This window comes from Papio anubis, chromosome 4, assembly GCF_008728515.1.
Source record: "Papio anubis isolate 15944 chromosome 4, Panubis1.0, whole genome shotgun sequence".
Taxonomy (NCBI): Eukaryota; Metazoa; Chordata; class Mammalia; order Primates; family Cercopithecidae; genus Papio; species Papio anubis.
Window position 1 is genome coordinate 62,693,270 of NC_044979.1, and position 72,089 is coordinate 62,765,358.

The 72,089-nt window shown below is 36.2% G+C and overlaps 1 protein-coding gene and 1 long non-coding RNA gene across 2 annotated transcripts; both read right to left on the reverse strand.

Moving 5' to 3' along the window:
- Positions 1 to 21,628: 21,628 nt before the first annotated feature.
- LOC101016903 (non-histone chromosomal protein HMG-17) lies at positions 21,629 to 22,844 on the reverse strand. Its single transcript, XM_003897922.5, has one exon. The coding sequence runs from the start codon at positions 22,738 to 22,740 to the stop codon at positions 22,468 to 22,470; it is 273 nt and encodes a 90-aa protein (XP_003897971.2). The 5' UTR covers positions 22,741 to 22,844; the 3' UTR covers positions 21,629 to 22,467.
- A 2,743-nt stretch (positions 22,845 to 25,587) lies between these two features.
- LOC103883107 lies at positions 25,588 to 41,316 on the reverse strand. Its single transcript, XR_002521112.2, has 3 exons — positions 41,191 to 41,316; positions 39,266 to 39,411; positions 25,588 to 27,211 (listed from the first exon to the last, which is right to left on the reverse strand). It is a non-coding gene; the product is annotated as an uncharacterized LOC103883107 (long non-coding RNA).
- Between the last annotated feature and the right edge of the window lie 30,773 nt (positions 41,317 to 72,089).

The following is a 72,089-nucleotide window of genomic DNA, read 5'->3' on the forward strand; positions in this document are numbered from 1 at the left end:
CTAGGACACAGGGCCAGGAACATCACACACTGGGGCCTGTTGGGGATTGGGGGCTGGGGAAAAGATAGCATTAGGAGAAATATCTAATGTAAATGACAAGTTGATGGGTGCAGCAAACCACCATGGCACATGTATATCTACGTAACAAACCTGCATGTTGTGCACATTTTGCAAATGTACCCTAGAATTTAAATTATTTTGAAAAAATATTATCTAGTTCATTCTCCTAGCCAATGGAGAGCAATGGAATATTTCTTATTCCGTGCATCTGTCTACAGTGCCTCTTTCTAATTATTACAGAGTTCTACATTATTTTTAGTAAATTTACTTTCTATTAATGTTTTCTCTCTTGTCAAAGCTTTGCTGTCTGCAACATCATAGCTTAAGTATCCTTCACTCTGCAGAACCTTAAAATATTGAATAAAACAATTATTTCTCAAAAGAAAAATAAAAGTTCTGTTCCCAGAAAAGTGAAGGCTAGGTCAGATGACAAAGGACCAGTCCAAGTATGAAAATAGACCAAAATGACAATTTAGTTGAATTTTTTTTTCATTTTGATCTGTAATAGAAACAGAGAAAAACTCTATTGAAACATCTGTATTAAAAATAATGAAGAAAGCTCCTTAATGCCCCCGTAGTTCCTTGCTGAGGCATACTTGAAGTTTTGTACACAGATGCTCCTAGGCTTATGATGAGATTATGACACAACAAACCCACACTACGTGAAAGATACAGTAAGTCAAAAATGCATGTACTACACCTATCTACTGAACATCATAGGTAGCCTAACCTACCTTAAACACTCATACTATGCTACAGTTGGGTAAAATCATCTGGCAACACAGTACTCTCCAGAGTATACAGAGTACTCTCCAAATCACTTGGCTGACTGGCCCAGCATCACCAGAAAGCATCCTACTGCTTTCTGCTGACAGCTATTGCCTTCACGTCATGGTAAAGTTTGAAAATCATTAAGTAGTACCATTGTAAGTCAGCAACCATTCGTACAATGCTTCATGTGTTGCGATCTGCCAGTCAGAAGGAGTGAATTTCAGGTCCATTGCCAAATGTATACTATTAGCCTGGTGAAGGAAACACATGAGCATCTGGATTCTACCTGCTAGTGTATAAGGGAATTCTTGCTGTCTTAGAATCGTATGCTCCGTGTTCTATTTCTTATTGTGTCCCTAGACTATTCTAAAGATGGACTGGAGCTGGGCATTAAATGCATGTTATTTAATGTATAGCGAGAGAGAAGTAACAAAAGAAGAAAAGAACTGTAAATAGATGAAAGATGGTAACATGAAACAGTAATAAAATAACTGTGAATTAATGAAATTCTGAAGTATTTTTCACTTATCAGGTTGCAATGGTTTTAAAATTTATGCTGTTCTAATTGGGTGAGAGTATAGAGAAATAGTCTCCCATGTACTGTTCAAGATATTTTAAACTGGTGATATTTTTTACAAGGCAATTAGCAATGAATTTATCAAAGTTTTAAAAGTAGTTTTTCCTCAAAATATTAATATTTATTTCACTAAAATATTACTGTTTACTCTTGGAAAATGTATATTTATAGAAATATATGTATATGAATGTGTAAATGTTTTAAACATAGAATGTTTCAGTGGTTATTAATTGATGGGAAAAATTAAAAATGTATATATTAAAAACATTTGGTTAATCTACTTTACATTTCCATGACAGAAATGCTACTGTTTTCTTAAGTTTGAATCTGAGTATTGTAAATTTTGATTGTAGATATTTAGAGTTCATTTAGGAGAAAGAGTGCTAACCTCTAATTTTACTTAGAGTTTTCCAAAAATATTTTCTAAAAGGGATTAGATTTATTTTACTCATAAAATGCATATGTCATTAGTCAATTACCCTCAACATACTTTGAGAATGGCTACACTGTCAAAATTTTAAAGATGTACACTAAAAGGAGTGCAGTGTTAGTAGACGTCATATTTTGAAAAAAAAGAGCATCTGGGTAATATAAGATGGCCTCGTTTATAAATTTATGAGGTGATATTGGAAATATAATTCATGTTCTGAACCCTAAAATGCTAGAATCACATAGATTTTAATGAAACACATGTATTATGTAGTATAGTCCATGTATATTATTTGGTACCCACATAGTAAACCTCATATCACTGCTTTTTTCTCACTATATTGAAAAAGACAAATGTAAATTACATTAATAGCTATTATGGAAATACTAACTCACAAACCCATAACATTATATAAACACTATACTAACAGTTCATTTTGCATAAAAATTTGACAATTAAATGCACACGATAGCTTCACTTCAGGATAATCAATGAACTGAGACAAATCAGAAACCAAAAAATCAACAGATGCACATAAAATATTCTTTTAGCAGATATTTAAAACTAAAAGTTGCAAATTTGAGATGAACTTTTCATTAAAATTAAAGTAAAATCTGTATTGGTTTCTATCAAGTGAAGTTTTCCCATTAATTTTTCCAAAACAGAGTGAGCCTGAGAATCTTATGACTCTACATTACATTTGTTTTTTCTTTTTTTTTTTCTTAAACCTAAAAAAAAAAAAAAAAAAAAAAAAAAAATCCCTTTTGTTTCTAGGAGGCTGGGCATCTCCATATCAATTTTAGTCTAAATTACTTAAGAAATAATCATTTTTTTCCAGTCCAGGTTTTGGAGACCAGATTTTCATTAATCTGGATTAAATGGAGTTTCGGGAATTTTCCTCACTGCACAATTACTGAAATTTTGATCTTCAGATTTAGTTACGATTGTAGGATATGCTGTTATTCCCTGAACAGTCAGGAGGAAATTCTTGGACTGGGTTATTTTTCTAGATGCTGCTTGTAAGTATTAGTCTGCTTCACCTGGTTAATGATCCCGGCATTAACATAACATGTTTCCAAATACCACTGCCCATGCAGAGCAAACGTGCTTTCCCACCTATTGCTCTCTTTGATCAAAAGCCTACATTGCATTCATTGTTCATCATTCTCTCACATAGTTATGTCTTATTTTGCAGGGTCAGTTGAAGTTCTTTCATTATGGGCCAAATTGTTTCTTTAAAAAATTTTTTGAAGCCATTGGAATTAGCATGTAATCCAGTTTTGAATGAAAAACTGAAATAACGTCTAAGTCCCAATTTCTAATTCAGGTCCACATGAGATGTCTACTTTAAAAATTATCCTCATTTTTAAAGGTATTATACAAAGTAGGTACAGTGAAATCCTTGATTGAGAAGGCTGTCATGTAGAACAGTGATTTTTAACCACGATTATTGCTTCCATGCTCCTTCCAGGTATAATAGATAATCCTCCTTCTCAATGTTTCCATGTCTTCTAGGGAAGGGCATCTTGGAAACTCCAGGATTCCTAGGAAACTGGAGTAGGGTGTATCTGGTCATCTCATAATGGTGATATTTATGAAATACTTCTTATTCCCTGGCACTTTGTGAAGCACTTTATATAAACACTGTCTTTTAATAAATACAATGCACAAAACAATCTCCTAATGTGAGCATTAATATGAAATCAATTTTTCTAGGAAACTCAGTCTTAGCAAAATTAATTCACCCATGTTGAAAATTAGTGCCCGGTTGGGTCATAATTCATACTCACAACTGTCTGTCTCCAGAGCCACTGCTCTTATCCACTATATTTCTTCTGTTTGACAGTAACAATATTCTGTGTTCTTGTTGATACATACAGTGCTATGGAAGAATAGAACAGGGAACCATCTTTTTTTCTAAAACAGTGCAGAATAAATTGTATATTTAAAAAAGAAGATAATCTTATTTGTGTCATTCACCATGCATCAATTGTTTCCTAATAGCAATGGGATTTGAACAGAATCTTAGGATACTTAGAAATTTAACATATGGAAAAAAAGCCATGGTATTTCAAGATAAAGTTATGCTATGAGGAAAGATGCAGTCATGATTGATGAAGCATAATAGCCACTGAAGGTAGAAAAATAAATTTTGTTTGTAGAGGTAGTTGTGATTATTGATTTTTTGCTTGCTCTGTCTTTATGAACTTTAGTACTTCACATAGGGTGTGGGAGGATGACATATTCACAAATAAAAATTACAATGCAGTTTAACAAGTCTAGAATAAGTGTACCTAAAATACAAACATGATTAGCAAGGTAAGAGGCATTAAGTTTTCTTGATAGAGCAATGTATTGATTTTTTTTTAATGTGAGGATATTTGAATGTTTTTATGTAGAATACAAGGAAAAGGTCTTTCCAAACAATGGTAACGTGAGCAAAGACATAATAATTTGAAGTAGGACTTTGGATGGAGAGAATACTTAAAATTATCTTATATATTCAGACCGTGTGTGGGATTATGGGATGGTGACAGATGAGGACCGTCAGATAGGTAGAGTTCTGTTCTGAGAAACCTGGTATTTGAGGAAATAGCATCAGATTTGTTTTAGAAAGTGTGGCAGTGTGGAGTTTGTGAAGTGAGAGAGATGTAGAGCAGAGAAACCAATTAGTGGAAGATTAATACAGTAGCACAGATTTGAGATAGTGAATCTACCATTAGGAATGGGATTGGAAATACGTGATGCAAAAGTGAATAAGAGGTACATGGATGTTTGATGGGTCATAGGAAGAGAGGTTGGTAGGTTATTGGGTGACATAAAGGATCAGATGTACAGGAACAGGGTAAGCACCCAGGGTCCTCTTGAAGGGATGTGCCCATGGACAGCTCCAGGGAATCTTGTGGGAGTGTGAGAGCCAACTAGTGAGCACTATGCCTCCCTTATGCTGAGGTCCATACTATTGCTCTTCCCACTGGTGTTGAGAGTGCACCTCCCATCACCTGCGGCTAGCACGTTGCTTGCTGACTCTGTAGCATAAGTGAACCCTCTTGAGCATAAGTACATTTTCCAAGACTTTGCTTCGTCCTCACTAGAGTTACCTCAGGTAGTCAATCCTTATATTGTTTCGAGACAGTCACAATCCCCAGAAAAATCAGAAGGTGAATCCTGGACCCCCCAAATGTATGAAAAGGACAACCTGTCTTCAACATTCCACCCAAGTATTATTAAATAAAATCAGTTTGAGTATTTGTCCCTGAACCAAGGCGGTGGAAAAGTACTCCTCTATCAAATTCAAATAGGAATTAATCTTTTTTCTTTTTTTTTTTTTTTTACAAAAAGGAAAGGATAATAGCTCTATATAGTTTTAATGAAGAACCATTGATACAACATATATGAAAGCAAAGATACTTTGAAGAATTACACAAACATAAATTTTTGTTATTATAATTCATTTGACAATTATAATCCATGTATTTCTTATGTTACATTATCTCCAATTAAACTGAAAAGATTCCAGAATGATAGTTAATTTGTGATTTATACTGAATTATACTTCTTTGTTTCCTATGAGCCTTTTTCATACTGCTTTATATTGTGGGGTTGTCAGTTTGTACTTGTTGACTCGTCATAGGAAACCTTTAAATGTGTTTGGTGGCAAAATATCCTGGAATTTAATGTTAAGGAAAACGTGAAGGAGAAATTTGACTTTAATTGTCATTACTATAAATACTAAGTCATATTATAAAATGTTCAAAGAAAGTCTCTTTGACATTGCCAAGGAAATAAATACAGTGTTAGCATAAAATAATTTCTGGTTTCTGAAGAATGACACCTAATTTTAAAATCAAGTTCTAAGTTAAAAGTTAACTTGTTTTAAATATCTTTCTTTATATAGTCTAAGAGACACCACTTACTGGCAAAGCAGGAGTTCTTAAATGGTTTGATCTCATCTCATTGCATTAATCAGAAGGAGGTAGAAGATAATTTTTACAGTTTACTTCAAAACATTTAAAAAGCTCATCAGAAGTCAATTTTCAATTTTTATGAAGAATAACACAAAAAGAGACATGGATTCATAATTCCAAGGCCAATGTCTTTTATATAACTAATGATGTGATTTGACTTTGAATGCAATTTAGACTACAAATTTAGTTCTCTACTAATCATTAGTCTTCATTTAAAATATTCTAATTGTGCCAGGGAGAGAAACGTGATATAACTGCTTTTTTTTCTCTTTGACATACACACACATGTGTACACACACAAATGTATACACACACACACACACACACAAAATGCCTACAAGTCTCCAACCTTGAGCATGGTATGTGTATTAAACTGTCTTAAGATCTATTTCAGAGGCCGGGCGCGGTGGCTCAAGCCTGTAATCCCAGCACTTTGGGAGGCCGAGACGGGCGGATCACGAGGTCAGGAGATCGAGACCATCCTGGCTAACACGGTGAAACCTCGTCTCTACTAAAAATACAAAAAAACTAGCCGGGCGAGGTGGCGGGCGCCTGTAGTCCCAGCTGCTTGGGAGGCTGAGGCAGGAGAATGGCGTAAACCCGGGAGGCGGAGCTTGCAGTGAGCTGAGATCCGGCCACTGCACTCCAGCCTGGGCGGCAGAGCCAGACTCCGTCTCAACAAAAAAAAAAAAAAAAAAAAAAAAAAAAAAAAAGATCTATTTCATTTCCCATATGAAGCCCTAATTCATTTTCCTGTATTAAGCTGTAACTCATTTCCGTAGAAGGAATTATTTCATCCATTTTTCTTCATGGCTCCTCGATCCACTACCCATTTGTAAACTCATTCTAGTCCTTTTTTCTCTTTGGTCACGTCTTAAATAAGTGTTAGAAAGAATACCTTCCTCTGAGCTGTGGAATATTCAGGTTGTGCCTCATGCTGGGGGAAAATTGGATTCTCAAGGTTATTACTATTTACTTATCTATTTATTTTAATTCTGAAGCAGTCAAATTTCTGACTTTTTGACAATAAAATTTTCTTAAATCAGGAGAGCTGCTGATTTGTTTTATTCTAATTTTACATGTACCAGTAATCACATACTCAGAGTTCTTTTCCAGATGTGGTTCTCAAATTTCTCTATTTCATTGCTTTTCACCAACTTGCTTACCTGTTACTTTAATGGTAAACACCTTTTTAAGAAAATGAGTGGGAAACCATGCCTAAGCTTATTAGTTTCAGCTTTGATTTATTATATTTATTTGAGACATTTCACTGGATCTTGTTCAATCCTTTTAAAATTCCATCACCAACTGGTAGGAGTCTATAAGCAGCTAGCTTTCCTAACTCTGGAAGGCACAGAATTTCAGGACTCTGTTCCCTTTTATTTCAGCTTGCAAAATGGTCAATTTATTCTTAAATTGACCTCCTCCTTTTAAGGGTAATATTTTGTTAAAGTAGTCCATAATCTTCAAAATATATTAATTCAGTATAAATACACTAATATACTAATTATACTACTATATTTTTCCAACTATATCCTCTAAAGTTTCCAGATGAATAGGAAATAGGAATAGGAATTTTCTGCTTTCAAGTTACTATATGCAAAAGTTTTATCAAATGTTTGCTTTTGCAAAATATGGTTCATCATCTTTCTAAATTTCAGTATAAGGTTTCAAACTGTCCTTTTCCTGTTCAGTAAACATATAATACACGTTTTAGGTCTTTGTTACAGCTATATCTCTCATATAATATTGATTTATGAATTAGGATAAGTTATGCGATGGTTAAAAATAAAGCATGAAATCCTAGTGGCTTAGTAATAACAATGTTTATCTCTTGCTCTTGTCAAGATTGTATTGGTCTAGCGCGTATTGGAATTGGCATTCTTTGGCAATTGTCATGGACTGCATGTTCGTGCCCACTTGCCAAACCCAAAGGTTGAAATCCTAAACCCCAATGTGATGGCAAGGCCTTTGGGAGGCGATTGGGTCATGAGAATGGAGCCCTCATGAATGGGATTCCTGTCTTTATAAGAAGAGGCCAGAAAGCGAGCTCATTCCTTTTCTACCATGTGAGGATACAATGAGATGTTGGTAGTTTACAACCTGGAGGCAGGTCCTTTCTATAATCCAGTGATGTTGGCACCCTGATCTCAGATTTCCAGCATCCCAAACTCGATAAATTAATTTTTGTTGATTATAAGTAACTCAGTCTGTGATATTTTGTTATAGTAGCCTAAACTGACTAAGACAGCAGTTTACCTTCAAGCAAGTACTCAGAAATTCAGTCTCTTTTCAGGTTACAATCCTGGTAATTTAAACTCACGGCTCCTAAAAAGGATCAAAAAGGGACTCTGGAGACAGACCAGAAAGTACATATATTATTGTCATCAACCTCCATTGATCAGAAGCAAGAAATCTACTCAATCCAGCTGCAAGAGTTTGTAGTCATTCTGTGGTTCCCAAAAGAAGAATTTGATGCACATCTAGGCAGTATGTGGAATATTATCTCCTGTGGTTACTTTTTTCAAAAATATGAAAAGGATCTCAATATATAGTGTGACAAATGCTTGTTAAAGATTATCTGATTAATCAAAAAGACCATCTGTCTTCACCTCTTGCAAACTGTCATTGAAATAATATCACTCCTCAAATTTCCTAAAAATAAAACAACTTTTCCATTATTCCTAGTGACGTCAATTTTCATTTTGTTTACTCCTCTCTTTCAGCATATGATTATGAACACTTACTTTACCTCATTGCTTAATAAATTATCTTGCATTTGGGGAAAGAAGATTTCACCTTACTTTCTTCTGTAAAATTGCAGAGTTTGCAAGAGGGAAAATTCCTAGGAAAAATGCATGCCTGTTTAAGAATAGATTCCTTAACCCCTTGCTCCTTTTTCTTCACTACAGGGAATAAATAACTTTATAGTAACAGTAATTGTTAATTGTTTTGATTTGCCATGACCAAAGCAAGTGCTGGACAGCATTCAGTCCCCAAGGTTTTGAGTAATATGGGAGTATCCTTTGGAAATGATTGCTAGATTTAGTTTATCTTACTCCCACCGGAGTCTGAGGTCTGGGAAATGCCAGGGATTGAGTCACCGATCAGTCATCATTATAATTTCGAGATCTGAATCTTTGTTACTCCCATAAGACAGTAAAGGTCACCCGTAGAGTGTGAATCCTCATAACTGCAAGTCTGTAAATTACCTTTACAGGTCCTTAGAGATATTGATGGAAATGGGAAATGATCAGTCTGGTTCTAAATATGTTCAAACTTTCTGTTTTCTGTTGCATATCCTAATTATGATTCAAAGTTCTAGATTTTGGCTTCTGGAATGGAACTCCTAAGAATTTCTCAGTTTTCTAGTAGCAATTACTCAATACCAGCAATCCCAAAGTAAGTCTGCTTACTTGCAAGATCCCAGGTAGACACCTAGGGAATCGGGTCTCTATTGGTGGCACAGGGCAGATCTAGCCTAATCTTGGTTGCACTGAACTCTTCTCTTTCCAAAGGACTCTTATTTCATTGCATAATCCTGAGATTGGTATACATACATAAATGTGTTTGTGCATATGTATGTGTATGTGCGTATGTATGTGCATGTGTGTGTGTACACCATTTTTTTCAACAGATTGAAAATCATAGTAAAAGGGTACACTCAACTTCCGTCTCAAATGATTATTTAATCTTAGGCCCTAAATTCCAGAAGATTACTCCCAAAATGTAATAATTATAAAACAAAGAACTCTGTGATTGAGTTTCTCAATATGATTTTTAAAAAACTCTAAAAAATAAATAATTACCAAAAAGTACAAATTTTACTGACATTTATTTTAAAAAATAATGAAGGGAAAGGCCATTCCAATCTGGATGGGGCCTAAGAGAACAATTGCAGACACATTAAGTTTTTGGATACATGATTAGATGCTTATCAAAACATAAGAAATGATAGGGTTTTTATTTTTATATTTTTAAGTGGAAGGTTTCATTATTATCGTTTTTACTATTTTCACTTCTGGCTTTTTAATTTTTAACTCATGTTATGTACTTTAATATATTATTTTACAGTGCAGGCGTATGAGACCTGTATTCTGAAACAATGAAAGCTTTTAAACTAGTTTTACTAGATATCATAATATACTTAGTGATCTAGAATGTTTCATAAAAAATAAAACTCCATATACTTTTAAGCTTGCAAAATGCATAAAATTTTTGCAAATTCAATTATATGCATCAAATTATCTGCTAAGAATTCCCTATCTTCTTAATACAGCAGTCCCTTGGCATCTGTGGGAGATTGAGTCCAGTACCCTTATGGATACCAAAATTTGCAGATACTCAAGTCCCTTATATAAAAAAGGCTTAGTATTTGCATATAACTTACGCACTTCCTCTGTGTACTTTTTGTCGTCTCTAGATTACTTATAATACCTAATACAAGCCAAGTGTGGTGGCTCATGCTTGTAATCCCAACACTTTGGGAGGCCAAGGCAGGCAGATCATGAGGTCAGGAGTTCAAGAGTAGCCTGATCAACATGGTGAAACCCCATCTCCACTAAAAATACAAAAATTAGCCAGGCATGGTGGTGCGTGCCTGTAATCCCAGCTGCTCAGGAGGCTGAGGCAGGAGAATCGGTTGAACCTGGGAGGCAGAGGTTGCAGTGAGCCGAGATCACGCCATTGCACTCCAGCCTGGGGGACAGAGTGTGACTCTGTTTCAAATAATAATAATAATAATAATAATAATAATAATAATACCTAATACAATGCCTACACATCACTTCATTCTAATGGATTCAGTGAAGTACTCGGTGACAACAAATTAAAGTATTGTTTTCTGGAACTTAATATAATTTTTTTATTGAATATTTTCTATCCGCAGTTGGGTTGAATACATGAACATGAAACCCATAGATATGGAGGGCCAACTGTATATACCTTACCAGATTAAAAAAAAAAAAATAGTGCTGGAGTATCACTGTACTTACGGACTATGAAGGCTTTCTGCATCTATGAATGGAATAGCCAATATCAATAGTATGCCATAAAATAAGACCTACTTCCATAACAATGAACCTAACACTTGCTTCTCTTTAATGCTAGTAAGTCAAAACATAATGAAAGTGATTGTCAACGTTTATATCTGTTGCACATTTTTAAGAACACTAATGTCAAAAGCAACATATTTCCTAGAGAAATACCCTTTACTGGGCAAGTGTGGGCATGGCCTAAGAGTCTATGTTAATATTATTCTTTCAAGTGTTTTTAACGTATGTAAACATGATCTTTTATTGACTCATTTAAGACTCCTAGTGAAAATCTTATAGAACATGTTACCATAACTGATCTTTAGGGATTCAAGTGGGTAATTACTCAACTAAATAAAGTGATTGCTTTTCTAATCTCCTCTTGTAATGTTTAGTTAATATGTTCAAAACAAAGCACATAGTGACACTATTTCTTGTTTCCTTTTACTTATGAGACTCATGGGACTATTAATGAATTCCAGCAGAGCTATTATTAACTGGATCTTATACATGCATTATGTTTGAAGTTCTGTGCAAATATCACAAACGTGAAGCAGAGAAAACATTTTAAAATGTTATTCTAATGTTTCAATAGGCAGAGAAATTTTTAAATACTCTGAGAAAGAGCGTGTTTCCTCCATGATTTTAAATGTATAATGGAAAGCTGTGCTTCCCCATTAGGCCAAGAAAGCATAAAATACTCCGTTTGGAAACAAAACCATCACAGATACTCTTCTTGCCTATCTGACAGAGAGACACATTCTGGAGACTTCAAGTATCAGTACTGAGTGCATATTTCTTTTAATGACTATTCTGGAAATATATCCTCCCTGTCACTGAAGATCCAATATCAAAGTAAAGATACAAGTTGGGTAAAGCTGAAGAGCTTTGGCTCACATAGCTAGAGTGGAAGAACCCCATAGGGAGGCTGTGAACGTATTCTGACACTTGTTCAGAGGCACATAAAATAAAATAAAATAAAAAGTTTGCTTTGGTAAACTCCAGACATATGGTGACAGAGATAAAACATAATATTAGCTTGGTGCAAAATTAATTACTTTTTTTGCCATTACTTTTAATTAAAAAGTAATGAAAAGTAATGGCAGAAACCACATTTACCTTTGTAGCAACCTAATAGCAAGCATAGGTAAGTATCCATAGTTTGACTCCCTAGATGGGGATATTCACTCAGAATTACTCTGGAAAACCTGGAAAGTTACTCTCAGTGTATTCTCTCTCAGTACTACTGGCTCAGGAAGTCTAACTGTCATGTTTTCAGGACTTTGGGCTCTCTTCTCATATGTGTTTTCATAAGAAATCTCATTTACTCTTGTGATTCTTATTACTACATATAAACTCATGACTTGCAACCTTCACCTCTCTCTGAACTCCAGACTAGACCTTTTTGTTGGTGTCTCACAGTAATTCAAAATGAATATGCCTAAAACTGAATTCATTGTCTTCGTGTCTTCATCTTATTAAACACCCCACCACTTGTTCAGCATTCAGCTTTTGGTGTCTTTTATACTATGTAACTCTGAGGATAGCAGAGCCATGTATACAGTCACTTAAGTACAAATCCTGGAAATAAATTAATGAAGAAAAAAGTCCAAGACTGTAGAATTTTTAAAAAGTAGTTGCTGGGCAACCCCCTTTGGGTCCCCTCCCTTTGTATGGGAGCTGTTTTCATTCTATTTCACTCTGTCAAATGTTGCAACTCCACTATTCTGGTCCATGTTTGTTACAGCTCGAGCTGAGCTTTAGCTCGCTGTCCACCACTGTTGTTTGCCGCAGTTGCAGACCCACTGCTGATTTCCATCCCTCTGGATCCGGCAGGGTGTCTGCTGTGCTCCTGATCCAGCGAGATGCCCATTGCCACTCCTGATTGGGCTAAAGGCTTGCCCTATTGCTCCTGCACAGCTAAGGGCCTGGGTTCGTCCTAATTGAGCTGAACACTAGTCACTGGGTTCCACAGTTCTCTTCTGTGACCCACAGCTTCTAATGGAGCTATAACACTCACCGCATAGTCTAAGATTCCATTCCTTGCAATCCGTGAGGCCAGGAACCCCAGGTAAGAGAACATGAGGCTCACCACCATCTTAGAAGTGGCCTGCCGCCATTTTGGAAGCAGCCGCCACCATCTTGGGAGCTCTGGGAGCAAAGCATCCTTGGTAGCATTTTGGTGACCACAAAGGGATCTCCAAAGTGGTGAGTAATATTAGACCACTTTTGTATGCTATTATGTCCTATCCTTCCTTAGAATTGGAGGGAAATACCGGGCACCTGTTGGCCAGTTAAAAACGATTAGCGCGGTCGCCGGACTTGAGACTCAGGTGTGAGGCTATCTGGAGAAGGGCTTTCTAACAACCCCCAACTGCCTGGAGCCAGCTTCCACTTTCAATTTTCTTGGGGAAGCCGAGGACCGACCTAGAGGCAGAAAGCTGTCATCCCGAACTCCCAGCAGTAGCTGGTTGAGATCATGGCGCAGTCAGAAGTCTCTACTCAACAGTCGCGCATGGGTGTGCCCCTACCTTTCCTTCTAACCCATACCTCCTGGGTCCTGACCACGATTTTCTTCAAAGTGTAGCCCCAAAATCCTCCTTACCTCTGAATCTACTTCTTCTGATCCCTGCCTCCTAGGTACTAATGGTTCAGACTTTCATATCATCTAGCAAGTTGTATCTCCAAAGCGATCTAAAGTAGCTCAACGCTGTGTCATTAGGCACCTAGGCTATAACCCAGGGAGTGTTATCCCTGGTGTCCCTCCCGATTTAGGTATACAGCTCTCTACATGGGCAGTTATGTGGGACCCATTCCCCATCACCCTTGCCAGGGCCCCAAGTTTGTAATGGCTAAGAGAGAGAGACAGAGAGAGAGAGAGACATAGAGAGAGAGATATGGAGAGAGAGAGAGAGAGATGGAGAGAGAGAAGGAGAGAGAGACAAAGAGGGAATCAAAGAGAAAAAGAAAGAAAAAGATAGAAATAGGGGAAAAAAAAGTGTGCCCTATTCCTTTAAAAGCTAGGGTAAATTTAAAACCTCTAATTGATAATTGAAGGTCTTGTCTGGGACCCTAAAACACTCCAATACCACTTTGTTGTCAGTGTAAATAAGGGCGTAGCCCTGAGTAGTCCTCAGTAGCACTGAGGCCACTGACAACCCGTAGCTTTCCTAACAAAAATCCTTAACCCAGGACCCGTGGATGGGCCAAATGCATTCAAGTCGGTAGCGGCAACTGCTTTGCTAAAAGTAGAAAAGCAACTTTTAGAGGAAACCTCGTTGTGAGCACACCTCACCAGTTCAGAATTATTCTAAGTCCAAAAAGCAAAAAGGTAGCTTACTAATTCAAAAATCTTAAAGTATGGGGCTATTCTGTTAGAAAAGGCTAATGTAACTCCAACCACTGATAATTCCCTTAACCCTGCAGGTTTCCTAACAGGGGATTTAAATCTTAATTACCATACAAAGGTCTGAGCAGACCTAGGAGGAACTCCCCTCAGGACAGGACGATAGATGGTTCCTCCCGGGTGATTGAGGTAAAAACCACAATGGGTATTCAGTAATTGATACGGAGACTCCTGTGGAAGCAGAGTTAGAAAAATTGCTTAATAATTGATCTCCTCAAACGTGAGCTATTTGCACTCAGCTGAGCCTTAAAGTACTTACAGAATCAAAAGACTATCTCAAACCTGACACAAAAGTTTAGCTACACCCTCTCTGAAACGAATTTGCATAAGAACTGTTGTTTATGGGAATGCATCTTGATGGGCAGTTGGGTTGTTATGAAATACTCAGGAACCCAGCCCAACTCTAGGACTCACCCCTGAGCACAAAGGCAATGTTGGGCATGCTGGTAAAGGACCACTAGAATTCGGCAGCCTGGACCCCTGTCTTTGTGGTCAAGAAAGGCAGGAAAACATGTGCAGGGCTGCTACATCAGTGAGCATAACTAATCCGATAAGTAGAGGTCCCTGGGTGGTTACGCACCCTGGAAAGGAACTCACCTCCGAGCGCAAAGGCAATGTTGGGCACGCTGGTAAAGGACCACTAGAATTCGGCAGCCTGGACCCCTTTCTTTGTGGTCAAGAGAGGTGGGAAAACAGGTGCAGGACTGCTACATTAGTGAGCGTAACTAATCCGATAAGCAGAGGTCCATGGGTGGTTACGCACCCTGGAAAGGAACAAGCATTGGGACCATAGAGGACGCTCTATGACTAATGCTCGTCGGAAAATGACTAGGGGTGCTGGCATCCGTGTGTTCTTTTTTCAGATGGGAAACATTCTACCCAAGGCAAAAATGCCCCTAAGATGTATTCTGGAGAATTGGGAACAATTTGACCCTCAGATGCTAAGAAAGAAGACTTATATTCTCCTGCAGTACTGCCTGGCCACGCTATCCTCTTCAAGGGGGAGAAACCTAGCCTCCTGAAGGAAGTATAAATTATAATGCCATCTTACAGCTAGACCTCTTTTGTAGAAAATAAGGCAAATGGAGTGAAGTGCCATATGTACAAACTTTCTTTTCATTAAGAGATAAATAGCAGGAAGCCCTCAGAGTCTACCTCCCTACCCCAGCATCCCCCTGACTCCTTTTCCAACTAATAAGGAACACCCTTCAATCCAAACAGTCCAAAAGGAGATAGACAAAAGGGTAAACAATGAACCAAGGAGTGCCAGTATTCCCCAGTTATGGCCCCTCCAAGCAATGGGAGGAGGAGAATTCGGTCCAGCCAGAGTGCATATATCTTTTTCTCTCTCAGACTTAAAGCAAATTAAAATAGACCTAGGTAAATTCTCAGATAACCGTGATGCCTATATTGATGTTGTACAAGAGTTAGGACAATCCTTTGATCTGACATGGAGAGATATAATGTTACTGCTAAATCAGACTCTAACCCCAAATGAGAGAAGTACTGCCATAACTGCAGCACAAGAGTTTGGCAGTCTCTGGTATCTCAGTCAGGTCAATGATAGGATGACAACAGAGGAAAGAGAATGATTTCCCATAGGCCAGCAGGCAGTTCCCAGTATAGACCCTCACTGGGGTGCAGAATCGGAACATAGAGATTGGTGCTGCAGATATTTGCTAACTTGCGTGCTAGAAGGACTAAGGAAAACTAGGAAGAAACCTATAAATTATTCAGTGATGTCCACTGTAACACAGGGAAGGGAAGAAAATCCTACTGCCTTTCTGGAGAGATTAAGGGAGGCATTGAGGAAGCATACCTCCCTGTCACCTGACTCTATTGAAAGTCAACTAATCTTAAAGGATACGTTTATCACTCAGTCAGCTACAGGCATTAGAAAAAAAATTTCAAAAGTACTCCATAGGCCCAGAGCAACACTTAGAAACCCTATTAAACTTGGTAACCTCGGTTTTTTATAATAGAAATCAGGAGTAGCAGAGGGAACAGGACAAATGGGATTAAAAAAAAGGTCACCACTTTAGTCATGGCCCTCAGGCAAGCGGACTTTGGAGCTCTGGAACACGGAAAGGCTGGGCAAATCGAATGCGTAATAAGGCTTGCTTCCACTGCAGTCTACAAGGACACTTTGAAAAAGATTGTCCAAGTGGAAATAAGCCGCCCCCTCGTCCATGCCCCTTATGTCAAGGGAATCACTGGAAGGCCCACTGCCCCAGGGGATGGAGTTCCTCTGAATCAGAAGCCACTAACCAGAGGATCCAGCAGCAGGACTGACGGTGCCCAGGGAAAGCACCAGCCCATGCCATCACCCTCACAGAGTCCCAGGTATACTTGACCATTGTGGACCAGGAGGTTAACTGTCTTCTGGACACTGGCGCAGCCTTCTCAGTCTTACTCTCCTGTCCCGGACAACTGTCCTCCAGATCTGTCACTATCTGAGGGCTCCTAGGACGGCCAGTCACTAGACACTTCTCCCAGTCACTAAGTTGTGACTGGAGAACTTTACGCTTTTCACGTGCTTTTCTAATTACGCCGGAAAGTCCTACTTCCTTGTTAGGAAGAGACATTCCAGCAAAAGCAGGGGCCATTATGCACCTGAACATAGGAGAAGGAACACCCATTTGTTGTCCCCTGCTTGAGGAAGGAATTAATCCTGAAGTCCGGGCAACAGAAGGACAATATGGATGAGCAAAGAATGTCTGTCCTGTTCAAGTTAAAACTAAAGGATTCTGCCTCCTTTCCCTACCAAAGGCAGTACTCCCTCAGACCCGAGGCTCAACAAGGACTCCAGAAGATTGTCAAGGACCTAAAAGCCCAAGATATAGTAAAACCATGCAATAGCCCCTGCAATACTCCAATTTTAGGAGTACAGAAACCCAATGGACAGTGGAGGTTAGTGCAAGATCTCAGGATTATCAGTGAGGCCATTGTCCCTCTATACCCAACTGTACCTAACCCTTATACTCTCCTTTCCCAAGTACCGGAGGAAGTAGAGTGGTTTACAGTCCTGGACCTTAAGGATGCCTTTTTTCTGCATCCCTGTACATCCTGACTCTCAATTCTTGTTTGCCTTTGAAGATCCTTCGAACCCAACCTCTCAACTCACCTGGACTGTTTTACCCCAAGGGTTCAGAGATAGCCCCAATCTATTTAACCAGGCATTAGCCCAAGACTTGAGCCAATTCTCACACCTGGACCCTTTTGTCCTTTGGTAAATGGATGATTTACTTTTAGCTGCCCATTCAGAAACCTTGTGCCATCAAGTCACCCAAGCACTCTTAAATTTCCTCGCTACCTGTGGCTACAAGGTTTCCAAACCAGAGGCTCAGCTCTGCTCACAGTAGGTTAAATACTTAGGGCTAAAATTATCCAAAGGCATCAGGGCCCTCAGTGAGGAATGTATCCGGCTATACTGGCTTATCCTCAACCCAAAACCCTAAAGCAACTAAGAGGGTTCCTTGTCATAACAGGTTTCTGCCGAATATGGATTCCCAGGTACGGCAAAATAGCCAGACCATTATATACACTAATTAAGGAAACTCAGAGAGCCAATATTCTTTTAGTAAGATGGACACCTGAAGCAGAAGTGGCTCTCCAGGCCCTAAAGAAGGCCTTAACCCAAGCCCCCATGTTAAGTTTGCCAACGGGGCAAGACTTTTCTTTATATGTCACAGAAAAAACAGGAATAGCTCTAGGAGTCCTTACACAGGTCCGAGGGATGAACTTGCAACCCGTGGCATACCTGAGTAAGGAAATTGATGTAGTGGCAAAGGGTCAGCCTCATTGTTTACGGGTAGTGGTGGCAGTAGCAGTCTTACTATCTGAAGCATTTAAAATGATACAGGGAAGGGATCTTACTGTGTGGACATCTCATGGTGTGAATGGCATACTCACTGCTAAAGGAGACTTGTGGCTGTCAGACAACTGTTTACTTAAATATCAGGTTCTATTACTTGAAGGGCCAGTGCTGCGACTGCGCACTTGTGCAATTCTGAACCCAGACACATTTCCTCCAGACAATGAAGAAAAAATAGAACATAACACCAACAAGTAATTTTTCAAACCTATGCTGCTCGAGGGGACCTTCTAGAGGTTCCCTTGACTGATCCCAACCTCAACTTCTATACCGATGGAATTTCTTTTGTAGAAAAAGGACTTCAAAAAGCGGGGTATGCAGTGGTCAGTTATAATGGAATACTTGAAAGTAATCCCCTTACTCCAGGAACTAGTGCTCAGCTGGCAGAACTAATAGCCCTTGTTCAGGCACTAGAATCCTAAGGAAAAAGGGTAAATATATATACAGACTCTAAGTATGCTTACCGAGTCCTCCATGCCCATGCAGCAATATGGAGAGAAAGGGAATTCCTAACTTCCGAGGGAACATCTATCAAACATCAGGAAGCCATTAGGAAATTATTATTGACTGTACAGAAACCTAAAGAGGTGTCAGTCTCACACTGCCAGCGTCATCAGAAAGGAAAGCAAAGGGAAATAGAAGGGAGCCACCAAGTGGATATTGAAGCCAAAAGAGCCGCAAGGCAGGACCCTCCATTAGAAATGCTTATAGAAGGACCCCTAGTATGACGTAATCCCCTCCAGGAAACCAAGCCTGGAGAAATAGAATAGGGAAATTTACAAGGACATACTTTCCTCCCCTCAGGATGGCTAGCCACCGAAGAAGAAAAAATACTTTTGCCTGCAGCTAACCAATAGAAATTACTTAAAACCTTTCACCAAACCTTCCACTTAGGCATTGATAGCACCCATCAGATGACCAAATTATTATTTACTGAACCAGGCCTTTTCAAAACTGTCAAACAGATAGTCAGGGCCTGTAAAGTGTGCCCAAGAAATAATCCCCTGCACTGCAGGCCATACATTTCAATCCCTGTATCTTTAACCTCCTTGTTAAGTTTGTCTCTTCCAGAATCAAAGCTGTAAAACTACAAATCATTCTTCAAATGGAGCTCCAGATGCTCAGTCCATGACTAAGATCTACCACGGATCCCTGGACCAGCCTGCTAGCCCATATTCTGATGTTAATGATATTGAAGGCACTCCTCCCGAGGAAATTCCAACTGCATAACTGCTACTATGCCCCAAATCAGCAGGAAGCAGTTAGAATGGTTGTTGGCTAACCTCCCCAACAGCACTTGGGTTTTCCTGTTGAGAGGGGAACTGAGAGACAGGACTAGCTGGATTTCTAGGCTGACTAAGAATCCCTAAGCCTAGCTGGGAAGGTGACCTCTTCCACCTTTAAACACGGGGCTTGCAACTTAGCTCACACCCGACCAATCAGGTGGGAAAGAGAGCTCCCTAAAACGCTAATTAGGCTAAAACAGGAAGTAAAGAAATAGCCAATGATCTATCACCTGAGAACACAGCAGGAGAGACGATGATTGGGATATAAACCCAGGCATTCAAGCCAACAACAGCAACCTCCTTTGGGTCCCCTCCCTTAGCATGGGAGCTCTGTTTTCACTCTATTTCACTCTATTAAATCTTGCAACTGCAAAAAAAAAAAAAAAAAAAAAAAAAAAAAGATGATTATTTTGGTGTATGATAAAGATATATTGTATTTATATAAAAGATGTTCAAAATTTATGGACAGAGCAGAGATTCTAAGATATATGAGACAATCTGTTAACAAATATTAAACTAATGCATTTTAATCCCCACCAAAAACCTGTTCTTGAAAGTTCTCACCCTAATATAAATTCCAGCGTTTGCCTCTCCAAAGCAAGGGCTGACGGGCAGTTGACCTCCTTGTTGAGACAAGAAGTCTTAAGCCAGGCTTCTAGCTTCAGAGAGGATTTTCTAAAGTCTTTCTCTTTTCTTTTAGTATGTGAAGAATCAAGCCTGGAGGGTTCAACTCAAAACTTTCTCCCTTAGTATGGAAAATATACAATTGAGTTTAAGGCTTTCTGTTCTATATTGGCAGGTAGTTATAAAGTGCTTGAAGAAGCCCATTCTGATCACAGAGATTGGTGCAGAAAATAGGAGTGAGACAGAGATGAAGAGGAATATTTAGTATTCACATGCATGCAGCCAAAGTTTGTTCTCTGGGTGTTTATGGGAGTATAGCATAAGGTCTAAGATTAAGAGCCAGTATTTGGGGAAAACTGAGAGGGACTTGAATGACCTAACCTCAAGTTGCCCTGCCCACTCTGCTCCTGTGGATAAGGTACTGTAGCCAAACAACCTTCCTTATCACAAGGTCCAGGCATAGCTCCTGCTTATTTCTGAGTGTCTGGCTTCAGTCTTCCTGCAAGATCACCAAATTATTCAAATAAAGCAATCACATTCTCCCACTGGAGTCTGGTGGCACCTCACCCACTTGACACTACAAAGCCTGCCTCCCATGACCTCTCACAACACCCCCAATGGCCCTGTGTGGTGTGTAGGATCCTTTTCCCCCAGGCTATGAATATATGGAACTAATAACCTGCTGTCAATCTCACCTAGTCAGTGTTGTATATTGTGTATTCAGCCAGTGCCATAATCTTAGGAGGATCTCTGCTGTACCAAAAGGATGAAGAGGATGGTGGTGGCTGGGCGTGGTGGCTCACGTCTGGTGGATCACCACGTCAGGAATTCAAAACCAGCCTGGCCAATACTGTGAAACCCTGTTTATTCTAAAAACTACGAAAATTAGCTGGGTGTGGTGGTGCATTCCTGTAGTCCCAGCTGCTCAGAAGGCTGAGGCAGGAGAATCTCTTGAACTCAGGAGGCGGAGGTTGCAGTGAGCCAAGACTGGACCACTGCACTCCAGCCTGGGCAGCAGAGCAGACTCCCATCTCAAAAAAAAAAATACAGTGGTATATTATATATGACTGGGAATTCCACAGGAATACAGAGTCCTGCCTGTTTTATTTAGGGCGTTGGAAAGAAACAAAACGTATTGGAGTGAATTTGGTGGTAGAGTGTGGTGAAACACGAAATCCCTAGGTGACACACAAGGAAACAAAAGTTCTTCGGCTACCAATGCCTTGCCCATAGTACAGTTTCAGTAGTTAGTACTTATTGATTTAATAATTGAAATACTATATGGCATGCTCTAAATAGAAAGGAAAGGAAATGGCCAATGTTGCTGATTTAGGAGTTGAATTAGGAGAAAAGACCATAATGGAACAGCTAACAACAAAATCAAAGAATCACATTGAGGTTGGTGTTGTGGGATTCACAAGTAAAACCACATTGGAATGCATTTCTCTACCCTTTTCAGTAAATCACAATGCGGTTACTTCCTTCTTTTTCTTCAATCTAAAATTCTTTTATCTTTCTGATATTATCATTGGGAATATAACAAACTTTGCAAGAGGAAAGGAGGCAACATACTTCTTTGAAATTGTCTCTCTGATTTTCTTTTTTTTTTTTTTTTTTCCAAGCCAAACTGTATCCAGCTTTATTAAAGATACTTTCCATAAACAATCATGGTATTTCAGGCAGGACATGGGCAGACAATCGTTAACAGTATACAACAACTTTCAAACTCCCTTCTTCAATGGACTACCAAAAATCAGAAAGCCACTATAAAACCCAATGAAGTCTTCATCTGATGCTCTGAACAGGGAAAGTTTAGAGTGAGGGTTGACATTTCACATTTAGCATGTTGTTTAACAACTTTTCACAAGCCGACCCTGACTTTCAGGAAGTGAAATGAAAACGGTAGAATTTATCTGAAGATCCACAATCTAGAAATGGAACCAATGCTGTTTTGACAGGTGCCATCTCAGTGGCATCACTGGAAAGTCCAGATTGCCTGACACACTGGTAACCAATGACTACGGGTCAGGTCCCAACAGATGTCTGGGCTTAAGGGAGTTAAGTCTATGCTGAAAGATGGAAAGGGAGAAGAGAACATAAAAACAAATTTGTTTTTCCATACCACAAGGCTTTTGTGCCAAGGTGGCCATGTGTGTCAAAGTCAGGGACTCCCTCCTCCTGGGAACCAAGAGGAAGTCTCTCAAAACTAGAAGAGAAAGGTGTTTTCCCCACATCAATCCAGCTTTGGAGACATTCTATTAGTGACATATGCCCCTTCCCCCAAAAACAACAATGAAGTGTTCTGTGTGCTAACAACATAGCTTTAAAAAAAAAAAAAAAGTAAAACAAAATTCTGCATTTTTATAAAACTTGATAAAAAATAGTATTTCAAACTGTACAGTCACCAGAAGTACACAGTTATCAAAAATGCACACACTTCACTTGGCATCTCCAGCACCTTCAGCTTTCTGTGCCTGGTCTGTTTTGGCATCTCCGTTTTCTGCAGGGTTATTCCCCTCCTTGCCAGCATCAGCTTTTCCCTTTTTCCCTTTGGGTACCTTCTCTCCCTTTTTTGCAGGGGCCTTTTTAGGCTTGGGCTCTGGCTTTGGAGGAGCAGGTTTAGCAGACAACCTCGCGGATCTTCTCTGTGGTTCGTCCTTCACCTTGGCTTTATCTCCTTTAACATCCCCTTCAGCCTTTCTCTTGGGCATGGTGGCGACGGCGGCGGGACGTAGGTGCTGGACACGGGATGCAGCGCGCGCGGGCTTTGGTCGGTCCGGGGGTCGTTCTCGCCTCTTCTTCTTCCTCTCTGATTTTCTTTACCTTTAAGGTCTTCCTTTCCCCTCTCCTCATCTTTTTACCAACAGCCATGGAAAGCCATTTAGTTGGATTGGTCTTTATCCTCATTTTACCTGATGGTATTTGTTGGAAACATTTTGGTAGGGGTGGGGAGTGTTAATTTTATATTATTATGTGTAAGTTATTATTTACTATCCACTTTAAATATAATTGGATAACACTCTTTTAAAAGCCAGTTCCACCTTTGCTAACTTTTTTTTTTCTTTTCTTTGAAACAGAGTCTTACTATGTTGTCCTGGCTGGACTCGAACTGCTGGGCTCAAAGAATCTCCTCAACTCAGCCTCCTGAGTAACTGGGACTACAAGTTTGTGCCACCAGGCCTGGCCCGTTTTGCTAAGTTTTTAAGGTACTATGAATTCTAGAGCAGTATTACTATATAACAAAATTTAATAATAAATATAGCTTTAAATCTTATTCATCAGAATTTTGAGCATGGTAAGTGTATAGTTATTTTCACATGAATTTAAATATTAGATCTTGGAGGAAGGATAAGATCAGGAGAAATAACTAATGGGTACCAGTATTAATACCTGGGTGACAAAATAATCTGTACAACAAACCCTCATGACATGAGTTTACTTATATAACAAACCTGTACATGTACCCCTGAACTTAAAATAAAAGTGAAACATGTTAAATCTTTATAAAAATTGGGTGGGGTCAATAGAACAAGAACTTCATAACTATTTTAATATTTTTATAATCTAGGCTATATAATTTCCTAGACTATCTATGGAAGTAAAGGGAATGCCTCCTTTTTATTTTATTTTTTTTTTGAGATAGAGTTTTGCTATTGTTGCCCAGGCCGGAGTGATCACACAGTGGCCTGACCTCGGCTCACTGCAACCTCCGCAGCTGGGGTTGAAACGATTCTCCTGCCTCATCCCCACGAGTAGCTGGGATTGCAGGCACCTGACACCATGCCTAGTTATATTATTTATTTTTTTCTTTTTTTGTATTTTTAGTAGAGACTGGGCTGGTCTCTGGCCAGGCTGGTCTCAAACTCCTGATCTCAAGTGATCCACCTGCCTCGGCCTCCCAAAGTGCTGGGATTACAGGTGTGAGCCACTGAGCCCGACCCCTATATTTCTTTACTTAGGTATAGAGAAAAAAATCCTTCAAGCATGACACAAACTCACACATACACAAATGCGCACACTCCTGCTTATAAAGTAGATATTTAATTCTCTATCATTTACCAAATTTTTAAATCAAAGTCAGCATTATTTATCCACATCTTATTAAATAATTTAGTGTTTGATGGAAATTTGGGGCAATAATTATATTTCTACATATATTATGAAATAAATTCAATGAATATCATTTGTTTTCTCATCAAAACTGTCAAAATTAGCTTTTTTCTTTGAATAAACAGAAAACAAATGGTTACAGATCCTATCATAACCACACGAGATGGTTTTTTGTTTATATTGTGTTATCCTTTGAGATCTCTAAGTTTCTACAAACCATGTCATATATATATCAGTGTGTTCTGAAAGAAAATGAAATTAGAAAAAAAGTCCATGGAGTATCTAACTACACTCAGTTTGATCGATGAAGCCTTTTTCTCTCAACTCGTCAAAGTCATTCTCCATCCAGCTTTGTTCCGTTGCTGGCGATGAGCTGCGTTCCTTTGGAGGGGGAGATGCGCTCTGATTTTTTGAATTCCCAGCTTTTCTGCAATGCTTTTTCCCTATCTTTGTGGTTTTATCTGCCTTTGGTCTTTGATGAGGGTGACGTACTGATGGGGTTTTGGTGTGGGTGTCCTTTGTGTTTGTTAGTTTTCCTTCTAACAGTCAGGACCCTCAGCTGTAGGTCTGTTGGAGTTTGCTTGAGGTCCACTCCAGACCCTGTTTGCCTGGTTATCAGCAGCGGAGGCTGCAGAAGATAGAATATTGCTGAACAGTGAGTGTTGCTGTCTGATTCTTGCTCTGGAAGCTTTGTCTCAGGGGTGTACCCCGCTGTGTGAGGTGTGAGGTGTCGGTCTGTACCTAGTGGAGGATGTCTCCCAGTTAGGCTACTCAGGGGTCAGGGACCCACTTGAGCAGGCAGTCTGTCCGTTCTCAGACCTCAACCTCTGTGCTGGGAGATCCACTGCTCTCTTCAAAGCTATCAGACAGGGGCATTTACCTCTGCTGAGGTTTCTGCTGCTTTTTGTTTAGCTATGCCCTGTCCCCAGAGGAGGATTCTACAGAGGCAGGCCGGCCTCCTTGAGCTGCGGTGGGCTCCACCCAATTCGAGCTTCCAGGTGGCTTTGTTTACCCACTGAAGCCTCAGCAATGTTGGCACCCCTCCCCCAGCCTCACTGCTGCCTTGCAGTTAGATCTCAGACTGCTGTGCTAGTAATGAGGGAGGCTCCATGGGCATGGGACCCTCCAGGCCAGGTGTGGGATGTAATCTCCTGATGTGCTGTTTGCTAAGACCCTTGGTAAAGTGTAGTATTAGGGTGGGAGTTACCCGATTTTCTAGGTGTTGTTTGTCTCAGTTTCCTTTGGCTAGGAAAAGGGATTCCCTTCCCCCTTGCGCTTCCCAGGTGAGGCAATACCTCCCCCTGCTTCAGCTCTTGCTGGTCGGGCTGCACCAGCTGACCAGCACCGATTGTCTGGTACTGCCCAGTGAGATGAACCCGGTACCTCAGTTGAAAATGCAGAAATCACCCATCTTTTGTGTCACTCACGCTGGGAGCTGGAGGCTGGAGCTGTTCCTATTCAGCCATCTTGGGCATGCCCAAAATATAATTGTTCTTGCTACTCCTTTTTAAAATTCTGATTTTACCAAATACAATATATTTAAATTATATTCAGATCAGGTAAAGAGGTACCTCAAAGTATGGATGAAAGAAACTGAAAAATTTTAGAATACTAAATTAATTGCATATTTAATTGTGACAACAACTGTTTATAATATCATTGGTAGGCATAAAGAATGTCATTAGGGCCTCCCCGCAATGCAGGCCAGAATGACTAATGACTCCCATAAGAAAATGTTTCTGAAAATAGTAATTCACTTCTGCAAGGAGCAAATAAGGAAAACTAAGACTGAATATTCTTGTCTATTTTATTGCCTTTTTTCCCTTTTTAAGAAGTAGCTGTAAAATAGCTGTAAAAAGCGAGTGAGTTTAAGAGAACAAGCTAATTTAAGAAGGAAAAAAAAGCACTTGGATTGAAATACCTTGAATCTCCATCAAAAATTTTATTATTTACATGCTTTTTCCTTATTTGGTGACCTTCAGATTTAACTATTATAGTAAAATCCTACAAAACGGGAAAGTAGCAACAGGAAATTACTACTAAAATCCTTTAACAGGTAATGGAACCTCTCTCACTTTTTAAAAAACCTTGCAGTATTGTTTGATTTTTCTCATAGCTTTTCTGTTGGTTCTGGGAGGAGTGTTTTTTTTTTTTTTCTTTCTTCCTTCCCCCCTTTTTCTTTCATGCTCAAAAGCAGTGTAGCATATGCCAGTTTCCACTCCACTTGCCTTTCTACCTGTGGTAATATCAGCCTCCAAGGCTACCGTTGCTCCCATGAACTGTGCTTAGATTGCAGAGACATTGTCTCAGAAGTGCTGATGCCATAGTCCATCACTCCTGAAAATACCGGAGAGTTATACTACCACCTTGTGCCCTGAGTTTCACCCAGCAAGTTAAGTGAAAGGAACTTTTTGAGATGTTTTTATTTTTCTTTGATCTCATCTATGCTTAGTCACCAATCAAGAACATGCCATGAAGACTGGACAAGAGGAAATTCTGAGCAGCAGATAAAATTCTTCCACTCACACTAGCCCATGTCCATGGCTCTTTGTTGGGGGTAGTCTTCCTTCCCGTAGGATAAATAGACGTTCATAGGAAGCCCAACATTTCTTCTTGCAAACTGAACCCTGGTGGACTCCATGATCATCCTTTTGAGGGTGCTGCGGAGTCTGACTCCTGCAATGTTTAATTTTGTCTGCCAAGTTGGTACACCTGCTGTAAGTAAAATCGTTTAACTTCTGCAGCTAGTAGAATAGAGTGTTTGAAAATGATGTAAATTGTCATAAATTAAATGAGAGTCTTTCTTAATTTTGACTCAATTTGCCTACTGCTTTCTCCCATCAAGATATTCTTTTCTTTTCTCTTGCTCATAACACTTCAGCAAATATACAAGGAGTACAAGACAGTGCCATACAGCTCCACACAGAGATCTGCTAATCCTAGAAAGTGGTAACTAGCACAGGCATTCTTTCATACTGTTTCGGAAGCAGAAAACCTCAGATCTGTGCAAGGAAATGCAAAGATTACTGGACCAATAGAAATCTAGGTGATGGAAACTCCCGACTTTAACATCTGAAATGAGAAAAATCATGGGTTAAGATGGAGGTGGGATGAGGAGTGACCATTTTCTACAGTCAGTTTTATATTCTAATGAAGATTAATACAAAAAATATTCATAATGTGTAGAATACTGGGAACAATGAGAAAAGGTCATCTATACTGTCTTTCATGAAGATAATTTTTTTACAGTCAGTTAATTATTTCAAGTTGACACTATTTTCTGAATTGGGAAGCATTGAAAATTTATGTGAAAAAGACTGTATTTTTTCTAGTTCATATTATCTATCTGCCTGAAAAAACTACCAAACACTATTGTCTGAAATGATTTATGCAAAGAGATGTATACACGGTCTTCTTTTAGTGTTTATAAAGTCCTGATTAAACAACACCTTTTGTTACCTCTAGGTACCTGGACATAGAACTTAACTAAAAATTATAATCATAAATTTTTATGTACTAAATAGCCTAAACAAGTTAAGAAGTTTACTTCCATTGCCCCATGCTAAATTACTACACTAAACTAACACTTGTTAATGAATTCATATGTTCAATTTTTCTTTGAATGTTGTCAAGTTACTGGGGGTGATGGATATTTATGACTATAAATAATTTATCACATTAATGATATTAAATGTTGTTTATGTTACCACAAATGTAATTTATAATTTCTTACAGAAATTTGTTTATAATTACCTACTCACTTTCTTAGAATACTGAATACTGGTTATAGAAGATCTTTTGTCTACTGAAAGGAAACAAATTTAGTATTTACGATAGTATACATTCATGTATATGAAGACAACACTAAGTGAAGGTGAGAGGAGCCAGGTTTGGAGAAACTGAGACAAAGCTGAGTTGTTGTGTATAAGAAATGGAGCAATGTATAGAGAAGATTGGTGTGGGATGGTTACTAGACAGAGCACACTAGAGTCAGTGATCCTGGTGTGGACAGAGGGAAAAAGGGTGGTCGGGTGCTCAGACAAAGGCTGCAAGAGAGGATCCCAGAAAGAGAGGTAAAAGGAGACATTTGGGGGAGGTCAAATGATGTCCATGTGTGGTGTTAAATACTCATTTTATAATAAATGCTTATATAGCACTTACTGTATGCCAGGCCCTATCTAAATATTTCACATATATTTAGTCATTTTAGTCAGTAGTTATCAGTCACAATAAACTTATGAGGTAGGTAAATTATTTCCGTTTTATGGTTGAGAAAACTGAGGAGGAAGAGGCCAAGGTCACTCAGCAAATAAGTTGAAGAGGCCAGAGTCCAACCTGAGTTCTAGAATTGGCTGGTAGTACTGACCTTGATGCTATTTTGGGTTTGCTTTTGGGAAAAGAAGAAAACTGTGATGTCCTGTTCCAGTGCTGGCACATGATGGAAACAGAGGCTGTTTTCTCAGCCCAACCATATCTTGATGTCGAGTACATAATAATACAAAAGAAAGATTCATAGATGAGCTCTTTGTATTATACTTATTTAAGAAGTTGAATTCTGTGCCAAATGGTTTGCTGTAACCTAAAACAAAACAAAACAAAAAGCAGTATTTCTTCTAAACCACTTCTAAATTTGCTTTTGGTTTTATTATGCTATGCCTTGAAAAACTCATGGTGTCTCTCAAACATGCACAGATCTTAGCAGACACGACTTTTAGAGACAGTCAACTTCAATGTAGAATTGAGATTCGATTCTTTTTGTTGTGTTCCTCTTTATTATCCAATAAGCTTACAGTGGGTCATACAGATATTGGAAACTAATTGGTTTTAGTATCAATTAATTGCTGCAATATTTATTTATAATCTATTGTTTTATTAAGTTTGATCCTTATGATAGAAATCTGAGATTTTTTTTTTCTTTTATTAAATATTAAACCATAATTAGCTAAGTTTAGTCCACAAACATGTGCTTACTATACTTCAGACCTGGAGGTAATAAAAACAAATTATAGTCAATTACCTACAATCATCTCTTTCACAAATAAATATCATAACTTCGAGCTATGCCCACAGATCCTTATTCTGAAAAATTGCTCTCTTAAAAAAATAAAAGTACACTACAGGATTTGACAGGTTCTAGGGGCTAAGATTCCTGCAATTATTTTTATGTTTTTTTTCTTCTATCGTTCTTTCTTCATCTTCTTTTCTTTTAACTCTCTGGCTAAATATGATATGATTTAGAAAAGTTAATTTATTCTCTTAGGAGACAAACTCTTTCAATACCGAGCTGAAGTTCAGTGTCACTCAATACTGACTAGCACAGGGGAAGGAACTCACTGGGAACACCATTTTACAAGAAGCTGACTGCTGAATGGAGCCTATGTAATCGAATGGCAGATGTTGTAAGTAAATCATTGGGATGTCTACTATCAGCCACCTGAGTATTTTTCAGTTGCCACTGAATAGCCATAAATTAGTGAAGTGCCGAAAAGTCTGTCGACAATGTCACATGCCTGGAGTGACCAGGCTTTCATCTTTTCTTACGTAAACAAAATAAAGATCAATCACAATATGATTAACAGTTTAAAGGGACTGCTTTACTTTTTAACTTGAAAAATAAATGGAGTCTATCTATATCAAACTTTGTAATGAAAATATCCTATATCCCATAAAAATTTGTTAGCTGTCAGTCTCTTTGTTCAAAATAACAGTTAAATAACAAAGATCTACAAAATGAATTATTTCTTAAAGTCAGATTAGTTGCTCAAACTGAACGCATGTGGTGTGTAAGAAAGCAATATATATCTGTAAAATTTAAGCTCTGCTTATACAAAATTAAGTGTAAAATACAAGCTCTGTTTATAAATTAAAATGACACAGTCCATTTTGTTGATGTTTTTACTTATTCAACGCTCTAAGAGCTTTAGGTGTATTTCCATTATACAACAGAAAACACTCCAGGCCTTAGGTGTATTTCCATTATACAACAGAAAGAAATGACATTCCTCCACCTTCTTATGACTATTCGGAGTTTGTTTTCAGTTTTTATAGCTCAAGACACACCTGTGCTGCTACTCATATAAGTTTAATATATTACAGTCATAAAATGCCTCTGATGGTTGGAATTTAGTTCCCAAGAGATTATCTAAATACTAAGTTTCAGAATTTGTTTAGCAGAGGTTGCTGCTGCTCATTCAGCACTACTCTCCTTGTCCTCTGCTGTTAGCCCCTAGACTTGTTCTAGTGGGATTAGCCTCAAAGGCCCAATAATGACATTAAATTATAGGCCCAGGAGCAGAAAACTGTTTCAGCCATCAAATTTGCTTAATATTGGCCTTGCCTCTGTTTAGTGTTATGCTAGTCTTGAAGGCTACCCTACCAATGAGCAATTCCCCCAGAGCCAGAAAGAAATGTCTACTCTTTGGTTAACAAAATTCTTTCTATGCTATTTTGTAGTTCTAGTTTCTGCACTGTTATTTGCCCTGGCACAGACCTTCCTTTCAACTCCCCAAAGCACTTCACTTATACATTTCCTACAGCATTTCTCTTACCTTACCTTGCATTACAGTTACATTTTTACTTATGTTACTGAATTATTAAGTGCTAAGATCATAGAAAGAAAACAGTATCTCTCACTCTTCTCTCTAACTTTTTGTATACTCATCCCAGAGCATGAACTAAATGTCTGTGACTTTCATTTGACTCTTGCTTTGGTAGGAGAGTGTAATTTTGAGAATTTCAGTTTTTAGGTATTCATTCTTTTTGTTGTTCTAACTAGATAATTTTTCTTTTCTTTTCTTTCTTTAGTTTCCCTTTTGCAAAATGATTACCTAATTTCAAGCCTAGAATTTTGTAAAACAGCCTGTTCAAAAAGCTTGTTCTAATGTCCTTCCCAACAGTTTTGTAATAACCATGGCTATGTGTCATTGGACAAAGTAAGGAAAATACTGCAGGTTTAATTGAACAGCAGAATTCTGATACCTCACAAAAGATGAGCAATGAGGGACTCCTCAGTTATGAGGAAGCAAACAGGAGTAGAATTAGCTCCAGAAAGAAGGATCTTGCTGTAGCAGAAAGTTAAGAATGTTCTGGACATTAATTTGTCTTCCACTTACTAAATAAAGCATAGCAAGTTTAAATATGCCCTCTTTCTCATCTATAAAATGTATGTAGTAACATGTACCTTAAAAAGTTGCTGTAACGATTAAATCTGGTAATATTCATTCAACCCATTTACTGGTGACTTTATCAATGGTTCATTGTCTGAAGTATAATGGCAGCCTTTGGTCAATGGTTCATTGTCTGAAGCGTCGTGATCAGTTATGGGCCAAATATGGTTTCAACTGATATAAGGTCACAGGTGATAGTGCAGAAGGGTTACTATCATAGAGGACCCATAGATCAGAGAACTGAAAATGCTTATCTTGTTTAAAAAATTGCTCAAAGAGCAGGTGCTATCTCTGGTCAATATGTATTCATTCTGAGAATGACCTTTATACTAATTGGGGATTTCCAAAATAGAGCTAGGAGAGTGGGACTTGATGTGGTATATGTGTATTGTGGACGTTGCAGAAAGAGAATGTCAGAAAAATGAATACAAAAATGCCTTTCCAACACAATTTTCTATGATCATACATATACAAACATATAGTTTACTCTGCATTTTTTTTCAACAGCAGCTATCTTCCAACTCTTCATACACTAACTGGATGTCCAGCAATTCAATGCAATTCTGACACAAACTATCCAGAATTAGCATAAACTTCACAGGTTGAGGACTCAGTCCCACAAGACCACTCCCACTTCAGATGACAAAGGCAAGTCACAGTCTCCTGTACTTCTGACAAACTGCTTATAAACCAGGGATTCCCATGATCCCATTCTCAGGTTCAGTGATTTGTTAGAATAGCTCTCAGCACTTAGGAAGGCACTTTACTATTATTGATTTATTGTAAAGGATACAACTCAAGACCAACCAAATAAAAGAGGTCCATAGGGCAAAACATGCCAGGAGAGGTGTGAAGCTTCCATGTCCTCTTTGGGCATGCCACCTCCTAGGACCTTGTGTTCATCAATCCAGAAGCTCTCTAAGCCCCACTGGGTAGGAGTTTATTTTTTTATTTTTATTTTTATTTTTTTATTTTATTTTATTTTATTTTATTTTATTTTATTTTATTTTTGAGACAGAGTCTCACTCAGTCGCCCAGGCTGGAGTGCAGTGGTGCGATCTCGGCTCCCTGCAAGCTCTGCCTCCCGGGATCATGCCATTCTCCTGCCTCAACCTCCCGAGTAGCTGGGACTACAGGCACCTGCCACCTCGCCCGGCTAAGTTTTTGCATTTTTTTTTTTTTTAGTAGAGATGGGGTTTCACCGTGTTAACCAGGATGGTCTTGATCTCCTGACCTCGTGATCCACCCACCTCGGCCTCCCAAAGTGCTGGGATTACAGGCATGAGCCACCACGCCCGGCCTGTTTAGGACTTTTTATAGAAGTTTCATCATTGTAGGCATGATTGACTGTTAACTCAATTGCCAGCCCCTCTTTCCTCCTTGGAGGTTGCAGGGAATGGGGCTGAAAGTTCCAAGTCTCTAATGGAGGTTCAGTCTTTCCAGTGACCATTCAACCCATTTACTGGTGGCTCTGTCACATGGAAGGCTTTGGTCCACGGTTCATTATCTGAACCATTGTGATCAGTTATGGGTCAAATATGGGTCCACCTCATACAGGGTCAGGCCATGCTGGAGTTATTGAGGGATATGACAAGAGCTGGTTCATTAGAACAAAATACTCTTCTATCACCCAGGAAATTCCACAGGACTTAGGAGCACTATTTCAGGAATCTGACACGTAAACAAAATGTGTATTTCTTATTATGTCACACCTGCACACATGCACACACGCACACACACGCATGCATATGTTGTTGTTAGAACAGGTCTAACAGTACAGCTGTGATTGGTTCTCATCTTGAATTACAAAGAATAAAAATGTCTAGTCAGATTCATCAGTGGAGAGGTAGAACAAGAAAATTCTTCAGAATTCTATACAGGCACATGTGAAGATCTGAGCTGAAGATAAAATTTGGGAGTAATCAATATATAAATGTAATTTTAAATCATGAGACTTACTGAGATAATTAAGGGAATTAATACATGTGAAAAATTGAATATACAGGTAGTGAGGCCTAGGACATTTCAGCTTTAAAGAGGATCAGGAACCAGCAAAGGTAAAGACTGGCCAATAGAAACCAAAAAATGTGAATGATTGTATTTTCCTAAATGACTGCAACATTTTTCATTACACCTGTTCTTCTTACAGTGTAACTTTGACACTCATTCCATGAAGAGGCGAGTCTCCGTTTTCTCCTCTTATACTTGACAGGGGCTTTGTGACTGCCCTAAGCAATAGTGTCAGTGGAAGCGATGTTGTGACTTCTGAGGTTAGATTACAAAAAGGATACAGCTTCTACCCGGCTTGCTTATTTGGGTATGCTTTCTCTGGTGAAGCCAGCAACAATATGGAGCTTGAGGAAGCTCAAACTAGCCCACGTGGAAAAACCACATGGAGAAACCCACACACAGAGGAACTGAGTTTCCCTGTCAACAGCCAGCATAAACCTTGCAAGTGATTTTTACTCACAGCACTTTCATTTGTGGTTTCAGACATTTCAGAGTACAACAAAGCCAACTCTGCTGTGCTCGCTCTCCCTGACCCATAGCATCCGTAGATGTAATAAATGATTGTTTTACAGCTCTAAGTTTTGGAGTAATTTGTTACCTAGTCATAGGAACTGGTACCACAAGTTGGCCATAAGGATATGCTACCCAGATATCTTAAATAATAATAAAAAAAATTATATAAATTAAAAACTTTACTTACACAGAAAACAGGTTGTATAGCAATTCCAAATAGTTATTAGTTAATCACTATTGCAATATTTCTTGAGATCCAAGGAAGGGAAGGAAGCTAACATTAATAGTTTTCTATTCATTCATTTATTCAATCAACATTTATTAATTCATTCGGTATACAAACATACATGCACATAACAGAGATATATATGTATATATAATAAATACATAAATACACACACACATCATTGCATGGCTATAGGCACTTGGGATATTAATAGAGAACAAAACAGACAGAACTATCTGTTTTCATACATGGTGCCCTGTACTAGAAACAGGGAGTAGAAAACAAACAAGCAATATGCAATTTGTCAGATGGATAAAAGTCCTAAGGAGAAAAGTAATACAAGAAAGAGAAATGGGGATTGCAATGAGAGGAGACAGCAGTAAAGGGTCATGACTTTCAATAAGGTAGTTAAGGGAAGCCTCTATGATAGGGCAAACTTTGCAGGGAAAGAGGAAGGAAGCTTTGTGCATATCTGTAGGTGGAGGAGATGTGTTCTAGGCACAGAGCATTACAATTGAAAAGGTTGAGGTCTGGAACAGAGTGAGCAAAAGGCAGAATAGTAGTGTATGAAATCAGAGAGGCAAGGCAGGGCACAGGCAGAAGACAGATGGTTACTAATGATTAGGCTTTTCTGGTTCTTTTGTATATCCTTTGCATATCCTTTCTTTCTCACTGTTTATCATTTTGTACTCTGAGAAACCTGGGAGGTCTTTGTAGGGTTTTGAGGAGAGTAGCATTGTCCGACTCACATTTTAACATGCCAATATGGCCGCTGTGTTGAGAATAGATTTGGGTGGAGGGGAGGCAGGAGGAATATAGAAGAAAGAAGGGTCAGTTTGGAGGCCGTTGTGATAATCCAAGATGTAGATGATTTTAGCTCAGACGAGACAGGCAGCGGTGAAGGTAATGAGAAATGGTTTATGTTTTGGGTGTATTCCAAAGTGTCTGTACTGGATTAAGTGGAGAATGTGACTAAAAGAGAAGAATCAAATATGATTTCCAACTGTCCTGAACAATTGGTAATATAGAAGCCTACTTATAAGATGAGGAAGACTGTAGGAAAAATAGATTGTGGAGAAAAATATCAGGAATTCATTCCTGGACAAGTTTAACATCCCAATTAGACATTCAGATGGAAAACTGAACAGTCAGAAGTAAGAGTTTAGAAATCAATGGAAAGATCTGAGCTGAAGATAAAATTTGGGAGTAATAAATATATATGTGTAATTTTAAACCATGGGACTTACTGAGATAATTAAGAGAATTAATACATGTAAAAAAAATGGAAGATCCAGGGAGCGAGGTCTAGGGCATCCAGCTTTAAAGAGGATCAGGAACCAGCACAGGTAAAGACTGGCCAATAGAAACCAAAAAAGTGAAATACATCAGGGAATTAAAGAAATTGTTCCATCCTGGCTAACCCGGTGAAACCCCGTCTCTACTAAAAAGTACAAAAAACCAGCCGGGCGAGGTGGCGGGCGCCTGTAGTCCCAGCTACTCGGGAGGCTGAGGCAGGAGAATGGCGTAAACCCGGGAGGCGGAGCTTGTAGTGAGCTGAGATCCGGCCACTGCACTCCAACCTGGGCAACAGAGCGAGACTCCGTCTCAAAAAAAAAAAAAAAAAAAAAAAAAAAAAGAAATTGTTGCAAACAAGAGGAGTAATCAACTGTGACAAATGTTTCTGACAGGTGAAGTAAGTTGAGGACTGAGATGGACCATTGGATTTAGTAATGTAGAATCATAAATGACTTTGGCAGATGCAGTTTTGGTGAGGTTGTGGGATTTATAGACTAATGGACCTGGGTTAGAGAGAACCTAATAAGTGGTATTAGAAAAAGTGAATGTATTAATAGAAGAATTGTTCTAAAAGGGGGATATAAAAGTAGTCTAGCTGGCAGGAAAAATTGGTTAGAAAGTTTTGTTTGTTTTTAAAGATGGGAGAAATAATAGCATATTTGTATACTGAAGATTTTATAATGATGACCTAGTAGATCCAGTAGAAAGGGAGATACAGTAAACATAGGCAGTAGAGAAAAGAATTCTAGAGCTGTGTCCCTGCAGATGGAAAGGCAAAAGGTCCATCATATACATAAACGGGATTTGTCCTTAGAGAGAGATACAGACTGTTGGTCTATGGAGATGGTAGAAAGACAGAGTAGATGGATGCTAACAGAAAAGGGGTAGATTAGGGATTAAGAGCCTATAGACCTTCCCTTCCTATGGTTCAACTTTCTCAGTGAGGAAGCAAGATCTTCATCTGAGAATGAGAATGGGGAGCTGGCACAAGAAGTTGTAACATAAGTGGATGATTTAATGAACTAAAAAATGTAGTAGAATTACCAGGCAGGAAAAGGGCCCTCTCTAGGTTGGCAGTCACACATTTAAAGTGAGATAATTCACCATTGTGTAAATTTATTTACCATAATTCTTGGTTGTGTGTTTTTCTACAGCCATGTTCAGCTGTGCAGGAATAGCCATGGAGAAAGAAAAGGGTTATATTTAACCAGGCATGAGACTTTTTCCAAATAAGGATGGTAGAACATAAGAAGTGAGAGAGTTACAGATTTTCAATAGGAAAGGATTACAGTGATTGCCACAGGATTCAAATTGGATTAAATGTCCAGAGAAGCCAAAAAGGGGGGCTGAGGAAAATTAAAATAGTAGTAGTATCAGTGAGTTGAAGACATCAGTACTTTTGCAGTCAGGAAATCAGAAGAGAACTGGAAAGAGGTAGTGATCAGCGCTGAGGAATGTTTATTATTAAAACTATGGAAAGTGTACATCTACTGGCAATAAAAGGACTAAGTCACTACCATGGAAATAAGTGGCTAAGGTGGAATGGAGGAAGAGGTCATTGGAGGAGAAGAGTTGAAGGAACACCAAAGCCGAAGAACTAAAAGCTTAACCTGCCTGGGTATTCAAATCATCCAGAACTGTAACAGGAGTCATTTTGGCCCGAGTGATGGTAAGCCAGGAGTAAAAATCTTCAAGTAATGAGTTACGGTATCCAAAAAGTCAGTAGTTTCTAAAGTTCTAGAAAAGAGGTTTGAGTGTTTTTGTGTGAAAAGAGAAATTTTGTGTGTGTCTGTGGACAGGGCTTGGAGTAGGGTTCAACAAGTGTGAGAGATAGAAGGAGAGAAAAGGAAAGAGGATACAGGTCAAGTGCTGTGTGATGGAAGGGCCAAGAGAACACCCCCAGATGAGGGTTGGCCAACAAGGGTTTCGAAAAACATAAGTGTCTGATTTGCCTGTGGCTTGCTGTCCACTGAATTCTGTGACTCTGTCTCTTACACTCACCTTTGGATTAATATCAATCAGACTCATAAATGTTTTGTGCATATTTTTTCAAAATGTTAATATTATTTTGTGAAATTTTATGAAGTTACTCTCTTCCACATTTTTATCATCAGAGGAGTGAGTAGAGACTAACAGAAAGATGGAAGTGGCCAGGCGCAGTGGCTCACGCCTGTAATCCCAGCACTTTGGGATGCCAAGGTGGACCGATCACGAGGTCAGGCGTTTGAGACCAGCCAGGCCAACATCGTGAAATCCCATCTCTATTAAAAATACAAAAATTAGCCAGGTGCAGTGGTGGGCACCTGTAATTCCAGCTACTCAGGAGTCTGAGGTAGGAGAATCGTTTTAACCCAAGAGGTGGAGGTTGCAGTGAGCCAAGATCGTACCACTGTACTCCAGCCTGGGTGACAGAGCAAGACTCCGTCTCGGAAAAAGTAAAAAATAAGATGGAAGAAAGAGGTAGAGGAGGCTAAGAGAATGTAAACCTCCTATAAATTCAGATACAATTTGAGGAGTGCTTTGGAGATCCCTACGTTGCAAATTTGGTGGACTGTAAGTGGAGAGTTTTAGTCAAGTTTCCTTTACTGTATTAGGAAGTTAGGAGCAGATGTGACCACCTGTCTTTGCTCTATATCTCTATATGTGGTATCCATGTTATAATTTACCTACAGCACTGTTTCTCAGCTTTGTAAAAAACATTGTCTCCCTGTGAAACCTTTGTGCACAATTTTTTCCTAATTACCCCCACCCTATGAAATTGTAACACCACTGATATAAGGCACAACTGTTTATGTACTGGGATCTTTTGGAAGGCCAAAGACCATTGTAGGGCCTAAAATTTTTCGCTCTACCCAAGAACCAATTTTGCCCCTTTGAAGGTGATATTGGTTAAACAAGCAGTAGAATCTAGAGATATAAATATATATATGCTGAATTTTTCAGTCTAGTGTTCTTTTTACTATAATTGTATTCTCTTGTTCAAGGTAAACTTACTGCTTCCTAGAAATACTTCTTTAGGGAAAAATGGTCTGTCACCTTTCACAAATCCTATGCTACAATGTTATTTATTTTTCTTCATACCTATGTCCAGTGAGGATTTCCCAGTAGATTTTCCGAACCAATTTAATTCCTTATTAGTGTGGCTGATTCATGAACACTTAAGCAGGTTTCTACTTTCCTTGGGGGTCCAGGCACATGTTAAATGGTTTTGTATCATCGTGGACTAATCCTTAGTAATAAAACAGGATCCCAGAACAGCTGCTTAAATGACTTGGCCTCCTGGTACACATTTCAATTTTTTTAGAACCATAAATCTACAATCATTTGTAGCTAACATTTCTCCACTTACTCCAGATGTGGGTGGAGGGATAGGATGGGGATGAAGAAAGTGAAGGTAAATAAAATAATTGTATATTTTTGGTCTTTTGTCCAACTTGGACTTCCAAATTCCATGTTCGATGTATCTTACCATCCCCCATTGATATCATGAGTTAAGGTAGAAATTTCTATCTGAATGTCATAGCTTACCTTTTATTTTACCTAATACAGTGATATTGTGTTATATAACCTTACACATTTCTCAGTGTGTGTGTGTATAACAGATACAAATGTGTTGAATATATATATGTGTATATACATATATATATACACATTGCAGCTCCAAATGTGTATTTGTATTCCAGATTTTCTTCCACATTTTGGAATGTCTATTAAATACATAAATGTTTAAAATGTTTATATATGTGTGTGTGTATCTATCTATCTATCTATCTATCTATCTATCTATCTATCTATCATCATCATCTATCATCTGTCTATCTATCTATGATGTATTAGTTGACTTAGTTAGCTAGGGCTGCCATAACCAAATACCACACACTAAGTGGCTTAAACAACAGTAATTTATTTTCTCACAGTTTTGAAGATTGGAAGTCTGAGATTAAGGTGTTGCCAGGTTTGGTGTCTCTGGAGGCCTCTCTCCTTGACTCGTAGAGGTGCCTTCTCATTATGTCCTCACATGATCTTTTCTCTGCATGTGAGTGTCCCTGGTGTCTCTGTCTCTTTTTTGCAAGGACACAGTCATATTAGAATAGGGACCTACACTAATGACCTCATTTAACCTAGTTTCCCTCTTAGGGGTTTCTCGAAACACAGTCACACTGGGGCTTAGTGGTTTAGCATATCGATGTTGGGAGAGCACAATGCAGTCAATAACATTTATTTATTTATTTGTTAATTTGTTTGTTTATTTAAGACAATAGCACTTTTAGTTACTATGAGTTTGGTTACAGATGTATCCAATATAGTGACCCTAAAAATGGCAATACAGTAACTTCATACACAGGAACCATGATATCAATTTGTATCTAGAATACGCATCTAATTTATATTATAGTATGACTTATATTACTAGAGCCATTAGAAAGATGATGCAGTGATATGTACTTAGCAGTTTTCATGTAATTATTATAATTATTTCCAAGACTAGTGATCTCTAAGACCAGGGATAGTTTTTTCCTGAGGTGGGCATGGATGTTAGGAATAAAAGAGGAGGGTAAGAATTGACCAGCTATGCACTTTCTTCCTTAATCTATTACTTAGCTTCTGATTAATGAATACTGATGACAACTATACATTTTTTCTTGATATGAGCAGGATAATTGAAGTTTAGGAAGCACTATAACTATTTTAGCACTTGAATTTATTTTTCTTTTGAAAAATCAGTATAACCAAAGTAAATAATCTACCCTTCTTCCTGTCTAAAACATTAAATACTTAAAGAAAACATCTGCGTGACAGCAATATAAAGTGTTAAGCCAATCCAGATGTTTAGATCTCTTTATATTGGATTTGACTTAAACTAAAACTTCAGTAGCATAAATTTGGCCTTAAACCATAGCTATACATACCATTATGTATTGTCCCCCAATTTTGTTTTTACAAAATGGCATCACATTACAAGACATTAAAGGGCAATTTGCCTGTTTTCCCCTCTAAACAACATATTGTAACCATTTGCTTTTCAGGTCAATTTTTATAGATCTAACTAGTTTTATAAATGTAATAGCTACATAACATGGATATTGTATAATTTATTCAATTTCCCTAATAGTGGTCATTATTGTTTCTAGTTTTTGTCACTCCAAATAATGCTGCAATAAGTACTATTATAATATAGTCTAATTTACTGTTATATTTATTCCTGAAGGTCAGAGTCTTAGAAGTAGGACTGCTTTTTCAAAGTGTATGTGTACTTGACAGTTTACTGGAACTGCCAAGTAGTTTTAGAAAAATCTTCCTGCAAACTTTATATACATACACTTACATCAGCATATTTTTAGGATCATCAGTTTCTTACACCTAATCAACACTTGGTAATATCAATTGTTTTAAATTTGTCTGTCTAATGTATAAAAAGTGGTATCAGGTCATGCTGGCATTTTTATTTCCCTGAATTGGATATTATTTCATAGATTTATTATTCATTTTTACTTTTCTGATCAACTCATTTATTATTGAACCTATTATCCCATTAAACTTAAATGCAGCTTTTATTACACAGTAAATGCATATATATATATATATATACACACACACATATTTGGAATTGTTTATATGCTCTATTCTGTCCCACCAATTCATTTGTGGTGTTGTGGATATGTATGTACATGTGTCTGTCCAATTCTTTTGATCATAGTAAGCCAATAGCATAATTTAATGCTTATGATTTAGTACCCTATAATAAAATATGCCAAAATGTAAGAAAAAAGTAATCATCTCATCTGGAAGATTTATTAAAAGTATGGTTGTACTGTAGCCTTAATTCCTTAGGTACTTACTTTGATGCTCGAGGTCTTCATTGGTGGTGATATGCTCAGGATAAATGGGAAACTCCTTTCCTTCAACACTTAATATGGTGGCATTGTGAAAACTGCTGCACTTAATTTTACAAGTACAGTGTTATAAAATGCAATACAAAATAGGTCCATTTAAGCTAAAACATCTTTCAGTTATGACATAATACATTTCTGCTTAAAAATTTAAATACATTTGTTTAAAACAAACATGCATGGCAAAATAAACTTTGAAAATCAAAGATCCATTTCCACCTGACAGAAAAAGAAACATTCTTCCTTTCCTATAGAGAGCAGCTGTCATGTTACAGGCACGCCGTTCTGTTGGGGAATTTGATGATGGCTTTAAAAACCTTGAAGTTTCCAGAGCAATTTAAATATGATCTTTAATGACTTTGGAGTGGATTAGCCCTTGACCTTTCTGTTCCCATGGTATTTTTCTCATCTAGCTTTGACATATGTAAAAGAAAATTGTGCTCTTCAGATCACTTTGAAACTTCCAATTATGTCAAGAGGCTTAACTTGATTTTTGATTGACTTATAATGGCAAGAACTGATCTCTGGAGGGGGTACAGATGCAAATCAGCGTTCTTTAGGACTCTATTTTATCAGCTGTAATTTTCCTAATACTAAAAGGAAACATTTAAAAATAATAAATTTGTGATGTGATTTATGTTTATGTAATTTTTGAAAAAAATATAATTGATTTCCAAAAGAAGGCAAATTATATTCTTTGGTATGATTGTTGTTCCTATATTATTTCTCATCATTTCCCATTTGTTTTTAAAATCCATATAGAAGGTAATATTTTCATATGAACTTAATTTGGGATAATGTCATAATAAGGTTAAAACCGACTTTCCAAATTGAGTAACTGACGAAATGAAGGTCTTCTAAAGCAGAGCTTCAGGTACAACTAGAAGGGGGGGAAGCAGATACCTGTATAGAAAGCAAGATGAGATATAGAAGAAGACACGTAGAAAATCTTAAGATGGTTAAAAGATACAACGAAATGACCACTAAAGTAGTCTGTGCTTTAAATACAATAATGTCTGTGTTATATAAACATTGCTGTACAGCAAAAAGAGCATTTTACAGAACAGATGTACTTTAAAAATTAACTTTATAACTTAATTATTTATGTAAATCTATATAGAACGAGAGTCCAGACTAGGAAAAAATAGATAATTCACAGTAAGAATGTGGAATTTGAAGGTATTGATGAATAGAATATTTCTGTTCATATTTATAACTCTTGAATATGATTCTAAATGAATTATTCTAAATGAAGTGCAAACGAAAAGAGAGACATTGTCATTCCTGTGCATTAGAAAATTAGATGAAAAAATAAAACTTTTTTTTTTAGCCAAGTAGTAGTCTACCAGCCACGATGTAGTTTTGGTTTTAATTATTGTGCCCTAGTAATATAGACCCTTATCTAATTTACAAGATTTATGGTGAAGGTGTTAGACAAGTGCATGGCAATTTGTTTTAGTTAAATTTGTGCAATCATTTAATTTCTCTACAAATTCTTGTTTTCAAAGATAATAAGTGTTATGGATTGAATTGTGTCTGCAAAAATTCATATGGTGAAGTGCAAACCACAAATATTAATAGAATGTGACCTTATTTGTAAATGAGGTCATTGCAGATGTAATTAAGTTAAGATGAGGTCACACTAGAGTAGAGTGGGCCTCTAATTCAGTATGACTGGTGTCCTGATAAAAGAATGCCATGTGAGGAGAAAGACATACACAGGGAGAATTCTGTGTAAAGATGAAGACAGAGATTGGGGTGATGTTTCTACAAACCAAGGAACACCAAAAATTGCTAGCAAGCCCCCATAAGCTAGGGGAGAGGTATGGTATTTGTTCTCCCTCACAGCTCTATGAAAAAAAACAAGGGTGACGCCTTAATCTTGGACTTTTAACTGTCAGAACTACAAGACAACACATTTCTAGTGTTAAAGTAGCTCAGTTTGCAATAATTCGTAACAGCAGCTCTAACAAACTAATATAATAAACATCAATCCTTCTAATTTTTTTGTGATGAAGTTAAAACCAATAGAATGGAAATAAATAATGGCAAATAAACAATAAACATATAATAGAGAAAGCATGGGTTATAGTGCCAGCATGAGGGGCAAAGTCTTGTAAAACCGACAATTCAAGTTAAAATTTACCAATATATTTGCAAAAACAGAAAATTAACCAAGTACATGTACTAAATAAGGAGCAATGTTATGATCACAATACCTTTTGTTCCTGGGCCAGTAATTAAAATTGCATTGATTCTACAAATGGAAAAGTACCATTTCTTACTCTGCTGGTATAATATATAGTTCTCCAGTTCATCCATAATCTGTCTACCTATCTTCAGCTACTCTTATTTATTTACTGGTAACAGTAAATTCTACTAAAAATTAGCTGTATTGAATGTGTTGGATATTGAATATTGATATATTACTTCAGCCTAAGACTTTAGGCTCACAAATAATTAAAGTGTTGTGAATAGAGTTCTTTCACCCTGCTGATTTTTCTGTTGGAAGGAAAGAAGGAAGACAGGAAGGAAGGAAGGAACTTACAATCTTTTGAAAAATAACTAAAATATGATTGAGACCTTTTGGGAAAGGAATAAAATTTAAAAATTATATCCCCAAAGGCATCCCTAAAGCATTTTTAAATAAAGCTAAATTTTGAAATTTTTATTGGATTTAGCTAACTGTGTTCAAATATCAAGGTATAGGTTTAAACAGTTGCTTCAAATTTCCCACAGTTGGGGAGGAAAAAAAAAATCTGGAGAACTAAAAGTTAAACAATTAAACAGTTTATTTAGATTACATCATTATATTATTAATAATGTCCCCAAAATAGGACCTCCCTCTATATGTCATGCAATGCTTGGAAAGGTCTTTCACAGACCAGCTTATACACTGAAATATTAAACATCTCTTTTTGCTACTCAAGTTTCTTAGATATATAGCAAGATATAGTACTACACAAGACACATACTTTCACTCGGAAAAGCATGTCTTATTGAACATTACTATATTATTTATAAATATGTTTTCAATTTTACAAAAATGAAGGACAAAAGTATGCAAAACAGCAAAAATATTGAAGTAGCATTTTACCTAAATTAATATATACTATGTTATGTTTACCTTGAAACTCTTAAGACTTCACTAAAGAAAGTCAAATAAAATCACGCATGTGAATTGAAGTCAAAGCTCTATTTTTGTGTGATTTTGAGCAAATAAAATAATTCTTAGCCTTTTTGGAGGGAAATATTGGGTGAAATTAATATTCTGCTGTGCTTTTCGATTTTAAGGAATTATTTTTTATTACTACTTGAACTGTTTTCTGAGGAAGTAATGCTGAATTTATGAGAAGTTTGTTGATTTCAAGGAATATCTTTTCTTTCTATAAAACAGGGGTAACCCCTACCTAACTTACTGGATGAGGTTGCTATGATGAACTCTTAAAATAATGCATATGGCGTTTTTGTATATGTGTCAAGTCCTATACCAAAACAAGGGATTATTATTTTACATGAAGATGTCTCCAACTGACTCAGTACATTTGTTTTTTCCTTTTCTCTGAATTATGCTTGTACTCTCAGTTAATGACACACATGTCTGTTCATGTTTGAATCCTTTCATTTATTTAATACAGTCAAATTTCAATCTTTAAAAGACTTTTATTTACATTTTTAGAAGAAGGTTTATTTGAGCAACATAGAAAAGCATGACAGAACACTTCACAGGTCACTTTACACAATAAAATAGGCAATAATAACATACTTATTTTGTAAGCATAAACATACACTCTACTAATGACAGACATGTGAGTATAACATTTATGAGCAGATGAACAGTACTCATTAAAAAGATCCAAAAGCAAGGTGTATAAACATATATCACTATGGTTGGTAATTGTGTGCAACCAACTTTATAATTGTAGTCATCTGAAGTATTGTGACGGACAACCTAAATCTTCTTTTTTTCAACTTTAATTTTAGATTCAGGGAGTACATGTGTAGCTTTTTTTTTACCTGGGTGTATTGCGTGATGGTGAAGTTTGGGGTACAAATGATCTCATCACCCAAGTACTAAGCATAGTACCCAATAGTTAGTTTTTCAATCCTTGACCCCTTCTTTGCCTTCTCCCTCTAGCAATCCCCAATGTATTTTTGTTATCTGTGTGTCTTTGAGTACCCATTGTTTAGCTCCCACTTATAAGTGAGGACATATTGTATTTGCTTTTTCTATTCCTGCCTTAATTCATTAATGGCCTCCAGCTGCGTCCATGTTACTACAAAGGACATCAATTCATTCTTTTCTACAGGTGTGTAGTATTCCATGGTGCATATGTACCATTTTTTAAATTCAATCCACAACTGATGGGCACCTAGGATGATTCCATGCTTTTGGTATTGTGAATAGTGCTGTGATGGACATACGAGTGTATGTGTGTTTTTGGTACTGTACGTTTTTCAACATGGTTTTTCCTTTTAAATGTTTTGTGCCTATTATATGTTCTCTGTGTGTCCTTATAAGTACAGAAAATAAATTTCTATTTTATGTCTGTACATGTAAAATATTATTGCATATGTAATTTAATGTAGATTAAATATATGTAGAAATATATGTAGAAAAATATTTATATTGCCCAATTTCTTGTTCTTTGCCTATTCTTTTGGCTCAGTATATACAATTTTTTCTTTCCTTATCCACTTAAAGCTTCTACTTATGTTTTAACCTTGCTTCAAATGTCATTTTTTAGAATTTGCCACATTTATTTAAATACTTCTCTTTTCTCCTAAATTATAATTTCCTTAAAGGCAGGAAGTTATAGGGTTTTGTTCTATTCCTTTTTGTATTCATAGCATCTACCTCTTTGCCTGCACATAACAGATCCTTAATAAATGTTGAATGAATGAGTTATTAATTTGAAGAAAGTTCAAAGTAAATATGTGACTAAAATATGAAATATATACACAATGTTAATGAGACATTTGACATTTAAATATTCAAACTGGTGTTAATTGATTTGATGGCATCTTTAAGTGGTCAAGATAAACACTTTTAAATAAATAATAGTGCTTACCAATAATGTAGATTTCTTTTTCTATGAACTTACTTAGAAATATATAAAGCTAATAATGTTTAAGCTGAATAAATGTTAGATACTTTTTATTATTATTATGAAATACATCACACAGATATTTGGAGGTACACACACACATATATATGTGAGTATATATATGAAATAATGAAATATATGAAAAAAACATGAACAAACGTGTGTGTCATATATGTGTGTGTGTGTGTAAAGGCTGAAAAATTAAGTTGTAAACACAAATCTATATAATGAGATGTTACTATTTTCTAATAAATATTAGATGAAGTTCCCAGGAAAAGATAAGCTAATGGACTATCTGTGTAACAGACTGGCTTCAGTTTTCCTGAGATTGTCTAAGAGTCCCTTAGGGAAGTCAATGGACAGGGTCATGAGTGAGGCCTGGAGTACACACGGGGCAGCACTGTGGTATGGACCTGGTAGAATACATCCAACAGAACTACAGAAAGAAAGAGTGAGTGGCTCTAGTTATTGTGTTATTATGAGTATTCTTATTATAGCCCTCCTCTACATTGCAGGAATATGTCAGATTAAAATATATTTGCAGTGAAATGAATGACCCAACTGATCCAGACAGCAGACATGCATGATACAGCAGTAACTTTACCACATAAGACAAACCAAGGATAGATAAAAACCTAGGCTAGGCTTATCCATAAATTCTGAGGCAAAAAATCAGTTCAATGGGAGCAGGTATCTTGCTCATAACCACTATACTTCACCTTTTTTCTTAAGTTATGTGACTCTGGTTTATGTTCATTGCTGTCGAAATCTGGGTGCATAGCTGTCATATACGATCTTGCATTTTCACTTCACTTCCTTCTTGTGTTGAATCTCCTGGTTCCTATATTCCATACCTTCTTCTTCTGAGGTTAATTATTTTGTCTTGCTAAAATTCAACCTCCAGAAGTTTCCTGAGACTATTCACAGAGACTTGCGTTATTCTAACCTCATATTCAATTGACATTTTAAGTGGGTACAGGATTCTAGGTTGGAAATATTTTTCTCCTCAGAAATTTTATTTTATTTTAAGTTCTGGGATACATTTTGCAGGATGTGCAGGTTTGTAACATAGGTAAACATGTGCCATGGTGGTTTGCTGTGCTTATTAACCCATCATGGTGGTATTAAGCCCAGCTTGCATTAGCTATTTATCCTGATGCTCTCACTCCTCTCAACCCCATTCCCTGATGGGTCCCAGTGTGTGTCATTCCTTCCCTGTGTCCATGTGTTCTCATTGTTCAGCTCCCACTTATGAGAAAGAACATGCAGTGTTTGGCTCTCTGTTCCTGCATTAGCTTGCTGAGGATAATGGTTTTCAGCTTCATAATGTCCCTGCAAAAGACATGAACTTGTTCTTTTTTATGGCTGCATAGTATTCAATGGTGTATATGTACCATATTTTCTTTATCCAGTCTATCCTTGATGGGCATTTGGGGTTGATTCCATGTCTTTGCTATTGTAAATAGTGCTGTAATAAACATATACATGCATGTATCTTTATAATTGAAGGATTTATATTCCTTTGGGTATATACCCAATAATGGGATTGCTGGGTTAAATGGCATTTCTGGTTCTAGACCTTTGAGAAATCACCACACTGTCTTCTACAATGGTTGAACTAATTTACATTCCCACCAACAGTGTAAAAGCATTCCTATTTCTCTGCAGCCTCACCAGCATCTGTTGTTTCTTGGCTTTTTAATATTTGTCATTCTGATTAGTGTGAGATGATATCTCATTGTGGTTTTGATTTACATTTCTCTAATGATCAGTGACATTGAGCTTTTTCTCATATGTTTGTTAGCCACATAAATGTATTCTTTTGAGAAGTACCTGTTCATGTCCTTTGCCCACTTTTTACTGAGGTTGTTTGTTTTTTTCTTGTAAATTTGTTTAAGTTCTTTGTAGATTCTGGATATTCTACATTTGTCAGATAGATAGATTGCAAAAATTTTCTCCCATTTTGCAGGATGTCTGTTCACTTCTTTTGCTTTCCAGAAGCTCTTTAGTTTAATTAGATACCATGTGTCAATTTTTTGTTGCAATTGCTTTTGACATTCTCCTAATTTTGAAACCATTAGTTCATTATCTTATTTTTAGAAGTGTATTTTATTTTTAGAATTCTTTTTAGAAGTGTAAAGCACCCTAACCTCTTCTTTCTTGAAATTTATAGAATCCCTATGCTCTGAAATGTGTTGATATGCTTTTATGTGTTTTTATATTGCTATTTTTTTTTGAGAGCACTATGGACATTAAAATCTAATATCACATGTTCTCAGAGTTATTTCCTTGAATTATTTCCTTGAATTATTTCCTTGACAATTTTCACTTTCTATATTCCCTAATTTCTCTTGTTATAACTCATATAATTTGGATATGGGCCCTACTGGAATAATCCTCTAATTGTTTTTATTTGCCTTACCTTTTTTTTCTATTTTACCGAATCCTTTTGTTTTAATTTCTGTGAATTTTCCTCAAGTTTACCCACATGTGTTTTCATTAATATTTTTAAATCAGGTGCATGCCACCACGCTCAACTAATTTTTGTGTTTTTTGTAGAGACAGGCTTTTACCATGATTTCTAGGCTGGTCATAAACTTCTGGGCTTAAGGGATTCACCCGCCTGAGTCTCCCAAATTGCTGGGATTACATACCTTCTAATCCCTTTTTTTGGTATCTGTCATTATCTTCTTTTCCATTCTCTTTTTTCTTGTCAATTTATAATTTTCTATAATTTTCTTTACATTCACAGAAAGAGATTAAAAAATTTTAAAGAGCATTTATGTCAATGGATCTTTTTATTTGCTATTTTGGACTGCTATAAGATTGTTTATATTTTAAATAATAGACTGTGAATTCTTCTTTTTTTTTTTTAGTGTTTGTGATGTTTTAGATAGAACATGGATAAATATTTTAATTTTAATATTTCTGACCTTATTTTAATGGGTACTAATTTTTATCTATTACTTACGGCAAATGACTCTGGTTTATATTTACAACTGTGATATACATTTTATTTTCCATATGGATTATAATTAAACAGTAAGTTGGCTTAAAATTTAAAAACTAAATAATAGAACATGCAGTTTGCTGATATGGCAAAATTCATTAAGGTGAATTGTAAATGATGATAACTTTAGAAATATATGAAAGCTTAGTTTTATAAAGAGATTCCTTTCCCTGAAAACAATTCCTCTTTTGTGAACATCTATCTGTTCCCTGGACACTAATAATTTGTATACAAAGAACCAAAGAAACAAATATCTGCTTCTCATATTGTATAGCGTGGTCATCTCAGTGTTACAACTTATGGTGGTTAACACTAATATTAGCTGTCAAGCAAGAAATAAGTGTCAAATTACTAACACTTTCATGTAAATAAAATTACCCATCCTTTTTCAGTCTGATCAGCTATGAACAAAGACATGTTAATAACTGACCAGACTTGGGAGGCCGAGACGGGTGGATCACTTGAGGCCAGGAGTTCGAGACCAGCCCAGCCAATATGGCAAAACCCTGTCTTTACCAAAAAATACAAAAATTAGCTGGGTTTAACAACTCATGCTTATAAGCCCTGCTATTCAGGAGGCTGAGACTTGAGAATCACGTGAACCCGGGAGGCAGAGGTTGCAATGAGCCAAGATCGCACTACAGCACTCTGGCCTGGGGAACAGAGCGAGACTCTGATTCAAAACAAAACAAAACAAAACAATTAAAACTACTGGACATTTTACACAGAAAGAGGTACAACAGATCCAGATGAATACTCAGAGCAGATGAGCTGAAAGGAGAACAGAAGCCAGAGATGCTTTGAGGTAATGATAAGAGTAGGAAAAGAGTTAATGAATTGTCAGTGAAGATGATAAGAGGAACAATTAAAGAAAACATGAATAACCTTGGTTTATTACAAAATTTTTGTGAGCATAAGTACTGTAAATAAATATTAATACTAATTCATACATCTTTCAAATATGTATCTTATGTGTTATGGTCTTTAATTCTCTTGTATAGGTGAGTGAAAATGGCAGTTATTGGAAATTATTAGTGCTTGTTTATCAAATTTATATAGCTCTCAAAAGTGCTTTTTTAGATACATGTTTCTTCCCTGAAAATCTTTCAATTTGAAATAAATATAAGATTCTTTCCAATCTTTTACATGACTTTTTGTAAACTCCCTTGTGATATGTCACCACTTACTTAGTAATAAATGAATTGCCCAACTTTATTTAAGACCAAGTTGATAACATAATTTAACCAATATATGTTGTGACAATTTTAAGGCATAAATTATTTAAGTAAAAGTAACAAAAGCAAAGAGCTAGAGAAAATTCTAATTAGGGGAAATGAGTGCCTGCAATTAAAGGTGAGCTCTCCATTCTCCATCATCTAAATTAATTACATCACCTGAAATGTATGGGATATATTTTTTTGGCTTCAAGAAACACCTTATTTAGTTAGTATGTGTTCTTTGGACTATATATTATACCCAAATTTCTTTTATAGATTTTAATATTTATAATAACCCAGGCAATGAAAATATTGGTTTTTTCAATTCAAATCTGTTAGTTTTGAAATATTGTCATTGGGAATTTAATTAAATATTCATACTTAGTATTAAATATTTATGGCACACAATTTACAGCAATATTATTCAAACAGTATGATACAATTTTTTAATTAAAGCATTTGATCAAACTGTGATGTTTTAACAAATTAAAATACTCAAAATCTAAGTGTCATAACATCAGGGTTTTGAAGTCATGCATTTTTGCCCCTAAATGGCTTACTCATTACTGTTATTTTCTAACTAGTTCCTAAATGAAAAAAAAAAAAAATGAACTTATTTAAAAACTGTAAATTCAATAGCAAAAGCTACACTTTAAAATTACAAAAATTACAATTAAAACTAAAATTAAAATTACAAAATTAATACAAACTGAGATAAGACAAAACATAAAATATGCTTTAGTTGGACTAGGAAAAGGATGGTTTTTGCTTTTGCATTTTTACTTTCTAATGTTTGGTTTGAGCTAGGTTCTACTAAGAACATGAACACATATAAAAACAAAGTATTTGCTTAACTTATGAAAAAAGTTAATATTCCATTATTATAAGACAGTTCCAACATTACTACATTAATGATGTAGCTAAAAGGGAATGAAAGACAATAAAAACTTAAAGAGGCTTTATTTGGGTTCTAAGATAAATGTTTATTACTCTAAAATACTTTTTGGCATTAGAAATGTATTTGCAATGATTTAAGTTGCAATGGTATTTTCAGATGTGCTCAGTCTTATCATCGGGTGAAGAGAGAACCCATCTATTGTGTTTTGCTTTCTTATTCTATTTTAAATCCATTCCAATCAAGCTTTCATCATCATCATGCCACTGAAACTTATTTTACAAAGAAACTAATGATCTTCATGTTATGAAATTCAATTGTCAATTCTCAATCCTCATATTATTTGACTGTCACCCAAAACTCACATTTACTCACTCTACAATAGATTAAAAGTAATCATAAATTCTTTTACACTCTTTTCAGTGAGAGTCAAGGTCTATAGACCCTCTCCTGTATGGTAGAGGACACACTGCCAGTTTCTGGACCCAAATCTTAAGGCAGAGGCAGTGTTTATGTCTTGTCATAAAGAACACATTCATTGTCAAAGCCCTAAGCCAGTATGTAATAAGACTGATTATGTTGAGATTTGGAGATGTCATTTATAGGTGCTTTGGTAGACAGTCCTGGTTGAGCTCAGCCTTCTAGACATCACTGCTGAGAAACCAGAAATGTGAAGGAAACTGTATTGGACCCTCCAAAGTAGCCACCCACTAGCTGAATACCACTAAGGACCCCAGTCAATGTAATGAGGAGAAAAAAAAATCCTCTTGGTGCTTCCTACCTTATTTTCTGACTCACAAAAATAATGACATATTAATAAAATAATTGTTGTCTTAACTATCTAAGTTTCAAGGTGGTTTTAGTCACACCAATCTATACCTAGAACACATAGTCTCCTTCTTATTCTAATTTTTTCACATTGTTTCCCAGACTGTGACATTTTCTTGGTTTTCTTCCCATCTCATTGCAACTGAGTCTTTGTTTCTTTGATGGTCGTTTCTTTGCTGATTCACTCACTCTTTAATGCTCGTATCACTAGACTCAGTCTTTGGCCCTCTTTTCTTTCTATCTGTCTTCCAATTTTTTGAAGATCTGATGTAGTTTCACAGCTTTAAATGTCATCCATGTGCTAATGAGTACCAAATGAGATGGTATGAGATATGAGATATTAAAACTCTCATATCTAACTGCCTAGTCAGCCTTCCATTAACATTTCCTGTAGACAAATCAAACTAATTATTTCTCAAACTTAACTGGAGATCTTCCCTCAAAATTCTGTTTCCTCCAGTATCCCTCATTTCAGTGACCATAGGACAACCATATAATTTGTCATTTAAACTAGTTGCTTTCAAAGTAAAAGGCATACTATATTAGAAGGCACAAGTTGGGATGGAGGAAACCGGGATGTAGGGTTAACCTGGAAATCCATGCTTCAATGTTCAGATAAAAAACAACTTGGAGTCACTTCTGATTTTTTTCTTTCTCTTACAAATGCCACTTAATCCTTCCCCAACTATTATAGTCATGCTTTAGTCCAAAAGCCTGTCTCCCAGTTTTACTCACAGTCAGAGCCAATGTCTTAATACAAGCTACAATTCAATTCATGTGCTGGCTCCCTCACATCTCTTCTGTATTTCTAACTTTTCTTCCCCTCACTCAGGCTGTTCTAGCTATATTGGCCTCTTTGCCTTAGGGCCTTTGCAGTGGCTGTTCTTTTTGCCTCAATTATCTTCTAGTTATTATATAGACTTACTCTCTAAATTTATTTTTGTTGCTTCAGTGTCATCATCTCAACGGGGGCTACCCTGAGCATGCTTTTAAAATTGCATTATTGCCCTAACACCCCACCTGACATTCCTGGTCACCTTGCAACATTATCAAAAGACAAAATTACAACAAATTTAGTTATAGATCTAATGGGGTTTTTATTCATGAATCACAAATGGGAGCAGCCTCTATTCTACAAAATAGAATAAGAGCAACCAAAGGGCCAGGCAGAACGGTGAGTTTTGTAGGGTGGAAACAAGAAAAGAGAATTAAAAAAGAGACTGATCAGTTAACATCACGTTAGGTCAAGTTAATTTTTTTAAAAGGTGAAAGTAGAGGGGTCTTCCTTATTACACTAATTCAGGTAGACCGGAATCTTGTTTTTAGGAAAAACTGGTCTGTTTTAGGATCTATCTGCTTCCTTAAAGTTTGATCATGTAGCATTTAATAAGAATGACACCATTTTGGTTTCATCTGTTCTGTTGAGTCCTAGTGCAGGAACTCAGTTGAAAACAATGGACCTACAACATGCTACATAATTTATTTATTGGTTTTGTTTTATTTTATCAGTTATTATTAATAAATGTAAGTTCTGAATTTTTCACTGGTACATTGCAAGTGCCTAATGTGGTGCCTCACATACAGTTGATGCTAAATTTATTTATACATAAATTAATGAGCATATGTTATAAATTTCGTACATGGCCATAGGAATTGCATTGATCAACTCTAAGTATAACAACAAAGAGAGTCATGCAATTATAATAGGATTCTTTAATTTTTGAGCCAACATTGTTAGTGTGTTTTTCTCATGTAATGTTTTGATATGTCTAAATGTTATGTACATTTGAGGCAACATTTGTATTTTCTTTCAGATAGCTATTTTATGGTTTTTAATCATCTTATTCTCTACGCTTGAAATTATTATTAATGCTTAGAGAGAAGTGAGAGATAATACGCAATCTGTTACATTATGCTTCCAGCTTGACAGTTTTGTCAGCTCTGAGATTTGCAGTCTTGTACACATTTTGATTTCTTTAAATGACACGTTCAATCATTTTTGTCTTTACTCTTTCATATAAAAACTTAAAAATAATTGCTTAAATGTAAATCATTTTTAAAATATAAAATTGCTATATCTTTGAAACAAAACCCTAGGTCTTATTTTGATGTGGGTGTGAATAAATATTGTATTGATCTCTCCCAGACTGATGAATCTCTGATATGCTCTTATCCCAGCAACTGTTATCACTTTATAACAGATTGGCTATCATATAAATTGGGTAATTTCTTAGTCATGATTTTAAATATAATATTTTCTGAAAATCCTGGGTAATCTTAGGTATAAACTGGGTAATTTCTTAGTCATCATTTAAAATGTAATCTTTTCTTGGATCTGATTAAAATGTACTTCAGTCAGATATTTATTGTGTGAAAGGAAAACTAATTATAAAAAGGACATTTACAGACAACTTATAAAAGGGGCATTTTATAAACCATTTATAAAAGGGGCAAGTAAGGCAGATGATTTGGTTTGGCTCTGTGTCCCCACTCAAATCCCATGTCGAATTGTAATCCCCATGTGTCAGGGGAGGGGCCTAGTGGGAGGTGATTGAGTCATGGGGCAGACTGCCCCGTTGCAGTTCTCGTGATAGAGTTCTCTGAGATCTGGTTGTTAAGTGTGTGGCACTTCCTCCTTTTCTCTCTTTCTCTTGCTGCCTTATGAAGACGTGCCTTGCTTCCCCTGTATCTTCTGCCATGATTGTATATTTTCTGAGGTCTCCTCAGCCGTGTGGTACTGTGAGTCAATTAAACCTCTTTTCTTCATGAATTACCCAGTCTCAGGTAGCTCTTTATAGCAATGTGAGAACAAACTAATACAGAGGATTTCACGATTGCTTTCTGGTAATCCACTTTCCACTTATTTAAAATTAACTGAATTCATAAAATTTATTTTTGGTGTAGTATGATTTTAGAAAACTCCTGAATAGTTGTTAAAATAATGAATAATAATGTGTCTATTTTTTTCTTATGATGTTGTCATTGGTCATTTCAGGTATGTATATTAAGAAATAAAACAATTCATTATTTTTATTTTAGAACAGACAAGTAGACAACTCTGATCCCTTAAATTAGGTGAATTGTATATATTTTTCCTCTAATAGTAATCCATGCTAACTTTTTCAAATGGAATTGATATAGCTGGCTTTCTGATGTCTCTCTTACTAAACTATAAACACTCAAATATATAGTCACTGAATACACTTAAAGAGTAAATACATTGATTCATCTACTGCAGGTGCTCACAATTATTATGTGAGTTAATACATGGTGTTTTATAATTCATACGTGGTAAACCATAAGAAATATACTTGACAGAATGCCAAAAACCTGACAGAAGACACCACACACATAAATAGATGTGCAGTCCAAATTTTCCCAAGATATGCTAAATATGATATGAAAGACCAAAATAGATGCCCCTTTACCAACTAAGACAGATCCTATGGTTAAGAAAACTCAAGTTACCTACAGGTTGAGGGTTCAGGTCTCGGCTTGCATGATAACTTCCTAAATTCCTATAACTACAAGAAAAAAAAGCCTTTCTTACCAAACTCCCTAAAAACAGAAGCTATCAGATACCCCCAACTCTGACTTAGAACCCAGACTACTAAAACTCTGATTGGACAGAGGACCTGCCTTGTGCTCTTTTCTAATAAGCAACTGCAGACGTTAAGCCTGTTCAGTCAGCTTATAGAGACTGTGCACAAACTGTCTTTGTGTCCTGTAGTTCACCTTTTGATGTAAAGAGCCAAATTCCACCCCACTGTAATGTTAAAACCCCACCCCTAGGTGAACAAGGGATGTTTATGTTACATATATGTTTGCAAATTTGCAGGACCCCATCATAAATATGTATAACTTTCCCCCCAAACATGCTGAATATGTATGACTTTATTGTCTGATATAGGCCCTGTGAGACATAAAACCCAATCTGCCCTTTCCCTCTTAAAAGAGGAAACACCTTCAGCCCATGGTAGAGACTTTTTTTTCCCAGATTGCAAATTATTATCACCAACAAAGCTCTCCTTTCTACTATTTAGCCATCCTGGTGGTCTTTTGGACAACATGAGTGATGGAAGCCTTGTACAAAAGAGCACAAACTGAATGATTCTAATTACAGGTAGTTTTATAACAGGCAAAATTAATCTATGGTGGGGGGAAATCAGAATAGTGTTTGTGTACTACGAAGTGCAGGCAAAGACGGAGTGGCAAGGGGCATGAGGGAACTTATCCAATGAACGGCTATGTTTAAAAGCTATTTATATTACATAGTTGTATGCATTTGACAAAAGTTGTAGAAGGATGTAATTAACATTTGTGCATTTAATTGTATATAAATTTTACCTAAAAAAGAACTATAAACAAACATCGAAAATTTTAGTTAATAATATACATGTTAAAATGTTTATGCTGTTGTGATAGTTCATTTTATGTGTCAGCTTGACTGAATTAAGTAATACCTAGAGAGCTGATAAAGCAGTATTTTTGGATGTGTCTGTGAGGGTGTTTCCAGAGGAGATTGGCATGCTAGTCATGGGTGGGGAAGATTGCTCTCAATATGGCCATTCAGTCAGCTGGGGGCCTGGATAGATCAAGAAGGCAAAGAAAAGGCAACAATTCTTGTCTCTCTCTTCTGGAGCTGGACATACTTCTTTTGTCCATGGACATTAGAACTCCAGCCTCTCTGGCCTTGGGACTCTGGGACTTGGACCAGTGGGCCCCTGGGCTCTCATGTCTTTATCCTCAGACTGAGAGTTATACCATCGACTTTCCAGGTTCTGAGGCTTGTGGCTTGAACTGAGCCACAACTGACATCTGGGTCTCCAGCTTGCGGATGGCCTAGAGTGGGAACTTCTCAGCCTCCATAATCACATGAACTAATTCTCCTAATAAATTCCCTCTCTCTCTCTCTTTCTGTATCCCATTTTTTCGGTCCCTCTGGAGAAGCTTGACTAATGCAGGTGTTTACTGTAACCTTTTAAAAACTGATATAAGAGTTTGTAAATTTTCATAATAAAAAAGAAAAATATTCCTGAGAAAGTGTGGATATTATTATTTCAAATTGTTTTCTCAAAGATGTTTTAGTGAAATTATGCTTTCCTTATTTTAAATATTTGCAAAATAATATTATTAAAGATTGTAGAAAATTCTACACAAGAGTAGAATCTGATTATATAATTTCAGTTTAATTATATTTTATATTGAGCTTCTTTAATCTCAATTTGTTAAGCAAATTGATTTGGGAACTTGACTAACATAAAAGAAAATTTGTTGTTGTTGGTTTTTTTTTTTTTTTTTTTTTTTTTTGGCCATAAATTGCTACAGAGAAAAAAATAATTATATTTCTAAAAAAGTTATATTTGTGGCTTCTTTATGCCAGAATACTACCGTTAACATACACATTCCTAAAATTATGGTATCTTCAACAAACTATTTTATAGAATCCATGATTTTCACATAAGCAGCTGGCTTACAAGTAGAATTCTATTGAATCTCAGGTAAATATTGGAGTACCAATTATGTAAATAGAAAACACTAAATATGCACTTGCTCTGACAGGTCTGACTTGATGCCTTGGCCCCAGTCAAAAAGAATGCACTAGACCGGGGCCAGGTGGCTCATGCCTGTAATCCTAGCACTTTGGGAGGCCGAGGCGGGTGGATCACGAGGTCAGGAGATCAAGACCATCCTGACTAACACGGTGAAACCCAGTCTCTACTAAAAAAAAAATACAAAAAAATTAGCCGGGCGTGGTGACAGGCGGGCGCTTGTAGTCCCAGCTACTCGGGAGGCTGAGACAGGAGAATGCGGTGAACCCGGGAGGCGGAGCTTACAGTGAGCAGAGATCGTGCCACTGCACTCCAGCCTGGGCGACAGAGCGAGACTCTGTCTCAAAAAAGAAAAGAAAAAAAAAAAAAATAAAAAAGAAAATAATAATAATAATGCACTCTATTAAGTTATTGCTTTTTTTCTGGCTTGTTAAAAAGCCAAGGGAAGCATAACTGGAGTTATAATTAATCATTTGCCTTTAGAGTGAAAGCAACATGAACATCGGTAAACTAATGAGTGGGACTAGAAGGATGATGAGATGGTCAATTTTATGTGTCAACTTGGTTAGGCTATGATGCCCAGTCGTTTGGTCAAATATCAGTCTACATGTTGTTATGAAAGTATTTTTTAAGACATGATTAACATTTAAGTCAGTAGACGTTCTGAGTAAAGCAGATTACACTCCATAATGTCTGTGGGCCTCATCCAATCAGTTGAAGGCTTTAAGAGAAAAGACTGAGGCCACTAGGAGGAAGGAATTCTGCCTCTAGACTCTCTTTGTTTTCAAAACGGCAATATAAACTCTTGTTGCAATGCTGGACTTGCAAAATTGGTTGGCATTTTTAAATTTTTTTTTTTTTATTTTTTGTAAAAAACAAAAACAAAAACAAAAATTAAAAAAAAAACCGGGATATCTGTACAGAACGTGCAGGTTTGTTCCATAGGTATACGTGTGCCATGGTGGTTTCTTGCACCTGTTGACCTGTCCTCTAAGTTCCCTCCCTTCAACCCTACACCCCGCAATAGGCCCTGGTGTGTGTTGTTCCCATCTCTGCGTCCATGTTTTCTCAATATTCAACCCCCATTTATGAGTGAGAACATGTGGTATTTGGTTTTCTGTTCCTATGTTAGTTTGCTGAGAATGATGGCTTCCAGCTTCATCCTTGTCCCTGCAAAGGACATGATCTCATTCATTTTTATGGCTGCATAGTAGTATTCCATAGTATATATGTACCACAATTTTTTTATCCAGTCTATCACTGATGGACATTTGGGTTGATTCTTTGCTATTGTAAATAGTGCTGCAATAAATATACGTGTGCATATGTCTTTTTCTCTCATCCCTTTTTCTATGATCACAACTCTGCTTTTGACTTCCATCAGCTTCCACCTAGGTTATTTTAGTAGTCATTCTTCCTCTGCCTTTATTCTACGCTTTAGTCTATCCTCACAGAGCAATGTTGTTTCTCTTATTACTCAGACCTTAGTCACTTTTCTTTTACTACTTATCAGCAGTATTCTATTTCTGTATCCTATGAAGTAGAAATCTTTACTATGTAATTTTCAATTGAACTAGAAGGTAATTTTACCAATTTGTGTTCTAAGTGGCAGCATAGTGTAGAATTAAAGGATGTGGGCTTTGGAATAAGGTAAGAATTTCAATGCTGGCTTTCACTTTTTTGCCTCATCTAACTTAACTGGGTAGAATTCATAATTTCTCTCATTTTCAATTTTCTCATCTCTAAAATACAGATAACAAAAACCTCTGTACCTCACGCTGTTGAGAGATCTACATTAGGTAATGAGATAGTGAATATAAGGTGCTTATTTCCTATAGTTCTTGAAACAAGTAAGCATTCAAGAAAGGCCAGTAGTGATTAAGTTAAATGTATTATTTAATTGCAAATATAGAAAAGAGTTTAACCTTATAGAGTATTTCAACTTTGACCAATTTAAATGTATGCTTTTATAAGAAGCAACTTCCTTAAGTATGGACATTTATTTTTCTTTGTAACATCTTTAGATGAACAAATATCTAAAATGTTTTCCCTATAAACTGATTTTTAAATGATTTGTAACTCACTTCTAATATTCTTACTAGTAACAACAGACATTCAAAGGTGAAAATATGTAGTGAATAATTATACTTACTTCTGGTTGAGTCAGGCAATTTTATTTATTGTAATGACTTAATAATCAGAAAATATGTCTTTGACTTCTGGTTATCATCATATTTATTGAGCATGGACTTTTAAGTAAGTGTTTGAGGACAGTATTTGCGTTTATGAAAGGTGTTTTTGGTCCTTTTCATGTAAAGTTCATTTAGGTACACAATATGCATATAGTTATATGGTTACAAAAATGATCTAAAAAACTATTTTGAAAAAAGTCATGGCAATATTCCCTTCATTCTCTTCCTGAATTTTATTCATTTAGAAACATCAGAATTAAATAACATTGGGTATTAATTTTAGTTAAGAATAATATTCAAAAATAGGGACAAAATTTATGAAATTAAGTCTGGAACACTTTATGTAACATAGAAAATGCATTTACATTTTGAATTTTGTTACTTGGTGTCAAAAATTATTTTAATTTGGCAATGCTGTAAAAAACTAGGTGATCCCAAAAAGTAAAACACAGTTGTCCCTCTGTATTCGTAAGGTATCAGTTCCATAACCCAGCCTAGATACCAAAATCCATAGATGCTCAAATTCCTTGCATAAAATGGAGCAGTATTTTCATAAAACCTATGCATATCCTCCCATATACTTTAAATCATCCTTAGATTATTTATGATACCTAATGAAATATGAATGTTGTGTAAATAGTTGTTATGCTGTATTGTTTAGGGAATAATGACAAGGGAAAAAGTCTGTGCATGTCCAGTACAGATGCTTTTTTTTTTTCCCTCACATATTTTTGATCTGCCATTGGTTGAATACATGGATGTAGAACCGAGGGATACAGAAAGGCAACTGAATTCAGTATTCTATAATTAAATATTAGTTTGTTATGGGTTCATATTTTAAGAAAATTACACTTAGTTTTCTAAAGTGTGTTAACAGCAGCAAGTCACTAATGTGTTACAGTTTTTTAATTGCACGCTATTATTAAAATAAACCACGTTTATTCATGAACAAACTTCCTCTCAATATTTAATTATTTATAGTAAATGAAAATACATTTTAAAATATGTTTATAGTATTGTTATAAATAAGAGAACACTAAGAGTTGTTAGTAAATGTTAATTTAAATCTTATCTGTGACATCTCAGATTATTTCATCTAGTTAGCAATTCTGACCTTGTAAAAGCTTTCCAACCATATTGGCCACTTTATTCTATTACTTGTTGTCTTTATAGTCTTTCGTAAGTGGTGGTTTTGTGTTCTACACAGTATCTAAATTTCTTGTTAATTATATACATCTTAAGAAAATAGATTATGTACAATTTGATAAAGAATTATCTTTCACTTGGGAACAATATCCATAAGCTTTATGTACATTAAGTTAATTCAGAATCATATGGTGAGTGGAATTTTTGTTAAATTTTATACTTGCCTCTGTGTCTCAGAGTGATTTATCAGAGATCACAGCAGCCAAGCTACTTAAAATGTTTATTATACTTATACCAGACATTTTACTAGAAGAAAGATCATTTGATTGGCAATTTTTTATTCTCTTGAAAAATGAGAATAGTGCCCCTTTTCATAAATAGTAGGTTGATGCAAAAGTAATTGTAGTTTTTGCCATTACTTTCAATATTTTGTTTATTTATTTTTAAATATTTTTAGTGTGAAAAATCACCAAACTTATAAGTAAAGAATTTCTAAGCAGTGGAAAACATCAATAAGTTACATTCTATATTTTAATATAGGGATAAAATTATGATAAGTAACTGTTATTTATTTATTTTTTATTGAGACAGAGTCTCGCTCTGTCATCCAGGTTGGAGAGCAGTCCTAGAATCTTAGCTCACTGCAACCTCTGCCTCCCAGGTTCAAGAGATCCTCCTACCTCAGCCTCCCGAGTAGCTGGGATTAAAGGCATGCACCACCATGCCTGGCTAATTTTTGTAGTTTGCATTTTTTTTTTTTAAGAGATGGGGGTTTCGCCATGTTGACCAGGCTGATCTTGAACTCCTGACCTCAAGTGACCCACCTGCCTTGGCCTCCCAAAGTGCTAGGATTTCTGGCATGAGCCACTGCATCTGGCCCAATTATTGTTATTTTTAAGAAATCTAATTATGTTGCAACATTTAAATGAATATATTAAAAATGATAGGTTTTAAATTATTTTTTTTTAATGCTAAGTAATCACCGAGTTTGCTTCATACAAAATACATTCTGACAATCACCAATAAATCTTCAAATAACCAGGAAGGTAGAAGCCTAAATGGATTAAAATCATGGGGTTTATCAGTATCACTCAATGTTCCCATGTACCAAGTCTGCACATGTACCACCCGTATCTAAAATAAAAGTTGAAATTTAAGAAATAAAAACATGGGGTTTAGAGTCAGACTAACTGACTTTCTTCAGTTATTGTGTGACCTCTGGCAAGTCTCTTAATATTCCAGAGCCTAATTTTCCTCATTTGTAATGTAGCCATAGAAAAGCGTATCTCCTCATAAGGTGTTCTCAATTAAATAAGGTATTGCATTAAATGTCCAAGAGAGTAATCAGTCAGTAATTATGAGTGTCTTCTCCCTATTATTTGACTAAAAAGAAAAAGCAAAAAATAAAAATGTAAAAAGCAACAGGAAGACAAATCACTGAGTATAAGCTATTTTGGATTATTTTATATTCAGCAATACTCAAAATGGAAACTATATTTCCTATACAACCAAACTTTCATAGTGTTCTCTTCCTGGAGCAAGCAAATTGAACTCACTTTGAACAATTAACTTGCTCACAAACAATTAAAATAAGTGCTTAAACTAATTATTTTGCATCCAGGCTGAGACTTCCGGGGTATAGCTGGCATATCTCATTATGTAGTTTGTTTCTACAGTTTTACCTTTCTAGAAACCACACATCCCAAAACCTATATGTGGTATTCTTATTCAGGCATGAATTATATTGGTTGATCTTTTCTGTGCAATTTCTATGACATTTATCATACAAAATGTGAAAGGAGAGCTCAGTTCTATCATTATCAATTAGCATTTATATCCTTGGTGTTTTGAAGGTATTAAGTAGTGGGTTTTTATTATATACAAAATACATTTGTCCACACTGTTCTGATTTTTGTACTGTTGAAAAGTTTTAACAATGCATTTTTAAGCTAAGATATGCCTTCCTCAAAATCCAACAGCAGGCTCTCTAGTCCATCTTGAAGTTAAACTGCAAAATATATTGACACTCATAAAACAATAGTCAATGAGGACTCCCACTTCTGCAGTAAGTAGGGAATCAGACCAGTCCAGGTGCTCTCAACAACTAATTGTATGTGGCTGCCATAGTGGCCCCAGGTTACCATTTGCTGAATGAACTGAAGCTTTCCCATTATGTCAGCAAGCACCATGTCTGCCTAGACGATATGAATGAGCTTGCTATCTTGCTGTCCTGGTTTGCATGTTGGTTTCTTCTCTGAGACTGAGGTCCAGACCATTATCTAGTGTGTTCAGACTCTTGAAAACCTACCAGGTTCACCTAAAATCTGATATAGCTTGAATGTTTGTTAATATCCAAATTTCATGTTGAATTGTAATCAGCAATGCTGGAGATGGAGCCTGGTGAAAAGTGTTTCGGTCATGGGGTTGGATCTCTTATGGCCTGGTGCTGTCTTCAGGATCATGTGAGTTCATATGAGATCTGGTCATTTAGAAGTGTGTCGCACCTCCCCCTCCACTCTCTCTTGCTCCTGCTTTCGTCATGTGACATTCCTGTTCCTCCTTTGTCTTCCACCATGATGGTAAGCTTTCTGAGACTCTCATCAGAAGCCAAGCAGATGCTGGTGCCATACTTGTACATCCTGCAGAATTGTGAGCCAGTTAAACCTCTTCACTTTATTAGTTTCTCAGTCTCAGATATTTATAGCAATGTAATCATGGCCTAATGTCATATACAGTCCTAATCCCCAAAGTTGGATTTCCTTCATTGTTTTATTTCTACCCTGCCGGGTGTTCCTTTCAAAGACTATTTGCTGTACTATTATCCTGCCTCTGAGCATCTTGCTACTTATAAATGCCAGCCATTGAACTATATCCAACAGAGAAATCATTTATCAGGGTCAAGTCTGTTTCTCTATGACTTAGAGCACTGGTTCTTGAATTTGGGTCTACATTGGAATCACCCAGGAAGGTTTATAAACTCTTTATGTCTGGTCTCAGACTCAGACATTCTCATTAATTTGATATGCATTGTAGCATGCACAGTGGATTTTTTTTGTTGTTGTTGTTATACTTTAAGTTCTGGGGTACATGTGCAGAAAGTGCAGATTTGTTACATAGGTATATACGTGCCATGGTGGTTTGCTGCACCCATCAACCCGTCACCTACATTAGGTATTTCTCCTAATGCTATCCTTCCTCTAGCTCCCCAGCCCCAGCCAGGCCAGGGTGTGTGATGTTTCCCTCCCTGTGTCCATGGATTCTCATTGTTCAACTCCCGCACAGTGGAATTTTTAAAAGCTCAGCGAATGATTCTCATAGGCAGTCAAGATTGAGAACCACGGATTTAGAGTGCTGACTCCAGGCCTCCCCTGATGCCTGCCCTAACCGAGGTTATTTCACTATGCCTTAACTACACCTTTTCCTCTTCTACCTACATTTTCTTCTGCCTTTTTTGCAGATCCCGATTGTCTTTGTAGCTGAGTTTATTTGAGTAGTGACAACAGAATTCTGAGGTTTGTGGTGTTGTTGCTATTATTTTTGTTTGTTTTTGGTAGGTTCATTTGTTTTGGAAAGGTTAGATAAATGGCAGAAGTAATTGAATTATTTCAAAGAAGTTTTTACTGACATTTTACTGCTGCTTTTGAGCCAGAAATGAAAAAAAAAAAAAAAAAAAAAAAAAAAATTCTACCAATTGACAAGTCAAGGACATATAGAGATAAATTTTGGGTTCATTACATTAGCAGTCACCAAAATAATATGGAGGGAAGTGTGCAAGATGGTCTGTTAGCATATCAAAAAATATTTGAAATTCTATTTATGTGATTGTTTTGGTAAAAAAGTAGAAAAAAATGAAGCTTTAACAATGCATACAGCACATGAATTAATATTGGTGCTCTCACTTAGTCCTTCATTTACTTGATCATTTGGTAGAAAAATAGAAAAAAATGAAGCTTTAACAATCCATACAGCACATGAATTAATATTGGTACTCTCATTTAGTCCTTCATTTACTTGATCACTTGCCTTGCAAGTTATGTGAGAGGAAAGCCCTGCAATTTATTATAGCTTTTGTGTGTACAGGTAAATGGGTGTCAATCTGATATGTAACATCATGGAAAATGCTCCATCACAAGATAGAAATAGCTTAAAACCAATCTCTTAGTTAACTGTAGATTGAAAACTATAGGTTGAAAATGTCAAAAGATAAGAGAATAAAATTATTTCTAATTTTGGCTTGTTTAAAAACTTATGGAAATAACTCCGTATTTCAATTTTTATCATTATTTTCATTTAATAGTAGCAAAATAGTTAGCAAACTAGGAAATTTTTTAATAGCTGAATTTCTTACTTAATATGATGTCACTCAAAAATTATTGTGAATTATTTATTGAATACCAATAAATGAATAAATGGCTTACTTTTGTAAGCATTTTATACACTATCTCAGCATACACATTTGATCCCCAAATATAAAAATAATATTTTTAGTTGAGCACTCTCAAAATTTTTGTGAGGTATCCACCTTTCAAGATAAACCCAGAAATTCCTGCCTCCTGGAATTCATGTCCTTTTGTAGTCCCATTTCGCTTGTACCCGAGTCGGTCAGGTAACCAGTAGCTCATTGTGGAAATGATGGTATGTCGCTTACATGTTTAGGTTATATAAGATTGTGGTAGCCAGGTGTGGTGGCACATGCTTGTAGTCCCAGCTACTAGGGAGACTGAGGCAGGAGGATTACTTGAGCCCAGGAGTTCCAGGCTACAGTGAGCTGTGGTATCACCATCACACTCCCAGCCTGAGCACTCTCTCTCTCCCATTTCTTGTTCTTTCTCAGATCACTTACATGGGAGGAAGCCAGTTTCTATGTTGTGAGCTGCCCTGTGGACTTATGGAAAGGTCCATATGGCCAGAAACTGAGGAAGGCCTTTTGCCAACAGTCGGAGAGGAACTGAGCCTCTCAGTTCAACAGATGGTAAGAAACTGAGGCCTGCCAACAACCGCAAGAATGGGCTTGGAAGCTGATCCTTTGGACCCAGGTGAACCTTGAGATGACTGCAGCTCAAGAAGACAGGTAGCTGGATTGCAACCTCATGAGAGACGCTGAAGTCTTTCTTAACATAATTACTGTTTTGTTTTGTTTTTTTAAGAAAAATAAGTGAAAATATATATTAATAATTTTAAGGAAGTATTAACTTTTTATTTCTTACTCTATATGTCCTTTTTTTTTACACAGTTGTATTGGATGTCAGATGATTTGAGATCTACTTGATTTGGAAAAGTCACCTAATTTAATGTTGCTTCTTCCTCATTTATGAGATGAGACTTGCCATGATTATTCTTTACTGAATACTGACTATTTACTAAGCACCTATCTTATACTTCACAAGAGCCTTTTTGGATTTTGATTGTTATCCCAACTTTTTATGTTAAGAAACTGAGGTTTAGTGATTGTTTATCATTATGTGGCTAGCAGGTTGAGATTAATCTCACCTGAATCTAGCTCCAAATTTCTGTTACAACATACGACTTTCCTTGTTAAGCATTTTCTTACTGAGATTTCAAGTGTTTTATTAAGAAAATTCGGATTTTGAATCAAATTTTGCATTTTCCAAGAATAGAGCACATACTCTCCAGAAGAGGAGAGTGGATGCCTCACTGAAAAAAAAAAAAAAAAGAAAAAGAAAAGAAACAAAGAAGGAAAGAAGCATTTTGTACTTTTATCACAGTTACAATATTTTCTACAAACATGGTGACTTTTTTTTCCTAGTAATATATAAATGTGGGGAGAGGTGTGGGGATTTTCTTCTTTCAGCATAAAAAGGCACATTAATGTCTCTCACATATACATTATCCCTTAATGCTCATTTTTCACAGCAGCATGTCTTTGTAGAAGGATCACATGGTTGGAATCAGTCAAATGTGGCTTTGAATCAACAAGTTGGTTATTCTGTCTGAAACTCAATTTCCTCATTTACGAAGTGGAGCTAGTAATGCCAGCATTCAAGATCGTTTTGTAGATTAAATGGGCATTAAAAAAATAGCAGTGTGTAGAAATGGTAAATATTGTGGGTTCACAATTCTGAAATCCAAATACTTTGAAAATAATAGGTGTGAGTGATATGGGGTAAATAATATATTTTTTCTCTGCAGGCATTTTGATGAGTTTCATTATGAATTATAGTCCCAGACTCCTGAGGAAATATGACATGAGGTATGGCATATGCACCATTTAACTGTTTCAAATATTAAAAATCCTTCATTCCAAAAGAAATCTGGCCTAAAAGTTTTGGGAAAAGCATATGTATATATTATTGTTATTATTAATATTATTAATTATAATTAAATATGGATTAAAACTTCTATGTAAAATAAGAACTTTTATACTCAGTGATAGTATTCATTAAGTTTTACAGTGAATGTTCAAGATTTATATCGAAACACTTTGACTTGAAATGACAAAATTATCTTCACAAGTGGCAATCAGTAAAATTAATATGACCTTTTGAAAGCTGAAGAAACTGAATTATGAAAGACATATGTAATTTATGTAAAATTAAGTTAAAAATTAAGATTGAAGTTGAGATTTGAAATCTTTAACTTACCTTCTTTGTGTTTAGCTCTCTGATTAGGCATCTTTTATTTTCAGCTCAAGTACTTTTGGAAATGATCAGCTTTGCAAAACAATCTTTATGGCAACAACAACAAAAAATAGCAGCCTATATTTCTAAACTTTTTTTTTCAGATTAAAACAAACTAAAATTTTACAAGCAATTTTTGCATATAATCTTTATATTGGCCATTTGTTCATATGAATTTGCTCAAGCAGAAATTTTGAAAACCACATTATAAGAATATGTGTGGTATGTAAGAAAACGTGAACACATACATGCGAACCTATATATCTATGCTTGTTAGCCATCTAGTGGCTTTGAAATAAAATTAACAACAAAAGTAGAAATTACTGTGTTATCTTAATTGCTACTATGGAATATTTATTGTGTAAATTATATAATGTGTTCTTAGTTGTTAAACACAATCATTTTGATAAATTTTGAAGTCAAGTTTTATTTAGAAAATCTTGCTTTCGGTTTTTTATGAACTCTCCCTAGTCCACTTCTCACTTTCAATTGACATAAGTAAAGTTTGAAACACTTGTAATTTTAATTTATTTTCACTCGCTATGGACATCTATGCCAGTGGTACACAAAAGTATTGTCCTTTTGTTTGTTAGAAGATTAGCCTTTCTTGCCACAGGATTGCTATAGAATTAAAGAGCCTAAGGCCTCTCTTATTTTAGTATAAGAGGACTGTAAAATGTAGTCATCCTTTGGAGTTTATGTAGTCTCCAATCAACAGACTTCTTCATATAATAAATCACTTCTCATTTTATAGAGTATCCTATATACTATGCAATTTCATATATTTTATAACATCAAACAGTGAAAGATAAATTAAAATATCAAATAAAAAGAATGTTTGGATTATTTTCCATTTTGGAACGCTTACTCTATTGTTGAGTTATTATTAGCCTTGCCTACTTAAGGCCTGTGTAAACTTTTTTATTACTTATTTTGTGTTTGGCTAGATTTTGTGAGAGTGTGTATGTGTGTTTTTTATAACTTGGTAGGCTTCTTTACATAGAGATGGAAGGAGCTAGAGGTACCATGTGATTTATTTAATTTCCTTCAAAGTTTGCCATTCTTTACAATTGCTGAGTAGCTGTATTAACATTTATGAAAATGCTGTATTAACACTATGCCATGTGTGTTGAGATGATATAATCTCATTTATTGATGAAATTAATGTATCTTTATATTTAAATAAAGTAGAAAAATATTGTTCCAAAATCTTTATATTTACTACAGAAAGCCAATCTAACAAAAATTATTGTTTTATCATTTCTGACTAACTTTATAAACTATAGCTGAAGAGGTGTTTATTTCTAAGTATTTGTTAATTTTCAGCCATTATTTTGAAAATTCCTAAGGACTATTTACATGTCCAGTCAGGGCGTTGTGAACAATCTTCTCAATCCATTGAGGAGGGCTCTGGGTCATATTATTTTTTTGTAGAATTGGTGTGATCAGCTCTGTTTCAACCACATCTCTGCACTTCTACATCTTATCAAAGGAACACAAACTAGGTTCGATTGTAAAAATTTAGATTCTGGGAAAAGAAAACACGAAATCGTTTCCTATTTCGTTCTACCAATTGCTACGTATGGGGGGACTCTCTATTTCACTGCTAATTTTATACTTTATTATCTTCACCCACTGACTTTGGACTCTGCCTCAGAATTATAGTTTTATTAAGTAAGGCAACAGAACTCAACATTTGTTACAGCAGTGTTAACGTTTTCAGGTGACTAATAAGTGTTATATTCTTATACATTTTCTAAATGTGCATTAATCAATGTATAGGATTAGTTTACTTCTTCAAAATTTTGAGTCATAATATATTCATTTTCTTGGGATAACAGACTAGTATAGAAAGATGTTCCTTGTCTTTCCAGAATGGAAAGACAATATGTCTTGTATCTTGATAATGTTGTTTTCTTTTTTGTTATTTTCTGAGATGTTACTAGATTATAGATACTAGTTGAAAAACAGATGTTTCATTGTTAAAGCGAAATGAACAGGTGTCTTTCATGAGTAAAATAAAAGGTCTTTCTTTAACATTCTTGTGGATATGATCCTTATTGTTTCTTTTTTAAATTACATAATGGGAATGTTAATCTTTATATCTCAGTTTAAATTGGTTTTAAGTAACTAACACATTTAAAAGTTGGAATACCTTAACTACTTCTATTAGGGATTTTGTGTTTAAATTACTTAATCCTTTTTACACAGAACTTGCATGTCATTTCTTGAAAGAATACTGCCTGTGAGTTAATTACATGAATTAGATATTTGTGTTCATGGTTTCTTGGCATTCAATCAAATATTTGGCTAGAAATATTTTGAGGTTTTAGAAAAAAAATACATGGGAAATAAATTTAAAATATAATGCCTTCATTCAGATAGGCAAGTGCATGGCAAACCCTTACTTTTGCAGATGCACAATAGGATTTAGGACAGCAGAACCCTATCTAGAAAAAATAAATTAAAATGTAGAAACTAATCCTCTTGGATGGTTTCTCCTGTTTCTGTCAAAACGTGAGGCCCTTTATCTAATTACAGGAGCAGAAAAGAACATAGAAGAGAAAAATTTTCAATAAATTCAGAATGTTGTGACAGAAGAGAAATAAAATTCCTATCCACTTGAAAAAAATTGCCACAATTTGAGACAAAATTTACTCACTAATTATAGCCAGTTGAAATTACTGGTGACATACTGATTGGCAGAAGGCACAGTTACAAGGTGTTCAATGCTATGCACTCCCTCTGAGCTAATTAAACCACCTTCAGGCTTTAGCCATGGGCTCCATTTTCAGCAGAAGGATAGATGCAGGCCTCAGTATCTTTTCATTACTCAATGTTCAAACACCTGAGTGCAAAGCTGAGCATTGAGATTGACTAGAGTTGGCAGCACCTCTTCAACATTGCTCACATCCTCTCTCATTTCATAGTAGTTTCAGAAATTCTAAGTGTTAGAGTGACATTTGGTGACAGACCGTCAGTGCTGTCATTTGGGCATTAAAAAAAAATCAACTGATTATTGACTTTAATTAGCTTGTTATTCCTACTCTAATATTAACTGTAATTTGGAATTTAGGAAAAGAGATGGCACCAAACCCTGTTAGTATTCATCTGTTTTTCTCCTTGGTGAATTCAGTTGTTGATAGCAGTTTTATTATTATAGATATAACTTAAAATGTATGGAAACTATGTATGTGTAATTTCATATAATTATGATTATTTTGCTGATGCATTGAAATAGAAACTTTTATGTTAGATGACATACTGTTTTTATTTGGGAATCTAAGGACAGTCCCTTAAAATGCATACTTGTACAATATTTGGTATTTCTTAAAAAAATGTAAAGTAGGAGAAGGTAGCACAGAGATGTGTTCACTGAAGCAATTTTCGATTTAGACATACCTTAGTTTGAATTCCAGTTCTTTCACTTACCAGGCAAACAAATTAATCTATTTCAATTTTCTTGTCTTTAAAATGGGAACAAAATGTTAGAGGTTGGTTTCGAGGACTACGTTAGTTGCTATATAGTGCTTACTTCAGTGGCTAGCACATAGTATGTACTCAATGAGGTTTTTGTTTTGTTTTGTTTTGTTTTGTTTTGAGACAGAGTCTCTGTTGCTCCGGCTGGAGTGCAATGGTGTGGTTTTAGGTCACTGCAACCTCCGCCTCCTGGGTTCAAGTGATTCTCCTGCCTCAGCCTACTGAGTAGCTGGGATTACAGGCACCCCCCACCACGCCTGGCTAATATTTGTATTTTTAGGAGAGACGGAGTTTCACCATGTTGGCCAGGCTGGTCTCAAACTCCTGATCTTGTGATCTGCCCGGTTTGGCCTATCAAAGTGCTGGTACTACAGGGGTGAGCCACCGCGTCCAGTCTCAATAAGGGTTTTTAATGTAATAATGTGATGATATTAAATGTGGTGTTAACGAAGTATGCATTCATGATTATAATTACGTAATTGCATAACAAAGTAATATACTATATAATATTAAAGATGTATATTATAATAAAATATGTCATGATTGCATTCATTTAAAATATAATTACAGTGTATACTTTATAGTATAATATAATATACTATTAATATAATATACCATAGTAGTAACAATATAAAATCATACACAGTATATTTAATATATTAAAGTTGAGTCATTAAAATACAATAATATATACTTAATTGTTATTAGGGAGATTAAATAAATGAGGAAAAGCTGGAAAGTAATATAATTTATCTGATTTTTTTTCAATAAATTATATATTT

What these genes read in the sequence shown, in the direction of transcription:
- LOC101016903 (XM_003897922.5), bottom strand. Translation starts at nt 22,740, where the DNA reads ATGCCCAAGAGAAAGGCTGAAGGGGATGTTAAAGGAGATAAAGCCAAG.